At 33.9% G+C, this 72,089-nt stretch overlaps 4 protein-coding genes across 4 annotated transcripts; 3 read left to right on the forward strand and 1 right to left on the reverse strand.

The window, feature by feature from the left end:
• The first annotated feature begins 28,358 nt into the window (after positions 1-28,358).
• Positions 28,359-29,128, forward strand: LOC114741191 (uncharacterized). The gene has a single exon (XM_028929444.1). The coding sequence runs from the start codon at positions 28,359-28,361 to the stop codon at positions 29,046-29,048; it is 690 nt and encodes a 229-aa protein (XP_028785277.1). The 3' UTR covers positions 29,049-29,128.
• A 5,986-nt stretch (positions 29,129-35,114) lies between these two features.
• Positions 35,115-37,186, forward strand: LOC114741194 (ENTH domain-containing protein C794.11c-like; the record flags this gene model as incomplete). The annotated part of the gene is made up of 4 exons (XM_028929448.1): positions 35,115-35,254; positions 35,493-35,615; positions 36,316-36,477; positions 36,568-37,186. Coding segments are annotated over 4 exons (849 nt in total), but the record flags the coding sequence as incomplete, so codon positions are not given.
• Positions 37,152-40,986, reverse strand: LOC114741192 (actin-1-like). Its single transcript, XM_028929445.1, has 5 exons — positions 40,874-40,986; positions 39,692-39,761; positions 39,145-39,538; positions 37,535-38,148; positions 37,152-37,440 (listed from the first exon to the last, which is right to left on the reverse strand). Exons 2-5 carry the CDS (start codon positions 39,749-39,751, stop codon positions 37,375-37,377), a joined length of 1,134 nt encoding a protein of 377 aa, XP_028785278.1. The 5' UTR covers positions 39,752-39,761; positions 40,874-40,986; the 3' UTR covers positions 37,152-37,374.
• A 7,614-nt stretch (positions 40,987-48,600) lies between these two features.
• On the forward strand, positions 48,601-48,996 carry LOC114741195 (uncharacterized). The gene has a single exon (XM_028929449.1). It carries the CDS (start codon positions 48,601-48,603, stop codon positions 48,994-48,996), a length of 396 nt encoding a protein of 131 aa, XP_028785282.1.
• The last annotated feature ends 23,093 nt before the right edge of the window (positions 48,997-72,089 follow it).

Here is a 72,089-nt window from a genome sequence, read left to right on the forward strand (position 1 = left end):
TTTTTTTTTTTAAAACCAATATGTATCACTCTGAATTATTTTCTAATAACATCCAATATTCTAAAATAATTTTTAAAGCATTTAGCACCTTAAAATATTTTTTCAATAGCACCAAGTATCTAGTAAGTTGGAGCTGCAGTATTTTTGCAATAGCACACAATATTTTAAACTAACTTTAGGATATTGGGTGTTAATACTCAAAAAATAATGTAAGGTACTGGATGCAGTAAAAATTAGTTTATGGTACTGGGTACTATTGAAAAAATAGTTCATAATGTAGCTTGGTAAATACTGTGTACTACTGAAAAATAATTTTAGGTGCCATGTGCATTAAAAATTATTTTAAGATACCAGATGCATTAAAAATTAGTTTAAGATATTGGGTGTTATTGGAAAAATAGTTCATATTGCAGTTTACTAGATACCGAGTACTACTGAAAAATATTTTTGGATAGTATACTGAAAATTATTTTAAGATATTGAATATTACTGAAAAATACTTCAGATTGAAGGATTTTGGTTTTAAAAAAAAAAGACCAGCCTTTATTTTCTACTCCCGAAATGGCATAATTTTGGGCAGAGGAGGGGAAGACGATGACAAGGGTAGAAGAGGAAAGCAGGGTCCCAAAGAATAGTGGGGGTGACATCCCTCAAGATAATGCTTGCTAAATTAGCAACGCCCTGGCCGCTTAATAGAGTAGCTTGAATAGTAGCACACATAAGTAATAACCTCATCTGAGTCGATATATAAATATGTATAGAACCTTCCCATTGGAGAACTTCTGTAATAACTATTGTACTTTAGGAATTCTTCCTTCTTCCGCGCTTTGAAAAGTTGGAACCAGTCCTTTGGGTCTTATGCCTTGAATCTTAATCGGCTTTTTCACCGAGACCCTGTAAACAATAAAATAAAAGAATTAAGGTGTAAATAAACCCTGAAAGTTTTCAGTGAGCAACGTTGAGCACTCATAAATTTTTTTTAAAGTACAAATTTGTCCTGAAAGTTTAAAATCATAGCAACATTACTTCTTACCATTAAAAGACTGATGTTGATCATTAATATTTTTAACAGTAGTGGACAACATTGTTATGATTTGGGTTAATTAATTTACAAGTCCTTATAGTCTTAATGAATTTTGAATCAGGTCTATAGTTTTTTTTATCAGGTCTTTATACTTTTACCTTTTTTTAATTAGGTCCTTGTATTTATTTTTCTTTTAATTAAGTCCTTATAATTTTATCAAATTTTTAATCAGGTGCATGTAGTTCTAATTTTTATTTATTAATTAAATATAAGCTTAATTAAATAGATTAATACTGAAATATAAAATATTAATAATTAAATTAAATTAATAAAATGTAATAAAAAAGTAATAGAATTAATGATTTCAGGAAAATTTTTTAGAACAATTAATTTTTTTCTGAAAAAATTAAAATCATTATAATAATTCAATATCTTTACAATATTATTGTTTATAAATTAATATTAAATAATATATACTATTTTATGTTTATATAATAGTACTATTAGAATTTATAAAATAAAAAATAAAAAATTCAGGGACTTAATTAAAAATAAGGTAAACTTATAAGGACTTGATAAAAAGAAAAATAAATACAAGGACCTAATTAAAAACAGGTGAAAGTATAAGGATCTGATAAAAAGAAAAAAAAACTATAAGGATTTGATTCAAAATTAGTTGAAACTATAAGGAGCTGTGGATTAATTATCCCTTATGATTTTTAAATTTACCAGATAAATTTGTATCAAAAAAAAAAATCCACGTGCTTAGTGCTCTTAAATGAAAATTTTCGGGACAAATTTGCATTTAGTCCTAAAATAAAATACTGAAACAGTCTCATGGCAATGTCAGCTTAGTGAAAAAGGGATTCGTAAATTAAAAAAAAAAAACCTTATCATAAAATGATTCGCTTTTTTAAACCAAATTAATTCCAAAATACTATTTTTTTTTTTGGAAAAGACCCTATAAAAAAAATACAAAATGGTCTCAGCACAATGTTGGTATCATGAAAAAAATGCTTCATAATTAAAAAAGTCTTATCATAAAATGGTCATTATCTTTTAAAAAAATTAACTTCACAATATCATCATTTTTTTGGGGAAAAAACTTATCATAAAAATATATAAAATGGGATTACCACAGTTCGTACTTGGTATCATGAAAAATGTTCATAATTAAAATTAATAATTTATTCATTTTTGTTTACAAATTTTATGTGTCAACATATTTCACTGTACTATGATGAATATATTTTACTTTTCTAACTATATCCTATTATTTATAACACATATAAGTTTTTTATCAATGATTTGCAATATAATAAAAATAGGGTTAAGGTGCACTCAGCACCCCCAAGTATTTTGCTAGGTACACCCAGTGGCCTAAAGTAATTTATGGTACAATTTTGCCCTCAAAGTAATTAAAATGGTGCACCGGTATCCCATGCTAACAGATCTGTTACTTTGACCGTTAAATTGATAAGTCAGCACAAGTTTGACCAATATAATCTGACGTGGCATGTCTAATAAACAGGTGATGTGGAATTTTTTCGGGGTTAAGGTGCATCCAGCACCCCCAAGTATTTTTCCAGGTGCACCCAGTGGCCTAAAGTAATTTATGGTGCAATTTTACCCTCAAAGTAATTAAAATGGTGCACCGGTATCCTATGCTAACAGATCTATTACTTTGACTGTGAAATTGATGAGTCAACACAAGTTTGACCAAAATAATCTGACCTAGCATGTCTAATAAGCAGGTGACATGGCTTTTCTTGTTAATTCCATTGTTTTGTCTGAATATTACTCCTCTAGTCCTATTTATAAGGCACTTCCAGCATGTTTCACACAGACCTAGGAAAACCTTAAATTTCATTAACTCTCATTTAAATTTTAATAACTTTTCAACTTTATCCCTATTTAATATGCATTATACCTCATATAAACAAAGTCAATACAATAATAAATGAGGGGTAAATTTGTACATTCATACAAAAAATTTCTCTCAGTGCCTTATAAATAGGACAAAAAAAAATATTCTCTCTCTACCCTATAAATAGGACCAGAGGAGTATCTCTGAAAAAATTTCTTACTCTGAAAAAAATTCCAAGAGCCGAAGAGAGCATTTACTGAACAGAGAAAACAAAGCAGTGGCAGACGAAAAAAATTCCACATCACCTGCTTATTAGACATGCCAGGTCAGATTATTTTGGTCAAACTTGTGCTGACTCATCAATTTCACAGTCAAAGTAACAGATCTGTTAGCATAGGATACCGGTGCACCATTTTAATTACTTTGAGGGCAAAATTGCATCATAAATTACTTTAGGCCACTGGGTGCACCTGGAAAAATACTTGGGGGTGCTGGATGCATCTTAATCCCGAAAAAATTTCACATCACCTGCTTATTAGACATGCCACGTCAGATTATTTTGGTCAAACTTGTACTGACTCATCAATTTAACGGTTAAACTAACAGATCTGTTAGCATGGGATACCGGTGCATCATTTTAATTACTTTGAGGGTAAAATTACACCATAAATTACTTTAGGCTACTGAGTGTACCTGACAAAATACTTGAAGGTGCTGGATGCACCTTAATCCATAAAAATATCCAAGCTGAAATAAGACAATGATTTAACTCAGTTATTTTTCATATAATATTGTCTGGAGCTGGGACTAGTGACCGTGATTGGATGGCAATCTTCCGCTGGATGGGATGGAGCGCCTTTTCTCTCTGCCGCCACTTTCGTCTTTTGCCCCTCCTCTACCCAAAGCTACCCTGCCTTATAATTTTTTTTTTTTGGGGTGTGAAATGTGAGTGTTAGATACTTTGTTTTTTTGTGTAAAATACATCGAATGTCTTAAAATATTATTTCAGAATATTAGATATTATTAAAAAAATATTTTATGATGCTGAGATCATTAAAAAAATTACTATTGAGTGTTGCTAAAAAAATATTTTATGAGAGCATAAAAAATTATTTTAGAATATTGGGTGTTCGTGCAAAAATATTTTAGAGTGGGTGTGTCAAAAATTATTTCAAAATACTGAGTACTATTGAAATAATATTTTAAGATATTGAATACTATTTTACAAAAAAAAAAAGTGTTCAATACCCCTATTTCACACCCAAAACAATTTTGGGTTGAGGAGGGGTAGCAGAAGAAAGTGGCAGCGAAGAGAAGCCACTTCCCAGTGGGCATCAAGGAAAAACTGAAACCTTTTAGCTCTTGAATGACTTCAATTTCCTATTAAAAGTACGAGTCAAATATGCAACTTGTTATTAAAATGTAAGACTTTTTGACATATCTAAAGTTGTTCACATGGTAATCAATTTTGAATGTTGTATTTTGATAATTACTTTTTATTATATAGTATTTTAATATTTTATTTTATTATTTACGAAGACTTGGTAAAAAGCCAACTTAATCACTTGCACGTGAGTAAGATTTTTGGCTTCATTCAACATAATAAATAACTTTTTGGTCCCTTGAATCCATTCATAACACTATCAAAGAAAATTATTGTATTCCTTCATATTTCCATACTGCCTAAGATAGCTTTGATCATATCTGAGTTTGTAAATGAAGTATGTACTTCATGAACAAGGATTTAGTGACTCTGATACCACTATTACATACCTGGTACCACTACCGCTTCTTTGAAATTCTGACTAGAGAAAGGTTTTTGCTCCTAGTAAGGTTTTTGCTTTTTCTACCTATTTTGTAGATAGTCTCCTAGCTGTGGGTTTTTCGTTCCTCACACGTTTTACTTTTGTTCATATTTTTTGGGCAGTTGAGGATTATAGGTTCCATTTAGTATGAAATATTAAAAATAAGAGATAAAGACTGAGAATACTATTGAGAAAAAGTGATTGCTTGTAATATGAGATTAGACAAACCCATAGAGGTGAGATTGGAGAATACCATCTCCTCTCATGGTATTTTCCAATTCCACATATATGGGTTTGTCTAATCCTATATAATAATCAATCTCTTATGTTAAACGCTTTTTAGATGGATTTTTTCAATCTCAATCTCAATTCTTAATCCTCAATTTCAATACTTCATACCAAACGAGAGCATAATGTCTGTCACATAATTTATAATGCTATCACGGTTTTTTAATCTTCTTCTGTCAGGTTGCAAAAGACAAACCTGAAGTCGATTTTCACACCTTTCACGGATTGTATGCCATAGACTAGAAGGAGGAAGTGCCGCTTCAGGTACTAGTCGAGAAGTCTGAGGAATGATTGGGATAGTGAAATTGATTTTTTTCCTAAATTTTTTTTGGAAATCTTGTTGAATTCCCTATATGTATATATGATATTTATAATGTTTATAATGATGTTTATGTTGTCATGGTGAAGCGTGAGGAACGATTGAGGTAGTGAAATTTTTTTTTTGGCTGAAATTTGTTTATGAAATCTTGCCGAAGTTCTGTGCCTCATGTATTGATTTTTAGTAGGCTTGCATTTCTTTTTTCTTTTTTTGCATTGTATTGGACTGCCGTAAATATTCGCCATTGCTGAAATAATGAGTGGTTTTGAGTGAAATGAGGTATAGATAATAAAAGCTGATGATGGAGAGCACCAATAATCGATACAAGATACTCGCACGAGTCCATCTCTATTCATTTTTTGGACCAATTTTAGTTGACAACTATCTCATCTGTGTGTGTCTATGGAATCTTTTTTTGTATCGTTCTTTAGTTGTACCTTTGTACTCTGACATTTTTTTCTGGCTAACCTGTTGGCTGCTAAAATTTTTATTGCTGATATTGGAATAAGAATGGGATTCCCTGCGTGATTTTTGTTTGGTTCAATCTCTTCATCTCCCATTTCTTCATTCGAGCTGCAATGAGGATTTTGGGAGTGAAAGGACTGTGCATTATATTGCATTGACCAACAATGGAATAAATGTGGTTCCAGAAATTTACTACCACAAAATATATGATTTACTTCTCCTATTTTTATCTGTTCATAAAAAACATAAAAAAAACTACTTCTCCGGTCCTTAGTATAGTACCTAATTATTAAGTTAATTTTAGTCCTAATTATAAGACATTTTTATCATATTTATCAACTTTTTTTAAATTACTCTTATAGATACTCCCTCAACCATAATCAAATAAGCGAGGGAGGGAGGATATTAAGAAAAATGATTATGATATTTTAGAAAAAATATGTTATATTTTTTTATAATTAACTAACTTACTTAACTTTCTTTATCTAATTAAATTAGTTAAATAGTTCTTATATTAAGGACCGGAAAAGTATAAACTAACCTGTTTAAGAAAAACAGATGAAAATATGGAAACGCACTCGCCTATTTTGAAACACAGACGAGTATATCATCCATATATTTGTCTGTTTAAGAATAACAGACGAGTCATCATATACCCGTTTGTTTTGGGTAACAGGAGCACGGTTTTATCATAGACTTGTTTGTTATCCTTGACAGATGAATATGCAATTTTTTTTTTTATAGAAATAAATTCAAAGCCTTAGAAGTCGCGGCTGTCTTTCTATTCTCACTGTCTGCGAGCTCACTTCGTCTTCTCCGCTCGAAGTCGCGTCACACTTCGATCTCCCCACTTCTCCGTTCTTCGACTCTCCCCGAGGCCTGATATTAGATATATAAATTACAGTGGTAAGGGGGTTTATAGTAATTGTACCGAGGGAAAAGGTAAGTTTTGCCTTTAGAGTTAGTTATGGAGAGAGGGTATAATCATCATGACGTGTGTATGCCAGAATATATATGCCTGTACCTACGCTGCGATGTTTTTCGTGAATGAATATTCTGGTTTTCCTCTCTACGCTTAACAGATTGTCTGAGAAACCTTTGAATGTGTTGTTTGCAAGATTTGCTGAAGTTTTGTCCATTGTTGATGCGGATTTGAAAAAGAAGGCCGTCAAAGTTGTTGAAGGCATGTACAGATTCATACATTTGATAATTACGACCTTAATGTTGCTTTGAACTTTCTATTGGTTTACCCAGAGGAAATTTCTAAATTCAAAGATAGGTATTTAATCTGCTGCTTAGCATCTGAACTTTCCATTGATTTTCCACAAATCTGAGAAGCTGAGGAATGCTTCTATAGTGTCTTCATTCACTTGTTTGGTTCACAGTGATATCGGGAGGGGTTTGCCTTTGTGCTCATGGTAGGTTCTTTGGTTTGTCTTAGCCTTCACCTAGTCTGATGTCTTTGTTGTCCATTCTGTTAAGTCATTCTTAATCGTTATTTTAAGCAAAAATACATATAACCACATTCCCATTGGGTCTTGTCTTTGAAAAGGTCAATACATTGACATTTTATTTAATCCTTTTTACACGTTTTGTTTTTAATACTATTTGCGGAACCTTTTTAACCCTATTCAGGTCATCATGCAATTAAGCTGCTACCTCTAGATGCTCTCACCTGCTTGTGGAGGGACAACCAAATTATTAGTTCAAGCCATTTATTATCCACAATTAGTTAACATTTAATGCACTTGGAATTCTGAATTGAGAAAGTGCGTGGCTGTTGAAGACTTACATATTCTTGTTGGTTTATCCATAGTAATAACTTGAAAAAACTATTAGATAACTAAAGATGATCCATAACTCATATATAAATTGACTAAATGATGAATATACTTTGGAAAGGTCAGTCCTACTACGCACACATGTGTATATTACAGCTAAGGCGTCTATTTCTTGCAGGTTCCACAATTTTTCACTTTCAAACTATCGTTCCCTGCTTGTTTCTTGCTATTTCAGGATTGTGATCCTCCTGTGGGTAATCTCTTTGAGATTTTTCAGCTCTGTTCTATACATGTCCAAATTACCTTCTGTTTTCCCAATCTCTTTTTGTTTTCTCTTCCCATATATATTTTATAGTCGCTTGATGTGCATGTCTATGTCAATCCAATTTGCAGTTCATAACACTACATATTTAAATGTTCTTGGTTATGTGAGATCTCTATTTTACTGTTTCAGTTTGATCTGAATTTTTGTAATTATGCTGGAACAGGGACCCCCTGTTTTTATTTTAAATAGTTAAGGTCCTAAGATGTAGTGAGGTGCCATTTTCAGAAATAGGAATGCACAAGCGCCTGATTTTTTTTTTCCCCCTTCCTCTCGCTCGTTGCAGTGATCACATGAAGGCCTACCCAGGTTTTTTCTCCCCTGATCACTTGTCAGACTGCTCTGATTATTTTGTTTCAGTGATTTTTTGAAATATATTTTGGGTTCTTTTGTGCTAGAATTGTTCTTCAGTGCAGCAGTCATTGACCACAATTAATGGAGCCTTATGCCTTTTTTACTTTGTTACTTAGTATTGAAGCTTTGATAGCAGTTTTTTGGAATTATGTGGCTTATGCCTTTTCTTCACCATTTTATTGTGAATGCTAAAACTATGCTCATTGTTACATGGATGATTTTTTATGATGGAATGTAATTTTTTTCAAGAATGCAATGTCATTTTTTTTATAATTTCATAGATATATTAACATTGAAGTGCTTTTTTTTAATGTAGAGATTTAAAAAAAAGGGGCATTTTATTTGGATATTACTTCCTATCCAAAAAAAAAAAGCCCCTATTTTTTTAAAAAAAATTATAACTTTTTAGCGGACGCTCACCTAACAGGCATATGTAAGTAAAGCATATTTTTTTACGTCCGTTATATTTACGTCTCCTCAAAATAGACGTAATTAGGCCTCTAGCCTGGACATAAATAAGCCTCTCTCAAAAGAGATGGAGGAGAAAGGCCAGAATTTTTTTGTCCCCTTTTATTTAGTTCAATTAATAAATGATAAGTCAATTAATTTCCACAGGAGGATATATAATAATTGAGTGAAATGGAGATGGTGAAAATAAAAAATTGAGTGCGATGATTTATGTCCTAGCACTTTGTGGTTGAATTGGCTAAAAAAAAAAAAAAACAAGAAGCACTTTGTGGTTGAAAAGACTGAAAGGAAAACAATAGACGAACCATGAATATAGCTTTTCATATATATAGACACACACATATGTATATAATAAAATATAGAATTTATAGTTGAGAAAGATAATTATGATATCAAATACTTTTTGGTATATTATAGGCTCTTTTAACATTTTTATTTAGATTAAGAACTTAGGTTGAAGTTATGTAACTTTACTGAATTTGTAAATAACCTAAATTAGTTTTCAAAATTACCTTTAATATCTCTTTACACCTTATTAATCTTTCTCTCTTGGTATCTGATTTCTTTAATGTGGAAAACAATCAACAATGCTTACCTTATACAATGTGGCATGGTAACAGCATTTTAAACTCTAAATTATAAAATTCCAGCTCCTGCCCTCTTTTCTCCCCCAGCTTGAACACATACACAACACATACACATTCATAAAAATTTCGTTATCATGATTAATGCTTCCCAGCTTGCGCTGTTAGCATTTTCCCACACAACTTTGCATTCTGAAGCCATTGGAACTACTATTAGATTCATAAAAGCAAAATTAGGTCTAACTCCCTCAAACATGTTAGCTGAAACGAGGTAGAAAAATAAAATCCATGAACTTCATTGCTTCAAGTCGTAGCATAGGAACCTTGAAATTTTGGACAGTGTTATTCTTAAAGTTGGAATTTCCATATTTGAATTTGTAATGTGTTGCTTGAAGTTGACTTAGATTTGATGAGTTGATAATTGTCACATTGCTCTAGACTATTAGTATTTATGAGAAATATCATTGAGATTTACAGCAATATATGTTTGATTGGGAGATCAGATAATGGACGTACATGTGCTCTCAACCAGTAACTTTTAATTAGGTTGATTCTCTTGGTTAGGGCAAGAGCTTTTCTCTCTTTTGTGGGAGCTGGGTTTTAACGCCCTTCTTGTTGGTGGTGTAAGTCGTTCTCTTGATTGCTTTTGGCCGTTGCTACTCTAGCGGTAGCTCGCTCTGTGCGATTTGTTTTTTCCTCCTTCCTTTTGGGTGGGGGCTGAAGTGTGGGGTGTGTGGGCTTATGTTAGGTAAAGATTTTGTTTAAGTGTTTGTTGAGCTGTTTGAAGATGGATCTGGATGATTTAGACTGGGCGGTGCCTAATGATAAAATTGGTGTGCTCATTGTGTGCGTTGTTACGAAGAAAGTGGTTCATCGATTGACCTTCAAATCTTTGACTCAAAAGGTCTGGAATGTGGCAAGAAGAGTCAAAATAGAGGATGCTGAAGATAATAAGTTCTTCTTCTACTTTGATTGTGCGGAGGATGCCGAAAGGGTGATTCGAGAAGGTCTGTGGAGCATTATGGGTCATCATATTGTGGTGAGGCATGGCCATTAAATATCGCGTTTGATAAAGTCAACACTTAGGTATATGACTTTTGGGTTCAATTTCATGGAATCCCTCTTGATGGCATGATGCTTGGAAATGTGTTCAAATTTGGCTCTAGGATTGGTAGGGTCCTCGCAGTTGAAAATTTGAGAATCAATGGTAGTATAGCTCGTTTGTTCCTTCGCGCAAGGTGGTTGGTTTTGAAGAATTTCTACGGATGCAAGGACAAAGACAAAGGAATGTGCCTTCTGAGGTAGACTCTCGATTAAAGGGAAATGATGTTGTAATGGATGATAATACGCATTGTGGTGATGGTACAAGGTCAAGTTCCACAAATAGGAATCTGAAACGGGATTTTGCAAATAATGAGCACTACTGATAAATCTGCTTCTGCCTAGCCGTGCAAGAACTTGGCAAAGAGAAGGGTAGTTCGAGGAAGTTTGTTTATGCTAAGAAAATAAAGAGCATAAGTCCCAATATTATTCCATGTCTGAGACTAAGTCATCTAGTTCAGATGAATCTTCTAACATAAATTATATTATTGAGTTCCTCTTGAAGAGGAAGTTGCTATCTGATTGAGCCCCAAGGGTTTGATGATCAAGTGGAATTCTCCTAGGACTAAGGAGGATCTAGTTGGCAAGCTGAATAAAGTTAGTTTGAAAAGAAATGTTGATGAGAAATGGCCAACTCCAAGTCCAAAAAGGAGAAAGGTTAATGCTAATAAGGGGAAGAATGTGCAAATGCTAGAAGTGGCTAGGGATGCAACTTTTTGTGAAGGTAAACTTGACCTGGTAGATACAAAGGGTAAAAGAAAGAAATCCACAGTGGCTAGGAAGCTTAGCATGGAGGGGTTGGTTGAAATTCTGATTGGTTTGTCTAAGTAGGAAGCTAACTTGTTGGAACTGATTGATTGGGAGAATATGACCTTTTCTGCTGAGAATGAGAGGCGTGGTGGTTGGCCAACAACAGCTGCCAAAGAGCCATGAGTATTCTTGCTTATAACTGCCAAGGTTTGGGAGCTATCTTAACAATTCGTCACCTAAAGCACCTGTTAAAGAAATTTTCTCCTTTAGTTGTTTTTCTCTCAGAAACTAGAATGAAAAAAGAAAAGTCAGAAAAAGTTAGAAAGAAATGTAAATATTCCAGTGGTTTTTTTGTTGATCTAGTTGGTTTTTCTGGAGGTTTAGCTTTGTGATATGTGGATTCTGTTAGTTTTTGCTTTGTTAGTAGTTCAAAGAATTGTTGTTCATGTTTTACTTGATGGCTTAGTTGATGGTTGGTCTAGATACATCACTTTCGTTTGTGGTCCCCCTAATAAAAGAGATAAAAAGGATTGGTGGGTTGCACTTCTCTCTTTGAATTAGTTCTCAAATTCTATGGGATTTAGGTGATTTCAATGATTTACTTTACAACTCTAACAAGTTGGGTGGTAGGGTGTATGATTGGAATGACCTGTAAAATTTTTGTGAGTTTATGAGTTCCTTGAATATGTTTGAAATTGAGCTGAAAGGAGGGCAGTTTACTTGGATTAATAAAAGGAATGGGGATGCTTACATCATGGAAAAGCTTGACAGAGTGATATGCAATATGTGCTGGATTGATTCCTTTCCCAAGGCTTAAGGCTTTATATTGGAGGTTTTTGGCTCTGACCACTGTCCCATCTTACTTTATTTTGCTTATTCTGAACCAAGAACACCCTGGAGATTCAGATTTGAATGTTTTGGGTTGATGATCCAGATTTCCTTCAACTGGTCCATAAGAATTAGTGTGGTAGGTATCTTGGTAGTGTGAACTTAGTGGAAGAATTCCAGTCAAACTTGTCTAGGATTCTGAAAACTTTTTCAGGCTAGAGCAAAAATAAATTCTCAAACTCCAAGATAAGGAGCTGCTTTCGCAATTTAAGTTGTGCTACTCAAAAGGTTGGGGTTTGGATGAGGTTGCTGGGGCCAAAGACATCACTAAGAGACTTGAATAATTGTGGGAAATGGAGGAGAAATATTGGGCTTTAAGATCATGGGTGCAATGGTTGAAGTGTGGGGATCGTAATACTTGTTTCTTTCATCAAACAACTCTTCAAAGGATACGGCGAAACAAAATACTTAGAATAAAAAATGAAAGTGGTGTGTGGATGGACAATCAAGATAAGATTGGGAATTTTTTTTGCTGATTACTTTCACTCACTCTTTAGCTCTAGCAGACCCCATGATTTTGAACTCATCCTTCAATTTCTGGAAAAAGTGGTCACTGATGACATGAACGAGGGGCTTTTAAGAAGAGTTACCAATGAAGAAATTAAGGCTACTGCCTTTCAACTAGGGGGTTTGAAAGCTCTGGGCCCAGATGGTTATTCTGGTGTGTTTTACCAAAAAGCTTGGGATATTATGGGAGATCAAATTTGTTTTTTGGTGCAGAAGTTCTTTGAACTAGGGTTCTTACTTGAAAAGCTTAATGTTACCAATCTAGTTCTTTTGGCAAAGGTGGATAGTCCTGAATATATGTCCCAAATTTGACCCATTGGAATGTGCAATTTCTCTTACAAAATTTTCTCTAAGGTTCTCACCAATAGGACGAAAGGTATGCTAAACTTGATTATCTCAGCCAACTAGCATGCTTTTGTCCCTGGTAGACTCATTTTTTATAATATTTTAATCACTCATGAAGCCTTCCACTACTTGACCATCAAAACTGGGGATAAGGCTGAAATGACTATCAAATTGGACATGAATAAAGCATATGATAGAGTGGAATGTGACTTCCTTAGGGTAGTGCTTCTTGGCATAGGATTTAATCCTCGGTGGGTAGAGAGAATCCACACTTGTATCTGCTCAGTATAATTCAATCTTCTACCATCAGGGCGGATTGTGGCTCAAGTCCAGTCGCAAAGGGGTTTAGGGGAGGGAGATCCTTTACCTCCTTACCAACATCATAATAGCTGAAGTTCTCTCGAGGCTAACTAATTTCTGTGCTGAAGAAAAAATTATTAAAGGTAACAAATTAAGCAGAAACTCTCCCATGATTACTCACTACTTTTTTGTAGATGACTCGATCTTTTTTCTAAATGCTGGTCTTGAGAATATTGATATGTTTAAAAAACTTCTTGACTGCTATTGTGAAGCCTCGAGACAATCGGTTAATTTTCATAAGTCTTGTGTCTTTTTTTCTCCTAATACTTCGAGAGGTTTAAGAGTTTTGATTACTCAAATTCTGGGTATAGCAGAGGCAGAGGATCCAGTAAAGTATCTTGGTCTACTAATTCTATGGAAGAGATCTAAAACTGAAGCACTTTGTTTTGTCAAAGATAAGGTATGGAGGAAAGTGCAAGGTTGGAAGAGAAACCTTTTATCTACTATTGGTAAAGAAGTAATGATCAAAGCAGTTGCAAGTGCTATTCCAGTCTTCCCTATGGCTTGTTTTTTATTTCCTTTAGCCACTGGCAAAGATCTGGATAGCATTCTTGCTAGATTTTAGTGGGGATAACAAGGAGATGATAATAGGATTCCCTGGGTTTGTTGGAGCATACTTGTTGACTCAAAACAAGATAGTGGATTGGGTCTTAGAGACTTACACTGATTTAATGTTCCTTTATTAGCAAAGCAGAGTTGGTCTTTTCTATGTAAACCTTAATAACTTTGGGCAAGGGTCATTAATGATGTTGAAAAAATTTCAAAAGGAAATTTTTTTGAATGCTATTAAAAGGGGAAGAGCTTCGTGGGCCTGGACTAGCTTGCTTGAAAGGAGTGCGTTACTAAAGGATTTGGTCTATTTTTTGATTGGGGATGCCCTTAACACTCATATTTGGGGGGATCTGTGGATCCCATCTCTGTACCTGTTTAGACTTGCTTTTGTTGCACCATCTGCTGAGGCTAAAGAACGGTTAGTTGCTGATTTAATTGAGAATCAGGGCTAGAATTTAGCTAAAATTCATTCTTTTATCACAAGGGATAAAGAGAGGGAAATCTTAAAAATTTTGCTTCTATCCAGATCAAAGGTGATAGGCTGTCTGGACTGCCTCTAAATCTGGTGTTTATTTTGTTAAAGCAGGTTATAGGTGGATTAAAAGTGAAAATCTAGAGGTACCGTAGAGACCTATAGATTCAGTGCTGTGGATAGGTGCATTTAGAACAAAATTTGGAAGCTAAAAGTCCTTGTTAAAATAATGTTCTTCCTTTGGAAGGTGATAAAGGGTGTAGTTCCCACTCGCAAGGCTCTGTGGAAGAGAAAGTATGTAAGTTCCCCTATTTGCTCCCTATGTAATCGCATGCTTGAAATTCTTGAACATGTTTTTCTTCTTTGTGATAGAACTCGAGTTGTCTGGTTTGGTAGTAGTTTTGGGTTGAGAATTGATGAAGATAGTCTTACTCGCATTGATGCTTGGCTCTTGAATCTACTACGTAATGATGAATGGTTAGAAAAAGCTAAGGTCCTTACTGCTTGTTTGCTTTGACAAATTTGGAAGACCGATGCTGTTTTGCCTTTGAGCAGAAATCATACAACCCTGAGTATTATTCAGATGGCAACTATCTTAGTAGAATCATATTGGGATGCAAATGGCTAGTCCCAGGTTGTCTTGAATGAGCAAAACTCTGATAGCTGTACAACTAAGGCTTCTAATGCCCTTATAGATGGGTGGCTTGGGATGACCATAAGCTATGATGGTGTGTTTGATACTCCTTCAAGGTTAGTAGGTATTGGTTTGGTGGTTAGAAGCTCCTCGGGGGAAGTGCTTTGTCTCACAGGAGACTTTGTGGAAGCTACCTCTCCCTTTATGGCAGAAGCTCTTGCTATGTATCGGGGCATCTCTTGGTGCTGTGATGCTAGCTTTGATACTATTTACTGTTTATCTAACTGTCTTTCACTAATTCAGTTTGTTAATCTGCTACAAAATGCCAGAATGGAAATGTCTGAATTTGGTGGAGGAAATTCATAATCTTGGCAAAACTCTGAGATCTTGCATTTTTGTGTGGATCCCAAGACATCACAATTTAGCTGCTGATTTGCGTGTTCAAGCAGCTTTGAGAGAGAAGTGCTTGAAAAATTGGGTTTCTAAACCCCCTTCTTCTCTGGCAAAAATCCTAGCTAGTGAAACTCATACAGCTAGGAACATAAGTACCTGACTTTCGGTTTGTTTGTTCAATTTTTCCTTTGTCCTGTCTACTTCTTTTCCCTTTTGGTGTTTTGTTGGCTTGTTGTTATGCCTCCTTGTTTGAGCATTTCTATTGTGCTGTTACTTCCTTGTGAAGTCTACTCTTTTTGGAATGAATTTTCAGTTTGATGCCCAAAAAAAAAAGGAGATCAGACAATGCAATAGGGTAAAGTAAAGGGTCTAAAGCTTGGGAGACATCAATTTTAAGATGTCATGTTGCCTAAATTTTGTTGCCTAAAAAAATGTTATGTTGGTAATTGAATTATAGGTAATTATGAATCGTGGTTGGATTAACGCTCTAAGAACAAGTGATGAATATGGGTGGGGTGGATCAATTTTTAGAATTTGCAAAGAACAATGTCCCTAATAATAATGAATTATTCTATTATCCTTGTGTTAAGTGTTTGAATGGGTTGCGATGAGTTGTTATGGAAATAACAGATCATCTAATTTGTTTCGGGTTCTATAAAGCATATAGGCAATGGATATTACATGGTGAATCTAAAATCCATAATGTGTTCTAGATTGAGGAAGATGATATGGAGATGGATGAACAATTGGAGGACATGATTCATGATGTTTGTGTTGATGGCATTGAGAAATTATGTAAATATGATAGCTTGAGTGACAATAAATATGATTGCTTATATGTCAATACCAAAAAGCCTCTATATCTTGGGTACACAAAATGCACATAGTTGATTGTAGTGTTGAAGCTAGTAAACTTGAAGGCAAAAAATGGGTAGAGCAATGAGAGTTTCATAGAGTTGCATACTTTCTTGAAAGATATGCTTCCAGAAGGTAATGAACTTCCATATCGTAATTATGAGGCAAAGAAGATATTGTGCCCAATGGGATTAGGGTATAAAAAGATACATGTTTATCCTAATAATTGCTTATTGCCCTAATGGTCATTAGAGGCTTGTTGTTATCTGTTCATGTGACTAGGAAGTAAGTGAATATATGAAAGGAGTTCTTAAATTGTAAGGGTTGTGCATCATTTTATTATGCAAATATATTGTGATTACAAATAATTTTCTTACAAATATCTAGTATAATAGATCTTTGAAGATGTATTTTAAACTAATGAGAAAGAATAGCCAAAGTTATATCAATATGGTCTATTTAAATGTATGTATTTTAAATTTAAACAATTATAAGATTAATTATATTGAGTGCTCTTGTTTTGTGTATATTTGTACTACCATAAACAACTAAAAAATGAGAAATGTAGATATTACGTGATGAGATATATGAGTGAAATCATCATTGAGGGTATAACTAGCTCATTTCACAGGGCCATGATATATCATATATAAAACATAATTTTAGTTTGAGCATTGAATTTTCTGTTAATATTGCTCACATTATTATTATTATTATTATTATTATTATTATTATTATTATTATTTTTGCATTTCATAGCATTTTCAATTTTGGATGCATAATATTTGGTCAAAGTAATTCTTAAATTTAAAAAAAATTGGAATAGATGATTTATAGTAAGTTGTACATGTTTTTTTTTTTTTTGTAAAACATACTAATATTAGATCCATAATTTTGTTAACCATTTATTTGGTTTGGCTGTATATATATGATGTGCACTGATAGTTGTATTTAATATTAGATTTAGCTAGATGTATATCATAGCATGTTTCTAAATGAGAGGTCAATATTAAATAAAAAATATGACTTCTATTATAACCATAATAGAAGCTATGAGTAGGTAACTATGACTTTTATTGTAATATATAACAGAACCCATATGTCTCATTTGGTAAATAATATTTGGCATTGAATATGAGGAATAGGGATTAGGATTGCAATTAAAAAAATTATTAAAATAATATTTAGCATGAGTAATTGCTTATTACATGGGACTAGGCAAACCTATAGAAGTGGGATTGGGAATACCACTTCCCCCTATGATATTCCCCATCCCACATATATAGGTTTGACTAATCCTATATAACAAGTAATCTCTTATACTAAACACTTTTTAAATAGATTTTTTCAATTCTAATTCTAATTCCTATCCCTAATTTTCAATGCTTCCTACCAAACGTAACCATAAGTCATTACGTATGGCTTCTGTTGTCATGCATAACAGAAGCGATGAGTGGGTGTCCATTTTTCCCAGAAAAAAGTGTTGTAATGTAAGAAGTATCTGTTAAAGTTGTTACCAGGCACTTGCTAAAGATACTCTTCTTTCACCATTCACTTCCTAAAATATAAGACAAATTAATTAATCAGCTAATTGATTGATTTTGTAAATTAAAATACAACTTTTTCTTTTCTATTAAGACATATATATAAGTTAAAATATTAAATAATGGTATTAAATATTACCTAGTTATCATAATCTCTTACGAGATGGACCATAATTGTAAACACTAAAACTTATTCAAATATCCCAGCCCTTGATTATTTAGGGCCAGTTTAAGTTTTTTTTGGGTAATTAATCTTAAGTAAGCTAAATAAAAGTGATATGTACGTTGGCTTAAGATGTAAATTTGATTTGTGTGTTTTTATTTAACAGTGCTGAACGTTCAAAAAATTTTTTTAATGCAAATTTATCCAAAAAGTTTGAAATTGTAGTAATATTATTTCCTACCTACTGTTAAAAATACTAACAGTCAATGTCACTAATGGCCAAGGTTAGTTTTTAACGATAACAAACAATATTGTTACAATTTGAAATTTTTGGAGCAAATTTGTACCCAAAAAAATTTTAGAACACTTATAAGTGAAAGTTAGAACAATCTTTTAATCCTTCAACTTTTAACTCATAATTCAGTCCTTCAACTATGATTTGATGCAACTCAGTCCTTGAACTTTTGATTCGCATATGATTCAATTTCTTTTTTTTTTTTATATTATTATCTTTATCATTTACAACTTATTTAGACTCATCTTATATGGCAAGAATGGGCAATAAAATCCCTTCTAACTCAGCACCACATAACCAAAAAAAGAGTACTGGAGAAGACAGATGGAGCGGGAAAAGAAGAGGCGGCGAACTAGTACGCGTGACAAATTAGAAGAATCGAAACTGTTGAGACGAAAAGAAGTGAGCAAGACGAACCTGGTCCCACCATCGTCCCTTTTCTGGGAATTTTTTGGCCTCGTTCATTTTCTATTACTGGGGTAACTCTTTTGAGAGTGGAAAATTTCTTCGATTTGATCCATATGCATATGACCAAAGATTTAAAGTTGCAATCTTTTGGGGTCAAATTACTCTGAAAGTTGGGATCATTTCGATCTCTTTTTCTTGCTTTTGATAGAAAGTGTCCTCATCAAACATAATGGAAAGAGTTTAAAGATTTCAATCTCACAAATGCAATCTATATCTGAGCCATTGATTTTACTTTTGAACTTGCGAGACGATGTTTACAAGATCATTATGAGAGAAAGAATTGAGAAATATAGAAATATTATTATTTGAGTTAAATAGAGACCAAGAACTTGCTGTGACAAAGAAAAGCAGAAGAAGAATCCAGCACATGCCATGAAGAAGAATCTGGAATGTATCCCACATCCAATCTCAGCAGTTCCATTCTTCCTCATCATTTGTATCAGCGCCTCTTGTATTTTCTCTAATTCATCTATCGCCTCCTCTTCTTTGATTACACATGGAACTACTGAGTGGGGAATAATTTGAGTTGTCAGTAATAAGGATACAAAAAGTACAAAGATAAAGGACTTAGTCATTGGCGAGTTAAGAGTTCATGAATTAAGTCGCACCGAATCATAGCTAAGGCATTGTGTGATGAGTTAAAGGTTGAAGTGAGGAGATTAATTCTTTCTCTATAATAGACCTGAGAAATAGTTCAACAGTGTTGAGTGATGATGTTGATAAGGAGTCTCAGCCGCCAGTAAATGAAACTAAAGTTGATATCTCGCTAGAAAACAATAAGCATCTAGAGTTTGATTTAGTAGAGGAGGGAAAACATGAAAATTATCATGAAGATGTTGCTTCTGAGGTTCAAGATGTCCCAACTACTTTTGAAGAAAATTCTGAAGTTAATAGTTACACAGGAATGGTGGTTCCAACAATTAGTCCAGAGTCTGGTATTTCTCCTGATTTAGTTAAGGAAGAAAAATATGAAAATGACCATGAAGATGTTGTTTTTGATGCTCTAGATGTCCCAAGTGCATCTAAAGAAAATTTTGAAGTTAATAGTCACACTGGAGTGGTGGTTCCAACAGTTACTGCAGAGTCTAGTGTGCCTCCTGATTTAGTTGAGGAGGAAAAACATGAAAATGACCATGATGATGTTGTTTATGAGGTTCAAGATCTCCCAGGTATGTCTGAAGAAAAACAAGAAAATCACTATTACGACATTCAACATAGTATAAATTTAGCTCTATTTTTGCGTAGTGTATTGCAGGTGGTGTGGGAACATGCCAATGTATCTTTTTTGGCAACACTTTTAGTCGTTTTTAACAGTGACAGGCTGCCACTACTAAAAAACAGTTTCAAGGTAACTTTTTTTGTTGCCACTAAAACTTTTCCGCAGTAACAACTTTTTGGCAGTGACTTTCATCAGTGAAATTAATTTTTTTTGTAGTGTTTTAAATCAGGCTATGACAAATTATTCAAAATATTCTCTATCATGTACTAGTAATTAGGGAGAAGATAATTTACCTTACATGATTGGATCATGTGTTAGTGTCACAAATATCAATATTAATATAAAATATAAAATTTATAAGAAAACACTTTATTCGTAAGTCTTAGTAATATAATTTATTTCTCAAATTCCATGTAATACCCAAGCAAATTACATTTATTTATGGTACTTGTATATACATACTTAACATAATTTAAGCTAGATAGCTTTATTATTATTATCATTATTATTTTCATCATCATTAGAATAATAAACTAGGGTTCTGAGATCCTAATAGTACATGCCAAAAATAAAGTCTCCAAATCCTTCAGAGGTTGGTACAACACTCGTGCTCTCCAAATCAGTGAAGACTCAAATTGTAATCCACAACCATATGCCATAATTTTAGTTTCAAGTTGGAAATTAGCCATATATCTTTGAATTAAATAAACATGTGAAAATCTAGTTTACCCTAAAAGAGAAGTACAAACCAATGAAACTGAAGTGCTAGTTATTCACATTAATGAGGAGACTATTTCTTTGCCAACAATCAGGAGCCTGTCTGTTAAAGCTTTTTTGAAAAAGAAAATTTGCAAATAATTTAAAATATGATGGTTATTTAACTCAACTAAATTTTTTTAAAAAAAAATTAATTTTTTAGTCTTTCAAGTTTTAGTGGCAACAAAAAAAAAGTCACCATTGAAAGTGTCTTTTAGTAGTAACAGCCTGTCACCATTGAAAATGACTAAAAGTGTTGCCAAAAAAGATACATTGTTATGTTCCCACACTACCTGCAATACACTATGCAAAAATAGAGGTGAATTTATACTATATCGAATTTCATAATGGTGAGAGTCACAGTACAACTCATACAAATCCAAATATGAAATAATAGTAATAGATGACAATCAAAGAAAAAATACAGACGAAGGAATAGAAGATAAAGGTCACACCCTTTTCCTATAACCGTCTTTGTCTTATTATACTCATTCATCCTCATCAAGTTCTCACACCTTCCAAGTTTTCTTCCTTACTTGTTGGCTACATCTTAATTGGACTCTAATATTGTCTTGAGTAAAACCTGTATCCACACCCCTAGGACCTGTTAGGCTTGTGTCATGAACATTCGGTATTGGATCCATAACATTACCCCCTCTATTAAAATGAACCTTGTCCTCAAGGTTCAAATAAGGATAAAGCCACTGCAAATCAGAACCTCATTCCCACGTTGACTCCTGGTATCCATCCCAATGAATCAAAAATTGTGGTTACCACTACCCTTGATGTTGAATCATATGTGAAGACAAAACTTCAACGGGCTGGTAAATTAGTCCCTCAGGTAATGAAGTGAGTGGATGAGGAAAATAAGAATATGAAGGTTCCATCCCCTTAAACTTCTTCAAAAGTGAAACATGGAAAACTAGATAGATTTTAGTAGACTTAGGGAGACAGAGTTTATATGCAACTTGACCAATTCATTCCTCCACTCTAAATGGGCCAAAGTAACCATGGCAAGTTTATGATACTTACGAAGTTGCACAGAATGTTGATGATAAGGTTGAAGCTTAACCAAAACCTACTCACCCTTTGTAACTTCATGGTATACTATATACTCATGGATTGGCGAGTTCAAACTTGTTCAAACTCAATATCAGTTCTATGCTTGTCTGCTGCCATTTTTATACGATGTTGTGCCTGAAGCAAATTGTGCTTCAAATCATCTAGGAGCTCATCATGCCGCTGCAATTAGTGATGCATATTAAAAGGAGTATCCACAACAGATGAGTAGCACAACAGAGAAGGAGGATCCTGACCATAAACAACCTTGAAAGGGACTATACCAATAGCAGTGTGAAATGAAGTATTGTACCAAAATTCTGGCCATGGTAAATAACACAACCAGTGGCGTGGAAATTCAAAAATGAAACACGCAAATACATTTCAAGATATTTATTTAGAGCCTCAGACTGGCCATCCGATTGAGGATGATAAGCTAAACTAAGACAAAGAGAGGCACCCTGTAGCTTCATCAAATGGCACCATAATGCATTGGTAAAGGTTTTGTCCCTATTAGAAATGATAGTTTGAGGAATGCCATGTAATTTCACTATGTGTTGAAGGAAAGCTTCAGCAACTGATTGACTAGAAAAGTTGGTGGTCAATGGAACAAAATGAGTGTACTTTGATAAGCGATCAATGACCACTAAAATGACAGAAGAGACACCACGAACATATGGTAACTTGGGGGATGAAATCCATCTCCACATCTTCCCAAATACACTTGAGAATTGAAAGTGGTTGTAGCAAACTAGCAGGATTCAGTTATGATGCTTTAGCCTTTTGACACACCATGCATCAGCGAATGAATAACCGGATATCACAGCGTATATTCTGTCAAAAGAATAGACTAGCTAAGTGATGAAAAGTATGAAGATACCTAGCATGACCACCAATTATGAAAGATGAAAAGTATGTAATAATTGACTAATCAACCTGTGGTCATAGGGGGGAATGACTAGTCGGTGTTTCCAGTATAAGTCCCCCTGTTTAATTTGATATTGGGGTATCGATTAAGAACCATCATCAATCAATTGAATTATTTTATGGACCCAATCTAACTATCGTACCCATGTAACTGTATCCATCAAAGTCATATCTAACTATGAGAAAGCTATATAGGAGGCCCTCGACAATACATTGGTAGCCTGATTTGTGCTCCCAATATTGTACTCAATTGTAAAATTGTAGCCCAATAGTTTTAGTAAACAATAATTATTCAGCAGTCTGAATGGTTTACCCAAGCAAATGCTTGAGATTAGTATGGTCCGTGCATATGACAAATTAATGACATAGCAAATAATGGAGAAACTTAGCAACAGCCTATATAATCATATATAATTCGTGACTATAAGCTGATTGTGACTGCATACGGCTTCAAAGCTTCTTGGAAAAATAGGCAATAGGGGATGTTGTTGGCTTAGTGCAGTGCTAATGCCGACACGGGAAGCATCAGTTTCTAAGATGAATAGCAAAAAGAAATCTGGTAGTCACAGAACAGGTGTAGAAATTAGGGTTGTTTTCAAACTTTTAAATGCTTGTTAGGCTTCATAGGTCCAAAGAAAATTATCTTTCTTCAACAATTGTGTTAATGGGCTGGCGGTGTTGGTATAATTTTGGACAGAATGGCCATAGTGACCACTCAATCCCAAGAAGCCTTTTAACTGCTTGACATTTTGGGATGTGGGCCAGTCATGAATAGCTTAAACCTTGGACGTGTCCATTTCAAGCCCTGCTTGGAGACCACATGGCCCAAATACTCAATACGCTGCGTGCCAAAGGAACACTTAGACAATTTGGCAAAAAGACTATACTGGGCAAGATGCTGTAAAACCATATCCACATGTTATAGATGTGCATCCCACGTGGCACTATAAATGAGGATATCGTGAAAAACATGAGAATAAAATGGTAAAGATATAGCTAGAAAATAGAGTTCATCCAGGGCTGAAAAGTTACCGATGCATTGGACAACCTGAACGGCATTACTAACCATTCATATAGTCCTTGGCGGGTTCGAAACACTGTCTTTTCTCTGTCATTAGAGTTCATCAGAACCTAGTGATAACCCCAATGAAGGTCGAATTTTGAGTAAAACATAGACCTGTGTAGTTTATCTAAGAGCTCATCTACCGTTGGCATAGGGAAAGCATCCTTAATTGTCACCGCATTTAAGGAACAATAGTAAATACAAAAATACCATGAATCATCCTTTTTGTTTTACTAAAATCACTGGTGTTGAGAAGGGACTAGAGGTAGGTTGTATAAGATCTTTGATAAGTAAATCGTGCACCATCTATTCAATGATCATTTTCTGGCTCATGGGATATTGGTATGGGCAAACTCTAACAAGATTCTCTCCTTGCATTAACTCAATGCTATATTTATGCCCACGAGGCAGAGGTAATCCATGAGGCATCATGAAAACAAAGGCATCATGCTATAAAAAAAAAGAAGAGATCAGCCGGTAAGTCACTTGAGAAATGTGTAGAATCTAAGATGGAAGTGACATTGTCAAGCACATACAATTCAGCAATAGCATCTGTTTGAGAAAGCTAAGTCAAGTGGTGAAATTATGCTTGTGATGCTGTAGAGGATATCCTATTAAAGTTACAAAGTGACTATTCGCCATAAAACATATTTTTGAAGTACTATAGTGGGTGACATGTGCTCCTAATGTCTCAAGCCAATTAGCCCCTATGAAAATGTCAGTGTCACTCACCAGCAAAACTAGTAAGTCAATGAAATAATTTGGCCATCGAGGCGAATAAGGATATCAAAAACCATTGTTGTTGTCTGAAGAATCTTACCATTTCACACCAAAACTCAAACTAAGCTTGTCTATTCAATAGGGAGGTGTAAATGAGAGACAATACATGGATAGATGAATGTGTCTGAGCTGCCTCCATCTAACAGAATTTGGACTGTAGTACCCATGATGTCACCAGTAAATCTGATCATAGCTGGTCTATAAATCCCTCGTAAAGCATACAAGGATAAATGATGCAAGGTACTATCAACTGCCACCTCTGCAATATCCTTAAGAATTGTGTCCTCATCATCACTGTCACATTGTAGCATCATGAGTTACTTATTAGGACAACAATGAGAAGGGGTAAACCTCGCATCGCAAGTATAGCATAAGCCCTTCTCATGATGTATTTGTATTTCAGTTAGTGTAATTTTCTTAATCAATGGCATTTGGGGAGTCGATAATAAAGGTGGAACATTGGTTTTACCATCGTCGCCAGCAATTGTGGTGGTAGTGGGTTTTGAAAAGGTAGGCATTAAAGGTTTGCATGTAAAAGAGGTCAACGCTCGCCCCTTAGCAGGAAGTCACCGTTAGCAGCACAGAGACCAGAATCTGTGTTACCATTAAATAAATGAGCCAAAGCCACAGCAGTAACCATTGATGAGGGTCATTGGACCAGGATGTCGCGCTTTAGGGGAGGCAATAATCCACCAAGGTAGCAGTCAAGTCAAGCTGATTCAGGGATGTCTTTAGTGTGATTAGCAAGTGCAAGAAAGTTTGTATTTTAATCCTCCAAAATACCACCCATACTCTGCTGGGTAAGTTTAAAGATTTGCGCTCTAGGACAATTAAATTGAGAAGGTCCGAATTGAATCTCAATAGCCTTTGCTAAAGTTTGCTAATTTGGAATCTGACTAGCCCACTCTAACATTTGATACCATAGAAGAATGGTACCATCAAAATGAACAAAGGCTAGAATCAAACATTGCAGATCCTCAATATGATAGTATTTGAAATATTACTCAATACGAAAGATCCAATCCAAAGCATCCGATCCATCAAAATGAGGGAAATTGACTTTAATGGACTTGTAAGGTGACTGAGCAATGGAAAGTGGTTGAACGACAGGGGAACCCTCGAGAACCGTGTCAGAAGATTAACCTGATTTTTGGGAGAGTCCTTCAGCTTATTTTTGTAGAGAATGCAGCATGCACTCCAGCTGATCAAAATGACCATCAATGCGTTTGAAACGCCCATCTATCTGACCAAAACAGCTTTTAGCATCATCAATAAACTCATTCACCCTTTTTATGTCTGTTTGAAGTTACTTAAGATGCATGTTCTTGGCCATGGCAGGGGAGGTTCAATGAAAACACTAAATGGTATATTCCCACACTACCTCCAATACACTATGCAAAAATGGAGTTGAATTTATATTATATCGAATGTCGTAATGGTAAGAGTCACAATATAGCTCATACAAATCCAAATATGAAATAACAATCAAATATGACAATCACAGAAAAAATGCAAAAGCAGGAACAGAAGATAGAGGTCACAACAAGGAAGAGAGGAAATCGTAGAGAGGGAGAAAATCCATCAAAATATTTCATACCCTTTTCCTCTAACCGTCTTTGTCTTATTATATTCATTCCACCTCATCAAGTTCTTGCATCTTCCAAGTTTTCTTCCTTACTTACTGGCTACGCCTTAATTGGGCTCCAATATTGTCTTAAGCAGAGCCCATGTCCACACTCGTAGGATTCGTTAGGCCTGTGTCGTGAACGTCTCACTATCACTGGACGCCACCTTGGCCATCACGTCATCCTCAAATATTATCAAGTCAAATGTGTCTTCTCCAAAATTTGAACTTGTGAGCACATTGGTTTGCCTCTATCTTCTTGCCATTGAACTAAAATAAATCTACTGATTATTATTCTAAAACTAAATATATATTATTAAACTATAGTTTCAGTGGCAACCTTTAATGTCACTACTAAAAGTCTGTCATTCAACGTAACTTGTTAGAGTTGCTGCTAAACATGAGAATTTTAGTTGCCATTCTAAAAAGTCGTTGCTAAAAATCAGACTTTTAGCGGCAACAAATAAGTTGTTGTGGAAGGACATATTTTTAACGACCACTTTCTAGAGTTATTGCTAAAAGTCATACTTTTATGAATGCTTTTGTTAGTTACTGCTGAAAATTTTCGGCTGAAAGTTTTATTTTCTTTTTTGTAGTGAAAATTAAACTGCCCAAAAACTAATCATGAAAAATACCGAAAATGTGTGCATGTTAGATGATTGATTATAACTTGTTGGGTTTTGTGTCAATTTAGAAGGGGCATGACATTGATCCCAATGCTTTCTAATCAATTAATGAACCTCTCATCATTTTATTTTGTTGAAATCCTCTGTCAACTTTCCCATCAATATATAATTCTGGTGCATGAATGTCATTGACCCTTCAACAAACACCTACTTACGATGACGCCCTTAGATAAATAATTAAATCTCTTAATTAGTTAACCAACAATAAATAAAAATATTGATAACAAATTATTATAAGTTCTAAATTTTCTTTTTCGTTATCCCTTTGGCAAGCAAGAGACGCGAACGGTTTTATTAGGGAAAATTGCCCATAACTATCAATTTGAGAATTAATTACTTAATGAGCCTTGGAATTTTGAAAAATGGTATGAGATTCTTCAGATTACCGATACTTCTTGTGTATGAAAATATATAACATTGGATTCAGGAATAATTGGACAATTAATTCTCTGAATAGGTATTTATGAGCAATTTACTTTAATCTTTGACCTCAAAGAATTTGTTCAAATTAGGTTATTCTTTAATATTGTGGGAAATGTTACATATATTATTGAATAGACACCACATCTTAATTAAAGTCAATATGATATTTTATAAACTAGTTTAATTTATGTAGTCTTGATCTCCTACTTGTAATTCAACTCTATGTCAAATGTGTCTTGTTTTTTATTTAAAAAAAACTAATTAAATCAAAACACAAATAATAAGAGATGATGGACTTCAAAATTTTCTCTATTAATCCTGCTAAATAACCTTGGTAGAAAGAATAAAAGTAGGAGAGTTACTATCTATTTGAAATCTGACAACACTCTAATATATTATAAAACAGTTGGTAGTACACAGAATATCAAATAATTTTTTAAAAAGCAAATATTTAATCAGTTTGAACTAATGTTAAGGAATCAATAACTTATGATCAAAATGGGGTCATTAATTTCAACAAACAGAACTAAAATTATTCTCAAATTTCTGCTCATGACACCATATATAATTAGTTAATTAATTATGTCCACATTGTTACAAAGTACAAAATTAGCAATTAAGAATATATTTCTTGGAAGCCTCCACAAATTGGTGAAAGAAAATCTGGTGGCCTTTACGGTTGTTGGAAGCATCTCAACTTAATTGTTTCCAATTCATGAGATCATAATAATGTGGTCGATCCCAATCAACCTGTTAGCACTGAACTACTTTTCCGGGTAACAATTAATTATGGCTTAAAAAAACTTCTATTTTCTAAATTTAGGAAATTTAAGTTGAGAGAGTTTTACCTCTTATCTAGATTTTGATCTGGCTTGAATTTATATATCCCCGATGGCCCCACCATCATATGTATAGCTATGCTTGATGGGCCTCAGATGTTAGGTTAGGTTAGGTTGCATGACATGAGCACTAGATGGATTAGTTTTTCTTATGACCCATCACAATGCTTATTTTATTCTTGGAAATTAAATTTAGAACTAGGATAATCTATATGTATATAACTATGCATAGTGGTTATCATATCCTTTCACATGAAAAAGAAGAAAGGGGCCAAGAGAAATTTCAATTATAACTCACACTGACAATTAGGTCTTATCTCTATCACCAAAACCTTCTCTTTCCACTTTCTCTCTGATACGGTACTACTACCTTCAGGCATGGCAGAAGAGAAGAAGAAAAAGAAAGTCGACAACAAAAAGCAAAAGGAGCAACAAGCTTCAAAGTTACTGTATTCATCAGATTTTTCATTCAAGCCAAGCTCAGATGTAAAAGGTCTCCGATTTGGAGGCCAGTTCATCACAAAATCCTTCACAATCCGACGAGCAAGAACCCTAGAGCTTCTGAAACTCCTCTCTCTTCCACCACCAACCAATAATAACAATAGTAAGCCCAGAAACAAGCTGCTTGTTCCTTTCTCTTCAACCCTAGCTTTCATCCCCACAAACTTCACAATCTTAGCTTACCATGCTTGGCATACTCTCACGCTTGGCCTCGGCACCAAGAAGTCAAAGGTTGTCTTGTTCGTGTTTGAGAGCGAAGCGTTGAAGAAGAAAGTTGATGAGATTTGGCCATTGGAGATATCACTTGGGGAAGTGAACAAGAAGCTCATAAGGGGCCTTAAAGGGTTCGAGATGGCGAGGTTTAAGTTCAGGAAAGGGTGCGTGACTTTCTATGTTTATGCTGTTCGACAAGTTGGTGGATCAGGGTTTTCAAGTGTTGCAGATCTGAGACTTATTTTGCAGTCTGTGGTTTCTCTTAATGATTTCTTGGATCATACCGCTGTGCTTGCCATGCCTAAGCAGAGAAGTATCATGAGTTTCTCTCATCCTCTAGCCATGGCTCATTGATTAACTAATTAAGGGAAGTTATATTCATTTGCATTATTAATAATATTCATTACAAATAATCTAGGTCTTATGCTACTTAATTCTCTCTCTCTCTCTCTCTATATATATATATGTCTTCTCTTAGAATTTTCTTGTGCTTTTTTTTAATAGTTAACTTTCTTAAGTTCTTGCTGTTTCGTTGTGGAGATTTTGGGAGGCTTGTTTCACTTGGGAAGAATACGAACAAAATTTGACGACAAATATATATACATATATATTTTACTAGAATATCTCTGTGCTATAATTTGAGCATCCTTAAGTTAAGTTTTGGTCACATGGATGAAGAAAAACATTATTTTTAGAATAATCTATTGAGACTCAAAAATGTTCAAATTTGAATTTGTCAATAATACTTAATACTCCTCTTATCCGTAATATAATACTTACTTTATAGTGTAATTTGCTGGAGGAATATTAGATTATTGTTACCTAAAGAAAAACTAGTTGCTATAAAAAAGCATGCAGAGTTTTAGAAATAAATAGCTTATAATGTGTATTTCGCACGCGCACACACATTTGTGATAGTTGTTGTGAGGACTAACTAGAAGGCATATGTTATCTCAGAGAGCTGTCGTTCCTTAGCTTTCCGTGATGGTTCAACGATGATTTAGCTTGGAAGCCATATATGGAGGTTGGTAATAATCATACCAATCACCAAACTTAATGCCCTTAATCACGTCATAAAAGTTGGTTGGCCCAAAAATCACATCAAAGTTGAGGAACGTTTCTTGAAATAAACACACACACACACACACAGAGTCTAGATCTCCTTCATGTATTTTATTATTTTTTTGTTATTTTTTAACGAAAAAATATCACTTTCATTTCAAAATTTTTATTACTAGCTTTTTTCACCTGAATATTATCACCAATTTGCGGTCAAGAATATATTGATGCCAATAATAGACAAAAACTAAAAGGGATTTTATACAAGGCCTTAATAATGAAGTTTCTAAGAATAAAAGAAGACAATATAAAATAAGTGTAAAATAAACTAATAGGATTGAGTCTAGTAGAATGAGTTCCACAACATAGTAAATTCAGGTTTTAATTCCCATCGGTAGATATATTCACATTTAATGTACAATAATATACTCTAAATAGAATTGTTTCCAATAAAAAAAATTCATGTGTCTAGTTAAAAAACAGTGTAAAATAGCAAAATAAATAGAAGGTCTAAAAGTCAAAGAAAAATGATCGTGCGAACTTGGGCCAAATCAAGCTTTAATTCCTCATAGGCCAGACACTGGACTGTACGATTTTTCAAGTTAGTTTTCTTGGGGATTGATTTTAATATGTCCCAAATTCAGTTTGGGCTAAAAGCTGTAGGAAAAATAACCAAAAAAAAAAAGAAGGTTAGAAATTACAGTATTCCAATTCAGACACCTTAGAAATCAAAATTTCAAGGGAGGAGGTAGTGTCTGATATGGTATTTTGAAAATGTAATCAAATGACTAAAATACCTTTATATTATATTTCTTTAAAAACAAAGTTATCAAACTTGTTATTGCTAGTATATTTTTTGTTATTGGTTATTCAATACTTGTTATTACCACTTCACAACTTATTAATAAATAACTTATCATTGCTAATACATTTCTTGTTATTTTTTGTTCAACACTTGTTATTATCAATTCACAACTTGTTAATAAACTTTTTGATGCAAGGGAATTTTTGTCATTTAACTACATTTGCAAAATACGATATCATGTATCAATTCCTTCCTTGCGATTTTGATCTCTTAAGTGCCTGAATTGGAATATTACAATTTTCAATTTCTTTTTATGTTATTTTTCTAAAGTTGTTTCTTTTCAAAAGGGTTAATATAATTTTTGGTCTCTAAAATATACACCTACTTTGGTTTTGATCTTTCAAATTTCAAACACATAATCTTAGTCCCTTGAATTCACTCCGTCCTAAAATGTCAATCATTAGAGATATAATGATATTAAAACTTGCTTAAGTATCATAAACGGTGTTAAAGTCGTGATATTAACTCACCAGATAACATTTAGTTAGATCTTGTGTGAATAACAAAAAAAAAAAAGGTAAAAAGAACAGGTCTTCAAAATGCAGCTGTTTAGTCCTTCTTCTTTTTTTTCCTTTCTCGTTGCTTGTTTAAGGAGTTGCTCGTGTTTTAATAACTCATCCCCTCTATATAATCATTATGTTAGCCATATCATATAATGAGTCAACATAATCACTTTAACACTGTTTACAAATTTTGTCCTTACTATGCTCTTGTTGTGAGACTTTTTAACGATAATTTTATAAAAGGGTGATGGGACGGAAAATGAATTTTGGAAAACATGAAACTTAGAAATTAAAACAGGTGAATAAAAAATTAAATTTTGAAGGGAAAAAAGGAGGGAGAATAACAGAAAAAGATGCTGAAAATTGCAAATTCCAAATTAGGTTTGGTAACACAACTTTATTTGGTATTGACAATTTTAAATTTGCAAATAATAACAAATTTTTATTAACATTCCTTATGTGGCATTTACAAATTTTCACCTTCTTTTGGTGTCATTGTCCCAAAAAAGGAGGAATTCTAATTAATCCAATTGAAATACATAAATCCAAATTCAAGTCTACACTTTTAATAAATTTCTAATTAGGTTATAAGGTCTCATTAGAAATTTCTGAATATTGTTAAATGTCTAGAATGCCCTTCTGTAATCTTACCCCTCCCAAATAGTTTCTCTTTTCTCTTGATTATTTTTTGAAACTAAAAACACATAAATAATTTTATAATATTTAAATCTTGTATATATAACTAAAACCTTTAAAAATATTTTAATAAAAAATTTTAAATTACAATATAATTGCAATTCAAATAAATATTTTGGATTTTCAGGTTGTAAATATTTATTTTTAAGACTTTAAAATATCTTAATTATAAGAAATATTCTATATTAAATTGTTGCAAATTACATTTTTGGGTTGAAATCTAATGTTTGCCGAAATAAATAAAAATAATGTAAATTATACATAATATTAAATATTTTTTGTAATTAAAATATTTTAAGATCTTAAAATAAATATTTACAAATATAAAATAAAAATATTTATTTTAAGGCTATTTATGCTGAAATTTAAAATGTTTTATTAAAATATTTTTGAAGATTTTGGTTATATATACAAATTTTAAACACTTATACAATTTTTTATTTGTTTTTTGGTCTTAAAAATAATCATAAAAGATCAGAGATCACTTAGGGGAGTAAAATAATTAATTTTTTATTTTAATTAAAGAGAGACATTCTTGTCATTTAACGACAATTAGAAATCCTAAATTAGAATTCATGTTTTAATTAGAAATTTATTAGAAGTATAAGCCTTAATTTGGATTTAGGTATTTTAATTGGATTTTATTGTGATTTTTTCCCCAAAAAATAAATTAAATTATAATAAAACTTTCAATGTTTAAGTTTCCCATGTTTTTCCCCCGCAAAATCAGCAAAATCATCTGACACGATTTGGCTAATAAGTACTATTTATATCATATTATTTACTATATATATAATTTGTTAAATATATCCTTTATTATATATTATTACAATTACTTTTTTTTAAATAATTATTTATCTTATATGCAAAATATTGGGTATTTATTATTATTTGACATTTATTTCATGCCTTTATTTTTATTTTCATTCAAAATAACTAGTACAGAATTTAAAACATAATACTTTAATTGTTACCAGTCTGATCACGGATTAAACCCCCACGAACCCACTAACTCACTAACCCTTAACTCAATATCTTGACCGGTTTAATGACCAGTCTGATTTTTTATTTCTTGATCAACACTATAATTTAATAATGGTTAATTAATAGTTAGGTGGGTAAAAGTTGAATCACAAAACTATAAGGAAAGATTATGCAACATATATTTTGGTTTTCAAAATAAAAGAGAAATTTCTGTAACTGTAAGGTTAAAGTTAATATATTTTACTCTGTTTATTATTATTCATACGAAAAATGTTAAAACTAGTTTTAGCTCTCTACTTTCACTTCGGCGCCCATAGCTTAGCGTCTAGCCACATCTAATGATAGCAACAGTTAAATTAAAAATTTGCACAAACTCAGTCTAAAGATGGATCCAATTTAAATAAAAGATAAATAAATTTTCTTTCTGTTAAGGTCAAAGATATTAAATAATAAAGAACATAATCCTTTCATGTCCCTTTGATGTCACTTTTATGGAGTAGTTATAAGATTTCAGATATGGGAAGGAACCCCTAATATTGACACATTGATTTAAGATTTAGTTAATAAAATAACATTTGTAATGTTTCCAATCCATTTCAGCTTTCAGCCATTTTTTCAATCCAAACTTCATAATCAAATTTAACAAATTTTTAATTTAATATGAATATGAATGAGATATGTCCACAATCACGTTTAATCAATCAATACACAATCTATACTCGGGCCAAAAAATAAAAACACAATCTATACCAAACTATAATCTATACACAATCAAGTTTAGAATTCGTGTGTAATTCATGAGGACTGCAACCAGAAATGAAAAATGTTAAATTAAAAATATGTATAAACTCAGTCCAAAGATGGATGCAACTTTAATATAATGTGATCACAATAAAAGATAAATAATTCTTTTAATGTTAAGGTCAAAGAGATTAAATTTTTTTTTTATAAAAAGGGCATAATCCGGTCCTTTCGCGTTGATGTCATATTATAGAGAGTTAGTTATGAGATTTCTTTTATATGGTTATGACCGTATGAGCCACTTAGATTTTTTTTTTTTTTTGGGGTAAGTTGAGCCACTCAGATATTGATAGACTGATTTAAGATTTTGTTGTTAAATTATTTGTAATGTTTCCATCTATTTCATCTATTGTTTTTAATCCAATCTTCATCACGAGATTAAACAATCTTTTTTTGTAATGTCAAATATAACTATGAAGGAATTAAATCTATGCACAGTCAAGCTAATCAAAATCATTAATTAATACTAATAGACGCATAATCTATAGGAATTGCTGTACTCCAAAATAAAAGCTACGTAACACGTACATAGATCCCACATATCTAATGAGAACAAAAGTAAAACTGATTAAAAATGTGTGAAAAACTATGAAATCTAAAGCTGGATCTAACTTGAATAGAAGGTATTGATGACAATAAAATATGCTTTCTTAAGTCCTCAATGTAAGAGCTTGAATGTTTGATAATTAACCTGCACAGATTAGTAAATATTAGGTAAGCTAATTATTTGTTAAAATTTATATTGAGTTTCAAAAAGTATTATTTTTAACTGCTGGTATTAGATATACTACTCTCTTGATGAAAAACACATTTGATATGTGCAATATAGGAGCAAAGAATTCTTACAGTTAAAATCAATATAAACTTATCTTTTAATTCTTACATTTAGAACTTGAGAGTTATAATCTGACTGGAAAAAAAAATTGGAGAGTTATATAAAACATAATCCTCTAATGTCATTTTGATGTTACTATAGGTAGAGAGTGAGTTAGGTATAAACCACTTTGATATTGTTGTATTGAGCTAGTGATTTCAGATTTAGTTATATATGCAATGTTTTGCAATCCATTCCATGTACGTTTAATTTTACCCGAAATTCATGGTCCAATTTAAAAAAAAGTGCAAATCTACCAACCGATAGATATATTAAATTTGAATTAAAAATATTCACAAAATCTCAAACTATAATATATTTATATGTATATATATTTTCGACGAGAATAAACAATATCAAAAGAGGTAAATTTTCTCATTAATCTTGCTTGAGAATTTGACATTATATTTCCTTAAAAAACAGATTATCCAGCAAAACTTGCCTTTTAATTCTCAAGTTTCTTTTTAAACTCAAAATGTAAGCTTGCTCCTTTATTAGTTTATTCCGACAATAATATTATATATATCATCTGCAAATTGATGGATTAGGTGAATCCCTTACGTAGGTTCATAGATAATTCTTATAAAAGATCTTTCTCATCCGATCTTCTTCTTGGTCATTTTCCTCCTCAAACCTAATTCGCTAACTCTCTCTCAAACAACACTTCAAACATGGATTCTCCTCTCCTCCATGAAATCAAAAAGCAAGCTTCTTTCTTCTTCAAGGACAAGATTAAAACTGCGAGGTTAAAATGGACTGATGTTACACCAGTTGAACTGTGAGTTTTTTCATTTCTGTGATCTCTTTCCTTAAAGTCCTCTCTTTTGAGCTTCTGATGTTTCATTTGCAGAAGAACTGAAAAAACTCATCTTCTGATACTGCAATGAGTTAATAGGAGTTATTCCTACTAATTATTGTCCTCAACATGTTGAAACCAGTTAATGGAAGTTGATTTTCTTTTGATTCTTAATAAGTTTCACACACTGTTTTAATTTCTTGTAAATTTGAGGGTCCAGAATGACAGAAGAAGCTACCAGTGAAAATCCATGGCCCCCAGAAACTTGTAACTTGGGAGTAATATCGCGAGGAGCATTCGAAGTTGATGATTATGAGAGAATTGTGGAGATTTTGCATAAGAGGTATACGTACCTTTCTTTTTTTGAAAAAAACATACTTTTTGTTTTTTCTAGTATAACTATCTATCCATATCTTTAATGGGTTAAATTTTAGAACCAACAACCTCCTCATCCCCACAAAGAGAACATAAATTCAAATCCCAAAAAGCATACTTGTTTGGAAAAGTATAAGCATTTGGATTCTAAGTCTCAAAAGAAACTAATCTCAAGTTCAAAATAGCTCATGAATACCTTCATTAAATGAAAAAGAGGGTTAAATTTGGATTTTATTAGTCTTGAACAAGAATAATTTTCTCAATATGAATTTTTTCATCGATAACATTTGAGCCTACAATATTAAGGTTTAGTCACTCTCAACAACCCAGTTCAACTATTTTTATCTATCACTTTTCAGAGTTCATAGTTGTTGACTTGGTTAGTCATGTGTGTGTGTGTGTGTGTATAGATCGTCTCAGAATGTCATGTGTCATTTCTGGATACATAACATTGTATGATATTATATTATGATTGACTTAGATATTCCAATTTTGGTTAATCATATATATATATATATATATATTACATAACATTGCATGATATTTTTGTTTATAATTTGTCCTTTTCATTTTTGTCAATGTGTCATTTTTAGATTTTATTAAGCATGTTCTCAATATCTCAAGAATTATGTCATTAAAGTTTCATGCAATGCTATGTGGGAAAACAGGTTGCAGAAATTTGATAGAAGTAAGTGGAGAGCCTCGTACAAAGCTCTGATTCTTCTGGAACATCTTCTAACCCATGGGCCTCTAAGAGTACCTGAGGAGTTTCGGTGTGATGAAGACGTTATCAAAGAGATAGGACAACTTCAGTACATTGATGAGAGAGGGTATGAAAGTTTAACAATTCTCAAATGATGTCCCTGACTCACTAATTGCAATTTAGTGTTGACCCTTGTAATAAAATTTTCGTTTCACAGGTTCAACTGGGGGATGAGAGTTAGAAAATTATCAGAAAGATTAGTAAAGCTGCTGGAAAACAACGAGTTTTTAAGAGAAGAAAGATCAAGAGCTCGGCAACTTTCTCTAGGGATCGAAGGCTTCGGAAGCTTCAACAATCAAACTTGGGCAATCAATGGAAGCATCAATGCCTTTCCTTCTAAGAAATATGAAAAAAATAATTCTTGCTGCGGCTTTCATGAAAGTGAGGGACAAGGTATCGTGAACTTAGACAAGAAATTTAGTACTGGAGATGGAGACAAAGAAAAGCAACAAGTTCACAAAAACATGGACGAGAAACTCCTAAAGCAAGAAAACAAGACAAATTTGGAAGAAGACTTTAAGATTGAGCATCCCTTTGTTGACAAAGAGAGCTTCGCTCAAGCATCATTGCTTTCTGTGTAATATACTATATGCTTAGATTGTGTTGTCCTCGGTTCGTAAACTCTGGCATGTAAATAGTTATGGTATAGGACTTTAGATCTAGATTTATCTGCTTGTCCTGTCCTGTTCCAGAAATTGTAGTGCCTTATAGTGCATTTGGATTAATGAGACTGAGAACAAGTGAAATTTCAATGGCATATGATGCTGAATTGGAATATTCCAAAAAGGAAAAAATAAAATACAAAACAAAAACTCCTCAGACATCTTAAAGTCATCATTCTAGCATGATAAGAACATGAAAGCACAACAAAAAAGTAGAATGAAAGAGCTGCAAGATGCACTTCTTCCCGAGGAATGTGACAGTAGTCTCTTCCTTCAATAACCCTATAATATTCTGAAACATTTTAGAAGCATTTTCTATGCACAATTGACGGTCCAGACTCATCGTACTCTGCCTTCGCAATCCACATCTGCACTCAGAAACAATGTTCCATTACCAATCATATACGGAGGCAACTCTGACAATTCCAAGTAACAGGCAAGAAAATAAGGAACAGAACAAACCTGTTGGAAGGTGCTGAGAGATGCCAAGATAGAACCACCAATCCAGACACTGTACTTTCTCTCGGGTGGTGCTACAACCTTGATCTTCATGCTGCTTGGGGCTAATGCAGAAATTTCTTTGCTCATTCTGTCAGCAATGCCAGGGAACATGGTTGAACCTCCAGAGAGGACAATGTTACCGTACAGGTCTTTCCTGATGTCAACATCACATTTCATGATGGAGTTGTATGTCGTCTCATGAATGCCTGCAGCTTCCATTCCAATAAAGGATGGCTGGAACAGGACCTCTGGGCATCTGAATCGCTCTGCACCAATGGTGATTACCTGCCCATCAGGCAACTCGTAGCTCTTCTCCACAGCAGAACTGGTCTTGGCAGTCTCTAGCTCTTGTTCATAGTCAAGGGCAATGTAGGCCAGCTTCTCCTTCACATCTCTCACTATTTCCCGCTCTGCTGAGGTTGTAAATGAATACCCACGTTCAGTTAGAATTTTCATCATGTATTCAGTAAGGTCACGGCCAGCCAGGTCAAGACGAAGGATGGCATGTGGGAGAGCATAACCCTCATAGATAGGGACTGTGTGGCTGACACCATCACCAGAATCCAGCACGATACCTACAGAGGAACAACAAACAGATTTAAGATTAACAAGCACAATTACGTTTGTCCCATTGTCTTCCTGATCAGAAACAGAACAGTTCGCCCTTTCGAGCAGCATGTTAAGTGAAATCATATAGGAAAACAGCAATAATACTCAGTTTTATCCTCTGTTTCAGAGCAACGGCACTATGAAAATTAATCCCTTTTAGATGCTAGTGAAGAGTAACACATTCTGCTCCAAGCATAAGGTCATGTTTGAGAGTTCTGAGAAAGAATGGGAGTTATCATTGATGTAGTGGATTGGGAAAGAATGTTAAGAGTTACCAAACCAGTGTCTGGATCTTAAATAGAAAATGGATAATAGTTTCCTAGAGGTTAAGCAGTTTATTTGCTAAGTTTTAGCTTTATGCCAACACCTTCTTTCCAGTTTGCTTCGAGCCCTAGCCTGCCTTTGTATCTTGGGGGGCAAAAAAAAAAAAAAGAAAGAAAGAAAGAAAATGGATAATAGTCTTATTTGGTACCGTGATAATAAATTAATAATAAACTAGATGGGTAGACCCTGTGCATTACACAAAGTTTAACGGATGAGTCACATTGTTCGTAGCTTGTGAATAGCGGCATAAAGCAGCTTCTTGAAGATTTATTTTATATTGACGCAGAGAATCAGAAATATAAACTCACAATATTACCATTATAGATTATTCTCAATTTCATCGAGGCAGAAAGCTATAAATGAATGATTATTAATGGGAAGGACGCAATTGCAAACCCTTCAAGTTTAGGACTAGAGGCATGAAAATTGGGGAGTTGAGTGAGAAGGGTGCAAACCACCCTAATCCAGCCAGCCATAATAATTTTAAAACAGAAAGATGATGCTTTTGTCTCTTTAACTTTATCTTTTCACACTCTAATCCCAAATAAAAATAAAATAAAATCTAAAAACAAAAATACAAATAGGAAAGGTTCAAACTAAAACTCAAACCACATCAAAAAATTGAAAGAATCGCTTACCAGTGGTACGACCACTTGCATACAATGAGAGAACAGCTTGAATTGCTACGTACATAGCAGGGGTATTAAAAGTCTCAAACATAATTTGAGTCATCTTCTCACGATTGGCCTTGGGATTAAGAGGAGCCTCAGTTAGCAAAACTGGGTGCTCTTCTGGGGCAACACGAAGCTCATTATAGAAAGTGTGATGCCATATCTTTTCCATGTCATCCCAATTGCTGACAATTCCGTGCTCAATAGGGTACTTGAGGGTCAGGATACCTCGCTTAGACTGTGCCTCATCACCAACATATGCATCCTTCTGGCCCATGCCAACCATCACACCAGTGTGACGAGGACGACCTACAATGCTGGGAAACACAGCACGCGGGGCATCATCTCCTGCAAATCCAGCCTAGGGGGCAAAAAAGGAAAAAAGAGAAAGCTGCAATCAACTTCACCAAATAATAGAAAATATTAAACAGCTTCATAGAAGAAAATAGTGCAAAACACTAAGTTATCCGAATTTGAAAAAAAGCTAACAATTTAAAAGAAGGTCCATTAGCACCTTGACCATTCCTGTTCCATTGTCACAAACGAGAGGTTGAATATCCTCAGCTTCTGCCATCTTCTATAACCTACTGGATCAAACAACCAGTCAGTACAAACCAATCAATTATGTATAATGAGACCATTAAACATAGAAGTGGCAAGGGGAAAGGCTAAAATAAGGTGGAAGGAAAACCCGAAATGAAAACAACATCATTGTTAAATATTGCTATTCAAATTTGTTTACTGGGGAAAGAAATCTTTCATCAGAAATAAAGCAATAGCCAATAGCAAGAATTTATTGATGGCATAGATGATTAAACAACACACATTGTGGAATTCAGTTTCATCTCCTACAAATGAAAAAAATGCTCACAAGATATCAACAGACTGATGATCAAGAATAGACAGGTTAGTGAGATACCAGTGACAAACAAGTTAGCGGGGAGGAAGTCTAAAGGAAAACTGGAGAAATAAACACCAGAAACAAAAGTACATATATTATACGTTTACATGAAATTCACTCCATCCCAAGACAAACCAACCTACACCTGCTCGCTAAAGATAAACAAAAGTATTTCCCAGAATGCAAACCTCAATGGGAAAGAAAAATAAGAAGTTAATTAATCACACGCACCATGAACCACAATTATGATTCAAAGGCTGGTAAGGGATCATTGAAATGGTAGAAAATATGAAGAAAAATGGGTAGATACGCCGACCATTTTTAACATTTCCAACATTTTCTACTCAAGCTTATCATCTGACTGGGAGATTTGACACATATTACTCTCATTTTCAAGTGCAAGTACATGTCTGCATCGTATGTTCGGTCAACATCTAACAACCAGAATTATTAAATACACATCAGATTCCTTTCTTCAGTCTACCAAGAACAATTTTCCATGAAACAGTGATAGATCCAACCCACTGACCAGAAATATCCGAACCACTAAACAAAATAACAATAGAACATAAGCCAGCAAATAAACAGCTACTACAATAAAATCCCAGATCGATGAGTCAAAAACCATAATGAAAGGCAAATCATTTCACGTCCCACTTGTCAACCACAAAAAAAGCCGGAAAGCGTCCATTTTAAGATCAAAATCAAACCAGGGAATTCTAACAAATAGCGGATCCATCAAGAAACGAAATGCAAGGAACAGATCTAAGAAGAATTGAGGAAGAATGAGTAGACCTTGGAATTGCCGAGGGGGGAATGGGGATGGAGAAGGCGAGCAAGCGAGCGATAAAGAGGGTTGGTAGAGGGAGAAGAGACTCTGTAAGGAGACGAAACGAGGAAGGGAAGGAATTTAAAAGAGAAGGAGAAGGAAGGAGGACCGTTGGATGAAGAGGTGAGGAATTTTGTGATTCAAAAATAGTGAGTGACAGAGGAAAAGAAGGCGTCCATTAATTTTGGATGGCATGAGCTTTCCTGGCCACAGGTCCCTCCTCCTTCCCTCTTTTCCACGCCTCTGATTTTTGCCTTATTTTTATTATATTTATTTTTAAAAAATTAATTACTATGAGTGAGCCAAAAGTATTGACAGGAATCTCAACGTCAGTCGCTACTTCCTCCATTTCCCTTCATAAACAACAAATACGGAAATACCCACCATTTCAATATAAAAAACAAAAAAAAATACCAGTATGAAAAATGGAGGAAGTTACCCCAAGTTTTAAACATGTAGATAGACAAAATAGACAAATAAAATCAACCAACTCCTACTTTAACTACAACAAAACTTTATCAATATTCCTATTCAATAACTTCAAAGGAAGAGGTGGTGTCCAATCTAAAGGGCACACTTTTTTTTACAGAGTCATCTTAGTTAGTAGAGCTGTTCACGCTAGATGAACAAGTGTCCTGTTCTATCCCGGTATTGTCCTGATATAGGTTTCGCCATATCCCGTTTTGTTTTTCTTTTTTAAAAATACTTTTTGCCTTATAATTAGGCCCATTGCAATAAATTTTGGTTGTTCTTTCCCTTCTAGTTTTAGTTCTTTGGGTTTAGTATTTCTGAAAATATCTTTTTGTTTTTGTTTTTGTTTTTATTTCTTTGGACTTAGCCCTTTTAACCAAAAGCCTAAATAAATAATAATCAGTAACATAATAATTTTAAAATTTATTTTCACCATTTCAAAAGAAATAAGCCAACTATATAAGCTCTAGATAAATAACAACTATTCAACTATATATGTGCTAAAAGCTAGAAATATACACATTTTGTATTTTTAACATTTAATAATTTAGTATGATAACAAATTTAACTTAATAATTCCCTTATAATTTTTTTGCCAATATTCTTTTGTCAGTTCACTTCCTTTTTTTGTCAATATTAAAGAAAAAAATCCCAAAAGATTAAAATATAAAATTAAAAAGCTAAATGTGAAATATTATGTGGGGAAAAAATAAAAACGATTTAGCACTCGCAGGGACAAGATTCAAAAACTATCTGAACCATCATTTCCTTCCATCTAAAATGTTTATAGAGGGCCGTATGAAAAAAATATTTATCGAGGGTCTAATGAAACAAAAAAGAATGAGGTGCTTAAATATCTTGAAAGTATACATGAATAGGCACTTAGCATTTGAAAACTTTTTTGGCTCTTATATGCCCTAGAATTTTCTTTTGTAGAATTTTTGTCATAAACTATTATCCGATGTTAAATTTGACTGTTAATGACATTGGTCAAATCGCATAATTTAATAGTTAAATTTAACGGCAAATAAAGGCTAAAGTATTTTTGCTACGAAAATAAACTTTCAAGTGTTGTGTGTTACTTCGTGAATGATTTTGAGATATTTAAGCACCTTAATCCAAAGAAAAATTGAACTTATTCAACATACTGAAATTTGGAGAAGCACATAGAGGGATCTTATATATATATATATATATATATATATATATATGATAAATTTGTACTTTCAAAAACATAAGCATTTCGATATAAATATTTATAATAAGTTTATGCTTTTTTTCTCCAAAAGCAAAAAATTTATTATTCATTAAATGCTACAAACAATTGCTCAGAATCAACAAAATTCTGCAATTAAACATGAAAAACTAACATTCATTCAATTCATTCAAATATCTAAAATGTTCCAAATCTGTTGTCCCGATCCATTCAAATACCCCAATACTATGTGATGATGATGGCTGAGGTGGAGTGAGCGGGACCTATTGTAACTTATAGTACTTTTTAAAACTTGGTCCCTTAATATAAAAGTGAAATGAATAATATGAATAAAATTTGCATAAAAATATTCAACAAATAAAAGAATAAACAATACTTTTCGGGCACCTCTTGTGCTTGTTATCATTCAAAACAAAATGTACTATTTTTTTATCGAATATAAAGTTCATATTAATATAAAAAGTAGTAACATATAAATTTGTATAATAAAGGACGCATAAATTGCGAATATAGTGACATGAAATATTTTTTTTTATAAATAAAAAATCATGGGTAGACCCAATTGATTTTAAGTTGTCTTTTAATTCAAAAAAAAAAATCATAAATCAGATTACCTGGATTAGTTAGGGTGATCGAGATGAGGAAAAGAAAATTAGAATTCCAATCCTTTTGATGCGACACAAGGAAAAAAAAAACATAAATTGACACTTATATTCTCTATATAGTGCTTCTCTGGTCCTTAATATAATACCCATTTAACTAATTTGATTAGATTAAGGAAGTTAGATAAGTTAGTTAATTATAAGAAATATGACATGTTTTTCCTAAAACACTATAATTATCTTTCTTAATACCCTCTCTTTTTCTTCTACTTGATTATGGTTGAGGGAGTATCTATAGGGATAATTTAGAGAAAATTGATAAATATGAGAAATGGGTCTTATAGTTAGGACTAAAACTAACTCAACAATTAGGTCTTATATTAAAGACCATAAGAGTATAAAATTTATATAGAGTCATGTTATTTGTTAAATATGAATAATACAACTCATCTTAAATTTTGTACAACAAACGAAGCCAGTATTTAAATTTTTTAGGAAAATTAAAAAATAATTGTGATACCTTAACAATGTCCTTGTAAGTGATGTTCTTCAACTTAGATAAAAATTGGTGTTGTTGTTAGTAACATTTTGCTAGGAAGAGTGCTAAAAAAACCAGCTCCATCGTCTCCTTTTGGTAATCAAATGGTCACACACATATCTTGTTATAAGCCATTTCTTGAAATTGCACTTAAAATAGGGTTAAGTTGTAAATTTGTTCCACAAGTTTTTGCTAAAGATTAATGTTGCCCTGGAATTTTTTTTTTTTTTTGGGATTCAATGCCAACCTAGAAGTTTTATCCCATCTAATTAAAAAACTAATATTGACAATTAAACTATTAACATTAACTTATAACAATTTTAATGGTAAGAGGCAATATTCCTCCATTTTAATGCTTTTAGGGAAACTTTGAAATTTAAAAAAAAAATTTGAGTGACACTACTCCTAAGTGAAAACTTTTGAAATAAATTTACATCGTAACTCCTTAAAATATATGGACAATGTATTTATCTTCTTGGTTTTCAGATTTGAAAAGTGAAATGTAAAATAAGTACTTTGTAAATTAAAATATAAATTATATGTATCTAAATCATATAACCTTATATGCTATATGTAGATAAACACGTGTACGTGTATTTTTAAGACTTTGCTTGACATTCCGATTTCACATTTATCAATGTCTTTGAGCATATTACTCTTCCGATCACAAATGTAAAATCTATTGTATAATATAATTTATATTATAAAATGAGTTTTATATTTAGGACAGAGAGTATGTTATAAGTAAAAGGTTAGAAAGCAAATTTTTATAACAAAAAAGGATTTTTAATTTGTTAAAACCCGGGGAATCATGAAGTTGTTGGACAAAAAGAAAGAAGAAAATTGTTCATGTATACACAAAGGAGTTAAGAAATGAGGAGATGGAATGCGGGGTTGGGCCAGCGGGGTTCCACCTTGAAATGAAAATTCGATTACGCAAGTGTACGACAAAGGGAAAATTAGGGAAACCAAAAATCTGAATCTTTCAGGTTAAATTTTTTAATGGTTTAAATCTGAACCATTGGATTTTTAATGTAATGAGGGGAAAAGGAGAGTAGAAGAGGGGAAGGGTAGATGAGAAAATCCCTGTTCTAAGATTAGTATACTTGGTCGCTCGTTGGTCTTGGCTACAGGATCTTTGACGGTTAAGTACAAGATCTCATGTTTGAATCCGTGTAAACGCAGAAAATGTCTGCGGGAATACTCTTTTCAGTTGAGCTGGATCATCCTCGAATCTAACAGGGATGTGGAAGAAAAAATATATACAATCTACGGTTCGAACTAGACAATTAATTTGCAAATTAACTTGGTTATTTATTATAAATATGTGTTGATCTTCATAAACTATATGTGTGGGATTTGGATTATTGAAATTATTCTTTGGTATGAACCGCTTTAAATCAATATGAATATTTTGAGAAAAGATAGAGGATAAATTAAAGTGGCTTGAGGTCTTACTTTAGACCAAATTCAACCATAAACTAACTTTTTTACTATCTTCAATCTTAATTATAAGACCTTATTTGTAGACTGTAAATAAGGTATTATAATTAGGATCAGAGGTAGTATTAAGAAATGAGATAATGAGCTAACTTGAGATACCAAAACCAAAATAAACTCAAATTTTAAGGACTAAAAATTATATTAACTCTTTATTTTCATTCATCGAAATTTTTTTCCCTTCAATTTTTGTTCCGATTTTGAACTATTTGGCATTTGTTAGGGCATTTGATATCACATCAAAAAATTATTTAAATTATGTTTTGTTTTTTTGTGGTGGAATCAATTAGCGGCCTGTTTTCAATTATTTTCTTCAACCAAAATATTCATATCATTTTTCAAGACACGCTTCATTTCAAGATAAAGAACAAATAGATTGTACTATCTTCGGTCCTAATTATAAGATCCAGTTGACTTTTTGCTCCAAAAAAAAAGATCCAGTTGACTAATTTGAAGAGATTAAGGAAGTAAGTTGAGTTAGTTATTTGTTTTAAATAGATGTTGTTTTTCCTAAAATATCCTTACTAATTAAGTGCATTGACCAGAATTATAATTATTAGAAGGATTATCTTGGAAAAAATTGAGTAAATATGAGAGGTAAAGTGGATTGGGATCTTATATTTAGGACCAAAATAAAAATCAAATATGATCTTATATTAAGGACTGGAAGTAATATTTAAAACTATTAAAATAAAAAAAAAATGGTAAACCATTGTTTGACCCGAAAACCATGCAAACACAACACGGTTTGAGAAACTAAGGTTTGGCCCAAAACTATTATATCAATCTGCGAAAGCAAGGTTTTAGAAGAAGCAAAAAATTTCGCTTTTGGATGGGCATTAGTGAATTGCAGGCTTTGGAACACGAAACTATATTTGCAAGTAACATTTTTCTCCTTTTTACAACCCCAACAAAACTTACCCAAATATTTTCATATTTTCCTATTGTGTTTAAAAATATATAATAAATGCATGACTTCAGTAATTTACTGTGAATTTAATCAAATTATTTATGTTTAATATTTTCATTATATGATAGGAAAATTCATAAATATATAATAAGGGTGTTATTTTTAAAAAAATACATTTAATCTTATATTTTATACGCACACTAATTATTAATTAATCATATAACTAATAAATAGCTCTTACATATGTTTATTCAATTTTTTTAAAAAATATCATGGAATTTCATGTTTAAAATCTCCAAGGTAAAATAATCATTTTTCTAAAAAAACATATTTAACTTTATATTTTATAAATATATCGCATATTAATTATTAATTATTTATATTTATATTATATTATTTATTATTTCAAATAAAAATATAGATTAAAATCTATCAAAACAACTATTCAAATACTCTCATTTTATCAAAATCACATTTTCACAAAATCTATTCTTAAAATAACTTTTTTTTTAAAAGTTATTCTGTAAAACATGATTTGGTTTTATTCAAATACCTTATTAATATTATATCAAACATAAGTCCAATTTATGGGCTGAAATCTAGGTCTGGCCCAAATATGTGGGCCCATATGCAATTCAAGGCTTCTTCATCATATAAGCCCAACAACAGACACATTGAACTTTTTTTTTTGGGGGAAAAATGTCCAATATCCATTTCATTCTATTTTCTGTACCAAACATGACTTTAGATTAAATAAGTCAACGTTTGATGGAAATCTGAGAAAAGTTCTAGAAAAACCAAAATCTTTAATTTATATGTGTATATATATAGACACAGATGAAGAACATATATATTAACGAACATACAAATCCACGTTATGCTGCACTTGATTGATACACACACACACGCGCCACTGAGAAGATATATATAGGGAACAGAAAAAAAGAAGGAAAAAACGAATGAATTAGAAAAATGAATGAATGTGCAGTGTGCTAGGGTTTTTTGGGCAATGCATAGGAAGTGTAGACAGAAGCAATGGCTGTGAATAGAAATCCAACAAAGAGAAAACTTGCAGAAGCATTTGCCTTCTCAAAGAAGCTGTCAAAAGGAAGGCCAATTAGGTCACTAATATGTATGATATAATCTGCCCACAAAATTAAAATCATATAATCGTTAGAATTAATATTATTATTGATGTTAAATCAATCATTGTTTCTAGAATTCGATTCAATTAGATAATATTTGAACCACTGTCAAAACTAGTCCAGTGAAAATTTATGAAGAACTAGTAAGATTTGGATTTTTTTAATCTATATAATTTTTTTTATATAAATTAGAGTGAGTGTGTGTGTCTGTGTTGGGATTCAAAGAAAAGTTTTACATTGCTATTGTAAATGAACTATGTAACCATATTACCTTTTCCAATGAAATAGTGGTTTTTCAAAATTATATCTAATAATATATACTTCTCGCAGTACTTAATTAATTTGAACAAATTAAGAATGTAAGATCAGTTAGTCAATTAAAACAAAAGTGACATGGTTTTTCTAAAATAGCCATGTGTTACATTCAATTATATATTAGTTTACAAGTTAATTAGATAAATTAGTTTAGAAAAAAATGATAAATATAAGAGAAAAAATGCATTAATATGTTATTTAGGAATTAGGACCAAATCTAACATCCCAGCAAGTTCCTATGTTAATAAGTACTAGAGAGAATAGTAAAAATCATTCAATGCACAATATAATATAAAATCTATAACAAGCTTGTCGATCAATATATATATATATATATATATATATATATATATAGCAATCTACATTGTTTATGAGCAGGGAATAATTGATGTAGCTTTTCGTCCTTTGTTTTTCAATTAATTTATTGAAGTAGTAAATAGAATGAGATGTAATCTTTTGGTCCTAAATATAAGACTCATTTTGTAGTATAATTTACAGTATAAAATGGGTCTTATATTTAGAATTGGAGGGAGTACTATATATTACCTTATCACCATAAAAGTCAAGTGGATAGCCAAAATCACCACTTATAAGATGCTTTCCTGAGACGACATTGAAGATTGAGACTACCACTTGAAAAAGGTTATATACAAACCCAATCACAATCTAGGCGATCATGTATCTATAATAATAACAACAACAACAACAACAATAAAGCATATAAATAATATACGCTTGTTCATTACAGTGAGTAACATATAAGCAAAAATAAATGAACTATGTATATAGAATCAATATACTTCACTTATTTTTCAATTAAATTAAAATAACTAGTTTTAATTAATTATGTTAACTTCAAATAGTATTAATTAATTATGTTAACTTCAAATCTCTTAACTCCGCCTATTTAGTATAGCTGGTCCCAAGCCCGAATAAATGAGAAGAGTTGTGTTTGGCCTTTGATAGCCAACTTAAAAATCGTCGAATCTCATGAATATGGATCAACGAAGTAATTATGCTACTACTAGATCATTGCTTGGAAGTGATGTGTTGTATGGCTTGAGTACAGTGAGAAATGAGCTAGAGCCACTACATCGTCGCCCGGATATAATGTTAAATAAGCAAGGGCTACCGCACTCTCTTGGACGAAGGCGGTTAAAGAAGTTAGTTCATGAGAGCAAGATTAGATTTTGCACTTGGAATATTAGGATGTTGAATGAGAAATCTATAGAGGTAGTAGGAGTTATGAAGGACAGAAGGATTAACATCTTGTGCCTCCAAGAAACCAAATGGACTGGAGAAGTTGCCACGGAACTTGAAGGGTATAAACCTTGGTACATAGGGAAGGTGAGTGCAAGGAATGGTGTCGGTATCGTTGTTGATGGAACATGAGAAAAGAATGTGGTGGAGGTTAAAAGGTTTGAGAACAGAATAATATCTTTAAGATTAATTGTTGGAAAGTATACTATCAATATCATTAGTGCCTATGCACCTCAGGTTTGAGGTAGATACACACCTTAAAGAAAATTTTTGGGAAGATATGGAAGGGTTGGCTCAAAGCAGACCGCTTGAAGAAAAAAATTTTATCAGTGGGGATCTTAATGGACATGTCGGCAAGGAAGTAGGACAATTTGGTGGGGTCCATGGTGGTTTTGGTTTTGGGAAGCTTGACAATGGAGGACAATCTATTATTGACTTTTCTCTTGTATACAATCTCAAGATTATCAACACTTGTTTTAAGAAGCGAGAGGAGCATTTAATCACCTACAAAAGTGGTGTATCAAAATCACAAATTGATTTCTTTTTGGTTAGGAATCTGAACAGAAGATTGTATACTAATTGTAAAGTGAATCCTAGGGATGGGGTGATTGCCTAACACAGAGTACTTATCCTTAATGTAAGTTATAAGAATATCAGACAAAAGTATCATCAAGTGGTAAAACCCAGGGTTAAATGGTGGCAATTAAAGAGTGAGAAGCAAGAGTTATTCAAAATGACCCTTTTGGAGGAAAGGATCTGGGAGTTGCAGGGAGATGCGAACATGATGTGGGAAGAGATAGCTATAAGAGTTCGTATGGTAGCTAAAGCAATTTTGGGAGAACCCAAAGGTCGTGGGCAGAGAGATGAGGAGACTTGGTGGTGGGATAAGAATGTGTGATTTGACCAAGTTTTACTGTATTAATTCATGTCCAATAGCATGTTTTTAGGGGAATTGATTGGTTTAAAATGCATGTTTTGATATGAATTGTAGCAGTTTATAAATGTGGTTTTGAATTCTCATTAAGCACTTTGTAGGGGTAAAAACTGTCAAATTGTGCATCATTTTAATTAATCATCATTCACAAAATTGAATTGGATATTATAAGTGCTTAAATTGATTTTCCAGCCAAGGGTCAAGTGAAAAATATCTCCAAAGGACCTAAGTTCGAGGAAATTACAGTTAAGGCCCAACAAATTTTAGGAATTCCAGAAAAGGCGCAACTAAATGTAGATGTTCGTTTTGATCATTTAGTCACGACTAAATGGATATTTGGTTGCGACGAAAAGGATGTTGACACATAACCAGGGTTTAAACCTCAGATTGCGATTGTTGGAAATATACCATGTGAGCCAGCCGCCAATCACCGTGAAAACACTCCCATTTTCATCTCCTAGGGTTCTTCAAGGGTTCTTGGGGTTCTCCTGTTGATTTCCACTGATTTTCACCTCTTCCCCATCTCATTCCATCAGTTTTCTGCATCATCCATCTTCCACCTTCATCTGTTATGGCTGGTACTGTGATTTTAGAGCTTGGAGGAGCTGTTTCTGAGGCCATGAGAGGCTAGGACATTTTGCCTTGAAGAGTATTGATGAGGGCCTGAGCTTATAGCTTAATTTGGGGAGTTTCACTTCATCTTTTCTATTACTTTAATAGCATTTCAGTTTTTCTTGGTTAGAATTTCTGTGTTGTAGTTAAAGCTGAGCTTCAATATTATAATCTCTGTATTTTGGATTGGATGTTGAGAATTTATGCTTTGGTATTTGTTCTGTAATGAGAATCCTATGTTTAGTCATGTGAATATTGGTTGTTGTTTAATCTAAATTCGGTTTGATTAAACGTGGTGGCTCGCTAGCATAATTGGTTATTGTGTTCTAGTTGTTGTTACCATTACATCAATCTCACCAAGTGTTCATGCTTGAGGGTGGTTAGTTTTGTTGTGAGTCTTTGGGTCAAAGTTTCACTAGCATGCTAATTTACCTAAGTTTGGAAGGTTTTCTAAACTAGCTAAGATTAGTTCTAAGTAAATTCCCACCATATTTCGAAGTGATGAAGGCTTAATCAATTCTCCAAGGGGTATTTTATCAATTAAGTTTACAACTTATCCTTTTGATTGTTTTCTTGCACTATCGTTTTAATTCACTAAAAGAAAAAGATCAAAAAGACTTTTCCACTTCCTTTTTGATTTCATTGGAATTTAATTCAGTCTCAAAGTCCCCCCCAATTTTATCTTTCCGTATGGTTTGTCACTAAGATTGCATAGAAACAAGTCAGACTCCTCAAAGTGAACACGACCCGGATCGTGCCTTTATAGTGCATTCCTATTTAGAACTAATTGTTTTTGAGAGCCCATAACGACTAAGACTTCATCAAACTGGTGCCGTTGTCGGGGAGCTATTAATTTGGTTCCTCGTGTAATTTTGGTGTCAACTTGAGTGTTGAGTTTGGGTTCAAACTGTGTGATCGAGGCTGTCTAGTAGTTGCATTTGCATTATAGTTGTCTTAGAGTCCTTAGTGTTAAACATAGTATTTGTTTTCTTTACATAGAAAATTTTCATAAAACTCATAAATATCTTGACTTCTTTCAAGTTTTGCATTTGTGTTTCTTTTGTTAATTCTTTAGATTTCTTGCATCAATACTATGGTTACTAGCTCGGTTATTGCAATTTTCTAACCCTGGTGTGGCATTAATACCTCTGGTATTGCAAGTGCTCTATTTTTACTGTTGCCTTGTTCTGAAGTTGATTCTATAAAGATATTTTGTTGTGACCAATACTTGTTTTGCTGCGATGAACTGCTTTCCATTTTTCTGGGTTTGCTTCGGTGAACACTTTAATCGCAACGAACTCAAGTTTAGTCGCGATGAAAAACCCTTTTTGAGCTAAAAATTTGTTTCTAAGTCTTGACTAATACATACTCACTCCACATTTCATTTGAGTGTATAGTTATATTCTTTCATCATTCATTCATACCCTATACTCTTGCACTCCATTCATTCATCCATTTTAATTGAATTACCTGTGTGTACGGAATTTTTGCATCTCTTGACTGTGCATGTGAAGAAGGACTGAACCTTTAGTACCTTATCAGCCTGAGTTGGAGAGATATTTAGGAAGGTTGAGGAGAGAGCGTAGGTTAGCAAACATTAATTCCCATAATCCTGACCCACCCACTGGTGAAGAGGAGGAAAACCTAGTGGAAACATTCGTAGAGGTCCCGATCATAGAAGGTGTAGGTGGTATTGGGATGAACTCTAGTGACCTTAGGCAAAATGAACCAATTGGGAGAAATGGGTTAAATGGTAATGGACATGAGGGAGCCGGTGAGAATATAGGATTTAATGGTATTAATAAACCACAAAGAGGGAGAACTATTAAAGACCTTACTCAATTCGATGCTAATTTTGAACCTTTACCTAGTGCATTGCCTATTTTCGAAAATGATTTTGAACTTAAGGGTCAATTAATACACTTACTTCCTAAGTTCAATGGTTTGTCAGGTGAAAATCCATACACTCATTTAAAGTATCTCCATATGCAATACTTGTCTATGAAGCCAGCTGGGGCGAGGATCGAAGATGTGCTATGGAAAGTTTTTCACCTATCTCTGGAGGGGAAAGCCAAGGATTAGTATATGAGTCTGCCACTATATGTGGACAATCCATATGAATCTTGGACTACAGTGAGGAGAGCTTTTCTTGACAAATACTTCCCATCTACAAAGATCTCCACTACTAGAAAGGAGATATCTTTTGCTAAGCAAGAGGAAGGGGAAACTTTCTTTCAATTTTGGAGCCAACTCCAAGATATACTTACCAAGTGCCCAAACCACCAGATTATTAAAGAGTATCTTGTTCAGTATTTCTATAATGGTTGTTGCCATATGATGCTGAGGTATTAGATGCTGCAGCTAATGGATCAGTTGAGTTAATGGAGCCATAAGCTGCTTGGACCTTAATTTGCACCTTTGCCTTGAACTGCCAACATGTGAGCCCTACAGATGCTAGAGGGTACAAGGGAGATAGGGATCCACTTCTTGTTAAACTAGCCCAGTATATGGCTAAATTGGCTTCCACAGTTCAGAATCTCTAGAGCAATCAACCTCATACTGAGCCTCTAGCCTTGGTCGCTGCTTCTTACAGCTTATGTGATTCTCCAATGCATAGAATTGAAGATTGTATTGGTCCTGCTGAAAATGTGTCTGCTATGTATCAATAGAGGCCGAACCAATATCAAAAACTGGACCCATATTCTAATACCTACAACCCTGGGTGGAAGGATCACCTTAACTTCAAGTGGGGGGGAGGCAATGATTGAGGTCAAGTTGGGAATTACGAAGGAAATAACTACCAAGGTGGTTACTCAAGTAACTATCAAAGACCTAATCCCTCTACTACTGTAGTTCTGGTTAATCGCCCACAACAACCAAGTGGTGGAAGTAGTGAGCTGCAAATTATCTTGAAGGGGATTGAGAACTTGTCTATCCAGATGTCTAAGAGTGATAGTAAGATAGCTTCCCTAGATAATAAGATGTGCCAAGTGGAAGGGAAGATGGTGGCTATGGGAAGTCAGTTTGAGAACAAATTTGCCACTGTGTACTCAAAGATTGAACAGCTTGAAACTAGACATGAGAATATGAATGGGTTTGTCACTCAAATGTCCAATACCATAAATGATCAACAAGTTAAAGCTAGTGGTACAATGCCTTCAAACACTGTCATAAATCCTAAGTCTCTTAATGCTATTGAGCTTAGGAGTAGGAAGCGAGTTAAATTTGCTCAAGAGGAGGATAACAATAATGAAGTAGAAAGCCCACCTCTCTCACCCATGAAGTTTTCTGAAAGTTCTAAAGAGAAGGCATTGCTCAAGAAATCCAAGAAACCACAAGGAGGTGATCAAGAGGTTGGTGACACCAATGAATGCCATGATGAGCAACCCAAAGAAGTACTGAAAAAAAAAAAGCTGCTACGAAGAAAGGAGAAGTGAGCAAAGAGGGAACCTTAATGTATGATGGTAAGAAGGTAAATTCTAAAGAACGTCCTTTTCCCAATTCATATCTTATGTCTAAAAGGGTTGTGGCATCTAAAACTTTGAAAGAGGTTGTGGATTTCTATAGTAAGCTTGAAGTAAATTTACCTTTCATTGATTTGATTAAGAATTCCCCACCTTTTGCTAAATACCTAAAAGAACTTTGCACTAATAAGAGAAGGTTTCAACCCAATGAGTTAGTTCAAGTTAGCCCAAATGTTTTAGCTTTGTTCAAACCCCAACTCCAAGTCAAATGCCAAGATCCTGGTGCTTTCACTATTCCTTGCACTGTAGGAAAGGTTGCCATAGCGGGAGCCTTAATCTAGGGGCAGCTATAAATATTATGCTATTGTCAGTGTATAGAGCCTTAGGAGTTGGTATCTTACATACCACTACTGTTACACTCCAATTAGCTAATAGAACAATTAGGAAACCTGAGGGGATTCTAGAGGATATCCTAGTTCAGGTCAAGGGTTTGCTTTTTCTGACTGACTTTTATGTGCTTAATATGGCTAATAAGTTGTCTCATGAATCCACACTCATTCTTGGTAGACCATTCTTGAGGACTTCGAACATGATGATTCGAATGAAAGATGGTGTTATAACCATGGAGGTAGGAGAGCAAGTAGTTTCTTTCAATATGTATGAGGCAATGAGGCATCCATATGAGGATTATTCTCTTTTGGGTTTAAATGTTATTGATGTTGCTATTGATGATACTGTTTTTGAATTTGAATTGAGTGAGGTTATCTCTAATATTTCTGAATTTTATTCATTTGAGTCCTTACTTAATGAGGATGAAGCCCCCACTTCATTTTCTTCCCTCTATCCTTTTCCCTCTGCATGTTAATGTGGTAGCAGTGAGACGTGTCTTAATTGTGCAATAGTTAATTGTACACGAACGGCCCCAAATCCACTTTTATTGCCATCTTGTGAATTTGAATCTTCTATTAGCACCATACGTCCAATTATCAGTGACAACTCTCTTGGAGAGGAACTTTCTGTTAGTATTACAGGAGATTCAGATGTAGGAGAGAGGCAGAGCATTGCAGTTTTTAAAGATGAAGCTTATTGCCTTCCACGTTTGCCATGACAAAAAGAAGTATTGGTCGCAACAAACATTCCATCCCGAGACGTATCAGCTCTGCTCTTTAAGTTAGTCGTGACAAAATGTAATGGTTATCGTGACGAACCCCTCACAGTGACATAAAATCAAAGTGCCCATCTACTATTGCTGTTCCACCTTCGCACTTACTTCACAGAAGAAGTCTTGGTTTAAGGGCCATAGAAATTCCTACATCACCTTGTGAACCAATCTCTTACACCATTTCTTCTCATACTTTGAAATATCTGTTTGATAGTGCCCTAACTTGTTGTTCAAGTGATGCAGATATGGTGTCCAAGGCCGTTATTAACAATGATCAACAACTGGTTGATTCAACCCTTGGAGAAATGGAGGGATTAGTGGTGGACTCAGTCAACCTTGGGGTTCATTCCATGGCAGAGAAGGAAGAGGGGAGTAATCTTGCACTTTCCTCCATTGATATTTCTCAATTAATTCTTCTTTAGTCTAACCCCTTACTCTTGAGCTTAAACCCTTACCACCCAACCTTAAATATGCTTTCTCAGAATTTAAAGAGCAACTCCCAGTTATAATTGCCAACTACCTCTCCTTAGAAGAGGAAGACATGTTGCTCAATGTTTTGAAAAAGTATAAGAAAGCCATAGGATAGACTCTAGCCGATATACCTACACTACAACAAAATGTGTTATTTACCTCCCTTATTTATGTCTGTTCTAAAAAACAGAGGAGAAATATATAGTTTTTATGTCTGTTTACACAAAACAGACATGAAGACATGAAGTAACATCTGTTTAATAAAAACAGACATTAAATCACATCTGTTTGGAGAAAACAGAAGGTGGCTTATTTTTGAAAAAATTCGCCCTCATCAGCTTCATATCAGTACTGCGAAGCTAATTTAGTCACCAGCCAGTGGCTAGCGTGCGCGGGAACTTTGATTTTTCGTCCTCTCCCTCTCATTTTCGTCTTCTACCTACAGCAACTGTGAGCTACTCTGAAACTCTCCCTCTCATTTCAGCTCTCTCAAGGCCTTTATTCTGTAGCTAGCCCTCACTCCATTGTCATTGTTCTGCATCAGTTATCATTTTTGTGTTGTAGTAGCTCGTCACTGTCGATTAACAAGGCTGAAGCAGTGAAGTTCACACGCATAGCAGCTTGCCGTCCTTCTCGTCTCTCCAAGCCGTGATACTCTCTGATTCGAAGGCATGCCAGAACAGTTTCAATCTGCAGTGAAGGTAAGTTCATTCAACGGATGTGTTGTGGGTTTCATATGTTGTACGTGGGTTTGTGTGACTTGAGGAATTTTGAGTTGGTTTCTAAGGTTTCTGTTTAAACTTTTATTGAAGAATTGTGTTTAGATAGTTTTAAATTTGTATATATTGATTGGGTAGAAAATTTAAAGATTTCAAGCCTTGTTAATACTTGTTAGAAAAATAATGCATGCAAGGTGTTTGTCAAAATGCCTAAGAGAGATTGCATTTAGATAGTTTCCTATATGTATTGAATTTAGATTAAGGATTGAGTATACATTAAATTATTAATGAAAAAATTGCATTTAGATAGGTTGAAATTTGTTTACATTGATTGGGTAATAGATTTGAAGTTTAAAATCCTTATTAACTAACTTGTTTGAAAATTAATACATCAAAAGTGTTTGTCAAAATGTCTAAAAGAGAATTTTCCTATATGCATTGAATTAGAATGTTGATTACATTCAAGAGGAAGCTTTAAAAATGGGATGTTTATTAATTGGATAATGGATTTGAAGATTAAAAAGATTGTTATGCATTAATTATTTGTCAATGGAAAGCTTTGTTCTAATAATTTTTGGATTTTTATTATGTTATATGTAAAATCTCCACTACTTGTAAAAGTAATTTTTGTGTCTTTTTAAATTTTAGGAATTGGCATGATGATATAATCATTATGAGATGTTTTATGTTGTAATTTGAATGAATTGGATTCAATTGATATTATTAGTTTTGAATTTGGTCAATGTTTATTGGGACTGTGCTGAATGATAAAAATCACATTTTTAACCTATGTTTTACACCAAAACAGACATAAATTTATGTCTGTTTATCCAAAAACAGGCATGAATTTACATCTATTTTAGCAAAACAGACATCAATTCACGTCTGGTTTAAGAAAAACAGACATAAATTTACGTATGTTTTTGGAGAAACAGAAGTAAAAAAGTGATTTTTTACTTCTATTCAAAATAGAAGTAAAAAGGGGGTACTTTTTATGTCCCTTCTTTTCATGTCCCCCGCAAAACAGAAGTAAAAAGTCATGCAAAACAGAAGTAAAAAGTCTTCATTGTAGTAGTCCTAGTATTTGCCCAAATGTCTACACTCATAGAATCCTTTTAGAGGAATGAGCAAAACTAGTAAAACAAAACCAAATGAGAGTCAATCCTTTGATTAAGGAGGTAGTTAAGAAGGAGATCTCAAAGCTCCTAAGTGTTGGAATTATTTATGCCATCTTTGATAGCAAATAGGTTAGCCCTGTTCAGGTAGTACCCAAAAAGAGTGGGTTGACTATAGTGAAGAATGAAAAGAATGAACTCATACCCACTAGAGTCCAAAATGCATGGCATGTCTGTATTGACAATAAGAAACTTAATGATGCTACACGCAAAGACCACTTTCCCATTCCTTTTGTTGACCAAATGTTAGAAAGATTAGCAGGCAAATCCCGTTATTGTTTCCTTGATGGTTTTTCTGGTTATTTTCAGGTACCCATTGCACCGGAGGACCAAGAGAAGACAACTTTCACTTGTGATTTTGGGACTTATGCTTATAGAAGATGCCATTCAGACTTTGCAACGCCCCTGGAACCTTTCTTTCAAAGATGCATGATGTCAATCTTTAATGATTTCTTAGGGGATTGCATGGAGGTATTCATAGATGACTTCAGTGTGTATGGTAACTCTTTTGCTGCCTGTTTGTCTAGCTTAGAAAAGGTTTTACAAAGATGCATTGAAAAGAAGCTAATACAGAATTTTGAAAAATGCCATTTCATGGTTAATAAGGGCATAGTTTTGGGCCATTTGATATCTTGCAAAGGCATAGAAGTAGATAAGGCAAAAATTGAAATTATTTCTTCCCTCCCATACCCTACTAATCTCAAAGAAATTCGATCCTTTTTTGGTCATGCGGGGTTCTATAGGAGATTTATAAAAAATTTCAGCAAAATTGCCTGACCACTTTCAAACCTTTTGAAAAAGGATGCCGAATTTGAATTTAATGAAACCTGTACAATTGCCTTTGATACCTTGAAAGCTAAACTGATTTCCCCACCCATCCTATTTGCTCCAAATTGGGACTTACACTTTGAGATTTCTTATGATGCCTTTAACTTTGGTGTTGGAGCCATATTAGGACAGAAGAAGGACAAACTCTCAAGGGTGATCGCCTATGCATCCGAGACCTTGGATGCTACACAAGTCAATTACACAACCACTAAGAAAGAGCTTTTTACTGTAATTTTTGCTCTAGATAAATTCAGACCTTATTTGATTAACTCCAAGGTTGTTGTATTCACTGACCATGCAGCAGTACGGTGTCCTTTCAAGAAACTGCACTCAAAATCTCGGTTGCTTTGTTGGCCTCTCCTCTTGCAAGAGTTTGATCTTGAGATCAAGGACCAAGCCGGAGCTGAAAATCATGTGGCTGATCATTTGAGCCGGTTGCCCGTGGACATAAGGGGAGTTGATAAATCTTACCTTTGATTCTTTTCCTGATGAGATATTATGTTCCATAGCTCTTAGGGAACCTTGGTATGCTCACATTGTAAATTATCTCAGGCAAGCATGTCTAGATTAAGAGATTTGAAGTTAACAACAACAACAACAAGCCTTATCCCGTTAGGTGGGGTCGGCTACATGAATCACACAACGCCATCGTGCTTTGTTAAGAACCCAGTCCTTAGATATGTTGTTGACTAGGAGGTCTCGTTCAATAGCCTCATTGAGTGTTCTTCTTGGTCTTCCTCTGTCCCTTTTTATGGGACTCCATAATGTCTGGTCTACCCTCCTTACCGGGGCCTCCAATAGCCTTCTCTGCACATGTCCAAATCATCTTAAGCGATGTTCAACTATTTTCTCTTGGATAGGCGCCACACCGACTCTTACTCTGATATTTTCATTTCGAATCTTATCTTTTCTTGTATGACCACACATCTATCTCAACATCCTCATTTCTGCTACCCCAACTTTGTGCTCGTGTTTTCCTTTTATCGCCCAACATTCACTATCGTATCACATAGCTGGTCTTATAGCAGTTTGATAAAATTTTCCCTTAAGCTTCTCAGGTACCTTTTTATCAAAAATAACTTCGGTAGCCTTCCTCCACTTTAACCAGCCAGCTTGTATTCTATGAGAAACTTCTCTATCAATTTCACTATCCTCATGTATAATAGATCCTAGGTATTTAAACTATGATACTTGAGGAATGATTTGATCCCTCATCTTCACCTCCACCTCTAAGTCACTATTGCCTTACATCCCCCCAAAATTGCAATGCATATATTTTGTTTTGTTCCTGCTCAAGCGAAAACCTTTCGACTCTAAAGTCCTTCTTCATAACTCCAATCTAGAGTTAATATCTTCTTTTGATTCAGCCATGAGGACTATGTCATCCACGAAGAGCATGGACTTAGGGATTCTTTCTTGAATAAGCTCTGTTAGAATGTCCAGGACAATATTAAACAAGCGAGGACTCAAAGAAGATCCTTGATGAATACCAATTTTAATAGGGAAGTCCTTTATCTCACCTCTAGGCGTCCTTACATTAGTAGTTGTCCCCAATACATATCTTGTATAGCTTTGATATAAGCAACCCATACACCTTTCTTTTCCCAAGCCTTCCAAAGTACTTCTCTTGGCATACGATCATAAGCTTTTTCCAAGTCAATAAAAACCATATGTAAGTCCCTTCGTTTACTCCTATATCTCTCCATTAACCCCTTTAGTGAACAGATTGCTTCAGTTGTGGATCTCCCTGGCATAAATCCAAATTGGTTGTCCGAAATAGAAGTCTCCAACCTCAACCTATGTTTAATCACTTTTTCCCACAACTTCATTGTATGACTCATAAGTTTTACCCCTCTGTAGTTTGCATAGTTTTGAATGTCTCCTTTATTCTTATAAATAGGAACTAAAATGCTTCTCCTCCAATCGTCCGGTATATTCTTGGAGCGTAAAATTTTATTAAAAAGCTTGGTTAGCCACAATTCACCCTCATCATCTAAACATTTCCTAACTTCAATAGGAATACCATTAGGTCCAATGGCTTTACCATTATCCATTTTCTTGAGAGCTGTCTTAACCTCTCCGATGCGGATCCTGCAGTAAAAAGCCAAATTCTGATCATCTTCACTAATTAGCAAGTCCTGTAAGTCTTGAGTTGCACATTCAGTTCCCTCATTAAACAACTTGTAAAAGTAGGACTCCCATTTGTCCTTAGTATCATCGTCAGTAACTAGAACTTTACCATCTTCATCCTTTATACACTTCACTTGGTACATATCTCTCTATTTCCTCTCTCTTTATTTCGCAATCTTGTAAATATTTCTTTCCCCCGCCTTTGTTTTTAACTCTTTATAAAACTCTTCATAAGCTTTAGTATGTGCTTCGCTTATTGCTCTCTTAGTCTTTTTTTTAGCCAAACAATAATTTTCCCAGTTTTCTGCACGATTGCACAAATGTATGGCCTTAAAGGAATCTCTTTTATGTCTGACTTTTTCTTGCACACTCTTATCCCACCACTAGGACCCAAATCAATGGCTCCCCAGCAACGGCACTAGTTTGATGAAGCCTTAGTCGTTATGGGCTCTCAAAAACAATTAGTTTGGGATAGGAATGCACTATAGAGGCACAATCTGGGTCGTGTTCACTTCAAGGCGCCTGACTTATTCCTTTGTAATCTTAGTGACAAAACTGTGCAAAAAGATAAAATTGGGGGGGACTTTGAGACTGAATTAAATTCCAATGAAATTAAAAAGGAAGTGGAAAAGTCTTTTTGGTCTTTTTCTTTTAGTGAATTAAAACGACAGTACAAGAAAACAATCAAAAGGATAAGTTGTAAACTTAATTGATAAAATGCCCTTTGGAGAATTGATTAAGCCTTCATCACTTTGAAATATGGTGGGAGTTTACTTAGAACCAATCTTAGCTAGTGTAGAAAACCTTCCAAACTTAGGTAAATTAGTATGTTAATGAAACTTTTGACCCAAAAACTCACAACAACACTAACCACCCTTAAGAATGAACACTTGGTGAGATTGAATGGTAACAACAACTTGAACACAATAACCAATTATGCTAGCGAGGCGCCACGTTTAATCAAATCGAATTTAGAATGAACAACAACCAATATTCACATGACTAAATATAGGATTCTTATTACAGAACAATACCAAAGCATAAATTCTCAACATCTAATCCAAAATGCAAAGATTACAATATTGAAGTTCAGCTTTAACAACAACACAGAAATTATAACCAAGAAAAACTGAAATGCTATTAAAGTAATGGAAAAGACGAAGTGAAACTCCCCAAATTAAGCTCCAAGCTCAGGCCCTCATCAATACTCCTCAAGGCAAAACATCTTAGCCTCTCATGGCCTCAGAAACAGCTCCTCCAAGCTCTAAAATCACAACACCAGCCACAACAGATGAAGGTGGAAGATGGATGATACAGAAAACTGATGGAATGAGGTGGGGAAGAGGTGAAAATCAGTGGAAATCAATAGGAGAATCCTAAGAACCCTTGAAGAGATGAAAATAGGAGTGTTTTCATGGTGAATGGTGAATGGCGGCTGGCTCGCGTGGTATATTTCCAAAAATCGCATTCTGAGGTTTAAAACCTGATTCTGTGTCAGTGTCCTTTTCGTCGCGACCAAATATCCATTTAGTCCTGACTAAGTGATCAAAATGAATAGCTGCATCTAGTTGGGCCTTTTCTGGAATTCCTAAAATCTGTTAGGCCTTAACTGCAATTTCCTCAAACTTAGGTCATTTGGAGATATTTTTCAAATGACCCTTGACCTGAAAATCAATTTAAGCACTTGTAATATCCAATTTAATTTTGTAAATGATGATTAATTAAAATGATGAACAATTTGATAATTTTGCCCCCTACAAAGTGCTTAATGAGAATTCAAAGCCACATTTATAAACTGCTACAATTCATATCAAAACATGCATTTAAAACCAATCAATTCCCCTAAAAACATGCTATTGGACATGAATTAATACAGTAAAACTTGGTCAAATCAACTCCCCCACATTAGACATTTGCGCTTCCTAAGCAAAAAGGGAAGAGAAATAGCAAGAGTTGTGAAAAGACTAGAGTCGGGCACAAACGACGACAAGTGCTCCTCACAACTAATCAAGCATACATCAAAGACCAATAGTGACTCAACTAACCTAAGGGATGAAAGTGACGAATCAAATAGCAGTACTCTCTTACAAGCAAGAATAGTGAGAAAGACCATTGAAAGTGTTTAACCAAAACAACCAACCAACCAAAGGGAATGAGCATCAGAGATTACTCAAGGGATAAAAGTGTATCACTCAACTCACCTTAATTGGGTCATTTTTCTCTCGAATCCACTTAATAAAACAAACTACCATAAGTTTGTAATGGTTCTACTATCTCTACTAGGAATGCAACGATGCGTTGAATCAAAAGAACTTTAAGGGATGTAGTGATGAATGAAGGCTAAGTAGAAGGAATGATAAAAAGGAAACAAAGCAAGTACCAAAAACCAGAATTGATCCCCAACTAACTTTACATTGAGATCCTTGAAGCACAACACCTTAATCTTCTAAACCACCAAGGGATTTGCCTTATTCAAAACTTTTATTTTATGGATCCATATATATATATATATATCTATATTTCTTCTTCTTGTTCTTTTTTAATCTGGCAAATCCAACCCCAGGAAGATAAAGTTATAATATCACAACGTAGTAGTAAAAGGTGTAGTTGGACTTTGGATAAACCATACATGTGTTGGTACTTAAAATTGAAGAAGGCTTAAAGAGGTGAACAAGGGTTAAACAAAGTAGCTTGTGTCTGGGTAAAGGGTTTAAAAACGAATGCCTTTATCCTATCCACACCACCAATGCATGTGAAGCTTTGACAAAGAACCAGAACAAGTTCTAAAGAATGTAAAATCAAGTGGACAAGTCACACTAGAAAGGAATTTGGCCACAAATAACTTCCAACAAGGTTAGATCTCTCTTGTTCATCCACAGTGCTCAATCGAATGCAAGATTAATCCCAATGCATGAATAAATCCACTAAAATAGCAAATCAAAGAGTAAAAACCATTTGAAAAGTTTCATCTACCCATGAATGAGTTAAGAACTGAAAGGGTTTCAATGCAACTTGAAGAAACTTGAAAAATTTGCTCACAAAAAAAAGCAATCAAACTCCAAATGTGGGTGAGCTTCAGCTAGACCTCTGTTCAGCATAAGAAGCAGCTTTTATAGAAAACATTGCGTATTCGCCGTGACTAACACAGTAATTTGCCATGACCAAGATAATCACAGAGGCATAGAAATGAAACTTCGTTGCGGCTAACGATCGCACTGGTCGCAACGAATCAATCAAACCAAGAGCAACAAACACAAGAGACAACACTTCGTTGTGACCAAGATACTTACTCGCCACAACCAAAATGAAGGCAGAGGCAAAATAGAAACAAATGAGCACAAACACATGAGACTGAGTGAAACATAGTAGAGAGCATTTAAAGCAACAGGGAGGTTATGCAAATAGCATTACAACTTAAAGTCAAGGGCAACATCAAGAGCAAAATCAAAGTCAAGGTTCAGCAACAGTGTAGAATCTAGGCAACAACCAAAATCAACCACAGGTAGAACGAGAGATACAGCAAAAAAGGAAACAATCAGGGGTAAAATAGAATCTAGTCCTGCTCATCTGCCCTCCTCTCCTCCGTAGGTGCTTCCCTATTCAACGGCTGGGAGCTAGAGGGTCCAGCAGGTGGTTCAAAAGGCCGTCTGTAATCGGGACAACTAGTGCTAAATGCTCCCTCAAACCTAGGAGGCAAAGGAATCCTAAACTGTGTAGCCAAAGCCAGCATCATAGGATCAAAGAATTGCTATCACCGGGCTGCTTAAGTGAGGACATAATTTTACAGAGCCGTAATTCTCTGATCAAAGCTGTCTTGGAGCAAGGCAATTTGCTGGCTGAGGCTCTCCATAGTGATACCAGAGCCACCAGTTCCTTCAGCATTTTCTGTAGTGTTAGTAGGGTCATCTTCAGCAACTCTTTTGCCCTTCTTCCTGCTACGTACCTCTGCAGCCCGCTTATTGGAGGGCTTATAGCATTTAGTTTGGATTCCCTCAAATAACTCGTCATCGTCCTCCACCGGCATTCCCGTTTTAATGCAAAGCTCAGAGATCAAGTGGGGGAACACTAGATTGGCTCTGGTGGAGTGATCACACTATAGAATAGACTCCAAAACAATAAGAGGAATGTTAATTGTTTCCCCTGTCATCAGCAAGTACAAGAGCAAGGCACCTTCCTTGGTAGTGTCAGATATGTCGGTACTGGGCATAACATTATAGCACATAAAGTTTAGCCAGATACAGGCCTTATCTTTCATAACCTTCCTTTCGAGGTGTACCTAATCCTTGCCCCTTTCGGCCCAAGTTCCACCCTCCACACACACAGTCCTAAGGACGTCGTCCCAGTCAACATCTGTCAAATTCTTTCTGTAGTACTGGAATTTACACTCCTTCACCTTACGCAAAATGATAATGCTGACGAATAGCTTCCTCTGTTAACTATATACCTATTAGGCGCAGCCTAATCATCGGTGTATCCTCAACCCTTGTGGTAGTGTAAAACTCTCTAACCAAGTACTTATTGCCGGGCTCTCTCTTTTTCATCATTTCTCCAAAACCCCTTTTGATGGCTAGCTGATAAAACTCACATTCATCAAAATCTGGGAATTCCCTTTCTGGCAGTAGGTTTCAAGAAAAAATAATGGCTCGGGCTTGCTCTTTGGTTTCAGCTGGGGCAGTGCGAGGAGGCATCTGTAAAAGTAAAACAACACACACAAGATGCAAACACACATGAACAAAACACATAAAAGCAACTCCCTAAACTTCTAAGAAGGAAAAAGAAACTATGCTAAACAGACCTAAGTCACTACACTCCTCTACCTAACTAAAGCTGAGAAAACTGAACTGGTTTGAAGAAAGGTTCAAAAGAATTAAAAGAAATCGATGCAAGTGGAGTTCAAAACTAGTCAGAGAAATCTAGAACAGAGAGGTTTTAGCCTATTCGTCGTGACCAAACAGGAACCTTGGTCGCGGCGAATACGCATAATGGTCCCTGTTTTAGCTTCTGTAAAAACAATTGGTCGTGACGAAGAAACATATCTCGCTGTGACGAAAAATGACAAAAGTTCGGGAAAAACAGGGTTTAAGCAGAGAAACCAAAAAATTCAGCAATGCCAAGCACAAAGCTTGCAAACCAGTTCAATTTATCAATGAATACAAAGCCAGAAACAGTCCATAATTGTAGAGACATCAACTTACAATCCCTACCCCCTCAAAACCTCAAAGATTCAGTGACCTCCCTTTAAAAACTAAGGAAAACTGAACAATAGAAAGAACAAGGAGAGAAAAAGTGAAATACCTTCAATGGATTAAAGAAGGAGCGAACCAGGAAAGTCAAACTAGCAGAGACGATCCTCAGTTGAGTGGATCATCGGAGGTTTAGAAGGAAGCAAAATGGTACAAAGAAGGGAATGGCTTTAGAGAAGAGCAAAAGGCCTGAACCGGTTAGGAGTTAAAACTGTCAAGAGAGAGGGTTTTAGAGGGGAAAAGACCAAGAGTGTTTAGGGTTTTTGGGATCTGGACAGTTATGGGCAGTGTTCGAAGGGCAAAAGGGAAATTCCACTAAATAAACAAGGGTGAAACAGTGAAAATGTGAATCTGAAATTTCTGGAAATGAAGCATTTTCGTCGTGACCAAATAGATTTTAGTCGCAACTAAAAATTGTTCAGAGGCATTTGGGAAGTCAGGGAAGGCAGAGTTGGTCACAACAAACCAGGTGTTAGTCGCGACGAATACTTAGACCGAGAGCAACCTTGAGAAACCACTAACAACCCTTCTAGCTAACAAATACTGAATTCTAAGCCCTTCTATCAAACCAGTAACCCAACACCCTCAGCAAAACAGGCCCCAGCAGTAAAAAAACCCTCTAAATTAAACCAAAACTGCCCCTAAAACATCACATTACAGCAATAGTCAACTAGAAAAACAATATAAAGCACTACTCAGGTCAAAACTTATAGCAAAGCAGGGGAGGAACAGAACAAAACTAGGAAGCACACCAGTAAAAAGCAACAAAGAGCAAACAAAACAAACTACAAAAGTAAAGAACATCTACACTACTAGAGAGTTTTCTCCCTCACACAAATCCAACAATCAAAGCAATAATTGATATCACTAGCAATCTCAAAATGATAGAGGATAAGGAGAGGAAAGAAACAACCTGGGTTATGTTTATGCAGGCTTGCCATTGAAAAGCTTGAGGAGATGTCCATTGGCTAGATGTGCAGTGCCATCCTTTTTATCCTTGAGCTCAAAAGCTCTATAGCTAAGAACTTTGGTGATAGTGTAAGGTCCGTCCCATCTCTCCTTTAGCTTCTCGTCTCCAAATTTGAAACGGGCTTTGAATTTAAGGACCTTGTCACCAAGCTTGAAACTCTTCCTCAAGATACCACTATCATGAATGGCCTTGCACTTTTCCTTGTACATCTGGGAGTTGTCATAGGCCTCTCATCTCAGTTCTTCTATCTCTTGAAGTTGAAATAGCGTTTCTCGCCAGCTTTGTCGATTTTCTTGTTACATGTTAAGACAACCCAATAAGCTTTGTGCTTCACTTTTACTGGTAAGTGGCATGATTTTTCATAGACAAAGCGGTAAGGAGATATCCCTATAGGGTTTTTGAACACTATTCGTATGCCCACAGCGCATCATTAAGCTTCAGACTCTAGTCCTTTTTTGAAGGCTTACCATCTTCTCCAAGATCTACTTGATTTCTCGGTTAGATACCTCTGCTTGGCCATTTATCTATGGGTGATAGGTAGTAGAGGTTTTGTGTGTGACCCCATACTTAACAAGTAGGCTACTAAGAAGCCTATTGCAAAAATGGGTTCCTTGATCACTCACTAAAGCCCTAGGAACCCCAAACTGACTAAAAATGTTGGATTTCATAAACTCAACTATGGTTTTGGCATCATCTTTTTAGGTGGGAATGGCCTCTATCCATTTGGAAAGATAATCAATTACTAAGAGGATATAATTAAAGCAATGGGAAGGGGAAAGGGGCCTATAAAGTCAATACCCCAAACATTAAACATTTCACATAGTAACATGGGCTTTTGAGGTATCTTATGCCTCCAACTCACTCCCCTAAATTTTTGGCATGTCTCACAAGATTTATAGAATTCATAGCAGTCTTTAAATAGGGAAGGTCAGTAAAACCCACTCTCTAAAATTTTTCTAGCTGTCCTCATTGAGCTAAAATGCCCCCCACAAGACAAGGTATGGCAAGCAGAGATAATCCATTGTTGCTCTTCTTGGGGCACACATCATCTTATAATCTGATTCCCGTATAGCCTCCAGAGGAATGGTTCATCCCACATATAGTATTTGGACTCAGCTTAGAGCTTCTGTGCCTGATAAGAGGACATAGAAGGTGGGGTTAGTCCGGTCTTTACGTTACAGCAACGATTTGAAAAAAGCAATCCAAAAACGTTATCTCCACATATAAGAACGAGGATATTCAATTATGAATTTGATTCTCACTGTAATAGATATAATAGAATATAAACAAGTTTTCAGTTTGATTATTAATAATCAAATTAAATTTGTGCAATATCAATGGGTATCTTATTTTTTATAAGCTGAAATTCAACATGGAATATAGTATTTTGTAAATGATAGTTTCTAGGCTAATAATATTAACTCACATGTACAGTTGGATGGGTGTCTCCACTTCTCTTTCCTTTCATTTCTCTCCATTTCTCATCTCCACTGTAAGGTTGTAATTTGAACGTTCCATATTTCATATTTTATAAAATTGTGTGAATAGAATATTAATTTTTTGAAAAATCAATAAAAAAAATAAAACTACTAAATTTTAGTTATGACAATTTAAAACAATAATAAAAAATATTTTCTAAAATTATTTTATATAAATGTAAAAATATGGAGCGCTCAAATTCTAACCTTAATAGTCGAGATGAAAAGTTTGGATATAATGAAGGGGCAAGGAAGTGGAGAGACTTTTCTTCTAAGAGGGGGACTTAGAGTGAACATAGTACTTACAAATTTGGATGAAATGAGTAAAATAAGTTAACATTCAAATGCTTTGAAAAGTAAATAATTTCAACAAAATTCCTAAAAAAAATCCCATGTATTATAATTCTTAAAAATAAAGTGACTGAATTAACAGCCCTTGAATTCTTTTTATTTAAAAAAAGTCCAGCATCTACCAAGAACAGAAGTAAAAGTCCTTCTAAGAATCTCTGAGAAGAAAATGCAGTAAGTAATTAATCACTACGCACCGATAGGTGCGAAGATCATTGAACTTGATTTTAATGCTATCGCCATTTTCTAAAACTTCAGATCTCTTGTTGATGGAAATGAAAATGAGAGCTATGAGAAGGAACACAAAGGTCAGAACCCTCGAAACCAGAAGAGCAGTTCTTGAAATTGTTGAAGACGATGGAGGTACTGAGCCTTCCATTGCAAAGTTGCTTGGAATTTCTAAGAGCATGATGCTTTGATTCTTCGTGGGCCATTTATAAGCCAACCACTGCTTAGGCCATCGTTTACTTTTGTTACATATAAAAACAAGTGGATCTGTATTCTAAGATTGCCTATGAGTAAAATAATAGAAGTATTAATAATATTACTGAGCCTTCCATTGCAAGTAAGCCTTAATTACAAGTTTGCTTAGCTTGTAATTTCTAAAAGCTTGATGATTTGATCCTTCAAGCGCCATTTACAAGCTAACTAGTGCTTAGGCCATCGTTTACTTTTGATACATTTTTTTTTTTAAAAAAAAAAACAAGTGGATCTGTATTATAAGATTTCCCATGAGTAAAATGATACAAGTACTAAGACTTTAGAAATGATGACAAAAATATCTGTACTAATAATGGCAAGCACAACAACTAAAGGTTTGGACTTGAGATAATTTATTTGTTAATTATGTTAAGGTTAAAAAATGAATTATAGCTTAAACCAAGGGAATCATATATTTCATTGGATGAATTCATGTGCTTGGTACTTTCAATTTTGAATCCTTAGGGATGTAAGATCTGGTTATATAAATTATAGATATTCTTCTTCTTCTTTTTTTTGGAAAAAAAACCCACATTTGGATACTCAATTGTTAAAGAAATCATTGGAAGAATAAAATAATCTAGTACTTCTTTTCTCGGAAAGAAAAATTGGCGAAGTGTGGTTCAAACAGAATAGTCATTCCACGAGTTGACTTTTATTTTTGTCAACGCCATGAATAATTTGGCACGTCATTTAACCAAGAAAACTGCTCGTATATATAAATCGCTCAGTTTATCAATATTATTTTGAGTATAATTTGTTATTCTTTTCAGGAACTCCTTTATCAGACGAGTACAAAAAGAAACAATAAAACAAAAAGTGAGAAAAAAAATGAAAGAGGGAAAGTTTTAAAAAGAGGAAATGATAATTTGACAAGAAAAGTAGTATAGCAGTAACAATAGTTTAATTTAACTATAGAAATACACATGCGAACTCAGTAGTTAGTTTTTTGTTTTTTCGGTTGAAAAATCATTTGGTGCGTTGTTTAAGAAATGGGTGTTATTTAAATATTAAAGACTAAAGTATATATTTGATCATTTAACTTTACACAAATTTTAGTTTGGTCCCTTATCTTTAAAAAGTATATTTTTAGTTTTCTAACCTAAAATCGTTAAAAAAAAATAATGATATTAAGATCATGAATGTTGATAAAACATTCTCAAATATTAACATATTAAGTTTAATGTTCAAAATAATCATGATTGTTAGAAAAATTATCGTTTAATACTAAAAATTTTAGAGTTAAAAGACTAAAAATATACTTTTTAAAGTTAAAAAAAATCAAATTGAAGCCTTATGTAAAATTAAAGGGCTAAATGTGTATTTCAGCCAACATTAAATAAGATGATTAAAGTATCAGTTCCAATATGTTCATTGGCCGTCATTTACTGACAATTATTTCTGGACGATTATAAAATTTGAAATATACTACCTCCGGTTCTTAATATAAGACCTTATTTAACTTTTATTTTGATCATAAATATAAGACCCTGATCAACTTTGTCTCTCATATTTATGTATTTTTTTCCAAGGTAGTCCTTCTAACAATAATAGTTCTAGCCAATAAACTTGATTAGCAAGGATATTTTAGGAAAGACAACATCTATGTATTACAAATAACTAACTTAACTTTTTTTCTTAATCTTCTCAAATTAGTCAACTAGCTCTTATAATTAGGACCGGGGGTATTATTTGATAAATGCAACCTCAATCGTACAATTAAAATATATATCCTTAGTTACTTGCATGACCATCATAATTAAGTCACTGGTTCGACAAAAGTGAGATGCGTTCCTTTGTATTCACATGAAAGGGAACTTAAATTGAGCATTACAACTCAATGACTAGTGGATAAATGATTATTGGATTAGATTCTAGCTCAGACTAATTTTTTCCCCCAAAATACTCATCCGACTTTTAGTTTTACTTGAAAGGAATTGAGAAATAAATTTTATTTAATCTGCCATCATTAGTTTAACTATATAATTTATACTTAAAAGAGAATCGAGTACGTTCTATTTAATTCTAGCTTTCATCCATCTTATTCTCTATTTATGCATACGCACAGATTTTATGCATACGTTTGTCTTTAATAAAATTTTCTTTTATTCTGAGATAATTCTCTGATTTTTTTCAAGCGATAACTTGACTTTTTTTTTTTTTCCATAAATAGGCTTTAAACATTTCTAAAGCCAATGTCTTGATTTCTTGAGGCTTCTAGTATTCCCATAAATTCACACAAATTCCAAAATAATTATAGCCTATTTATATTTAATTATTTGAGGCACCTTGGTAAAAATCCTTTGTAAGATAATTTATTCTTCTATTCTTGAATTAGGCCTAAAAAATGGATACATAACATTCACTTCTATCTATTGGGCATATTTTAAAAAATAATCACAATTAGTTTGAAAGTTTCTAGAATTACGCTTTTAACCCTGACATGACCTGCCATTTATAAAATCCTCTATAATACCTTTGAGGACCTGAAACCGACTATAAGTCTGTTCTAACTTTTAGATTACTTTCTCATTTTGTGTACCACTTTGTAATTTCATAACATTTGTTTACATTTAAGTACCGTAAGCTTTCAATAATCTCAATTTCCAGCTTCTGTACTTTTTATCTTCTTTTTTCTATTTCCTTTGATTTTAGTTCCTAGGACTTTTTCTCTCTCTATAAAAATTTTTATACTTTAGTTCCATAAAAATCTTCAATTTACAATTTAGTCACTAATACCTGTTCTGACTTTCTATGGCAATTTTTTGGACTTTTACTCAATTGGACAGAGTAGCTTGCTTATTTTAGACTTATTATTGAGCTTCTAGGCTCAAAATTGAGATATTACAAACAGCACAACTAAGCTATTGGTATTAAATAAAAGAAGAAAAAATAGAGAAAAAACTGCAAGCATCGATACCTCTGCACAAACAAAACTAAAGGCTAAAGATAACTTCTTCATCTCATTCATCAACAAACTTTTGTGCTTTTTCAATGGCATTCTCAATTCCTTTAATGCCTTTATCTGAAATCATTAAAAGAATCATTTTATTGTCTATTCTGTTTTGAGTGCTCGAAGTCGTTCTTTACTACCACCTTTTTCTTATTTATCATATCCTTTGCCATATACTACCTCCGGTCCTAATTATAAGACCCAGTTGACTAGTTTGAGGAGATTAAGAAAATAAGTTAAGTTAGTTATTTGTAATAA

The sequence above is a fragment of the Neltuma alba genome, unplaced genomic scaffold, assembly GCF_004799145.2.
Source record: "Neltuma alba isolate B1F8T4 unplaced genomic scaffold, ASM479914v2 tig00003315_pilon, whole genome shotgun sequence".
Classification (NCBI taxonomy): domain Eukaryota; kingdom Viridiplantae; phylum Streptophyta; class Magnoliopsida; order Fabales; family Fabaceae; genus Neltuma; species Neltuma alba.

Excerpts from the sequence above, each read along its gene's own strand:
- LOC114741192 (XM_028929445.1), bottom strand. The coding sequence starts at position 39,751 with ATGGCAGAAGCTGAGGATATTCAACCTCTCGTTTGTGACAATGGAACA. Across the intron at positions 38,149-39,144 it reads TGCAAGTGGTCGTACCACTG|GTATCGTGCTGGATTCTGGT; the intron begins GTAAGCGATTCT and ends GTTCCTCTGTAG. Across the intron at positions 37,441-37,534 it reads CTCTCAGCACCTTCCAACAG|ATGTGGATTGCGAAGGCAGA; the intron begins GTTTGTTCTGTT and ends TTCTGAGTGCAG.
- LOC114741191 (XM_028929444.1), top strand. The coding sequence starts at position 28,359 with ATGGCAGAAGAGAAGAAGAAAAAGAAAGTCGACAACAAAAAGCAAAAG.
- LOC114741195 (XM_028929449.1), top strand. The coding sequence starts at position 48,601 with ATGGATCAACGAAGTAATTATGCTACTACTAGATCATTGCTTGGAAGT.